Source organism: Cibotium barometz, chromosome 40, assembly GCF_041138505.1.
Source record: "Cibotium barometz isolate CiBa-2024 chromosome 40, ASM4113850v1, whole genome shotgun sequence".
In the NCBI taxonomy this organism is placed as follows: domain Eukaryota; kingdom Viridiplantae; phylum Streptophyta; class Polypodiopsida; order Cyatheales; family Cibotiaceae; genus Cibotium; species Cibotium barometz.
Genome location: NC_141085.1, coordinates 36,193,451 through 36,265,539, shown reverse-complemented (window position 1 = coordinate 36,265,539; position 72,089 = coordinate 36,193,451). Strand labels below are relative to the sequence as shown.

Sequence of the window (72,089 nt, the reverse complement as noted above, 5' to 3'; positions counted from 1 at the left end):
CAGGTGTGTCGATTGTATGGTATGCTGTGCTGTGATACGAGTTCTCTTTTGAGGGACAGTTTGGGAGTCTGTGTTGTGATGCAGAAGCATTGGATGTGTCAGGGTGTGATGATGTTCATAGGGTGAAAGAATTACTGCATTATGTGTCCATAGCCCGGTTTCACCAGCCGCCTCAGGGTTGCCTCCCAAGCCACAAAAAAATGGGAAAAATAAGGGAAAAAATACGGAGAGTGAGGATGCAACCACCAGAGGAATGGAGGATGGAGGTTTTGTATCTCATCTTTTCATGAGAGTCATCTCCTGGCAGGTTATCATGTATCTCCTGGCTCGGGTTTTCGAGTTCCTTTCTAGCCAGGATCTATTCTACACCCACGATCTGTCCATGAGAACTCCATTGTCTGGCCGTCCCCATTCTCCTTTATCTGTGGGCATTTGTTTTCTGCAGGGAAGTTCCCTCTGTGTCCCCAGGTTGTTATCAGAATACGCAGCAGAGATGATGACCAGATCTGGGAACACAAGAGCAAAAAACGCATGCAGAAAAACAGCACAAGAGAGAGAGAGATGTAGGCATGTAACTCTGCTCTGATATACACAAGAAGATCCCAATATGATACACTGAGTGGTATGGGGCTGGGGGCCTATTTATATGCCTCCAGATGGGCAGTCGACCTGCTGAAAAGGCCCTCCACGACTGTAGCAACACTCGGCCAGTAGCACATGAGGCCCACGACTGCATACATCCAGTCGGCCAGCAGTGAGACACTCCACGACTGATGTCTGAGGAGTCGGACAGCTACTGGGTCCTCCATCTGCTGTCACCAGGTGGTGTACTTGCTGCAGTTGTTTTCCCTATTTATTTCTTTATATAAATATATTTTTCTTTTTCTTTCTTTGGCTGCTGTTGCTTTCCCCCGGATCTCTTGGAAGAGCTAGGGCCATTGCATTGTCAGTTGGGTGGTCCAGTGGGACATTGGACCAGTGGATGGCCAAGCCTGAGATATGCACTGAAATGTGACTACTAGTGAACAGGACATGGTCACTGGATGAAAGGATAGGCCAATGGATTTGGCTAGAAGCGACGGTTCACACCAGTTAGTGGCCGCCGCCTGAAAGGTCACTGTATCTTGATTTCTAAGCAGATTCTGAAGTGACCATAAGGAATGCAGATGACATCATCCCTAAAATTTAGGGAAACTCCTATTTTGGACAGTAATCAGATTTGAAATCTCTTCGCGTCACACTCTCCGGAATGTTGCAAGGATCAATAATCACCAAAGGATTGATGTCAAAATGTTAGCAGATTGGGAGATTTTTAGACCGAAAGACTGGAACGAGAAATGAGCTGCATGACTGCCATGTAGCAGCTTTTAGGCCAGTTTCTAAGTATAGGAGGCTGGGCGCTCGATTATCTCCCCCCTGGGCTCATTTTTGTGGTTTTTTAGGTGGATTGTTGCAGGTTAAGAGCTATTGGAGCTTCCCCTTCCCTGTTCTCTATGCATTGAGGGTTGAGCTTGCTCCCCATAGCCTCTCTTAACCTATATTCAGCTATGGTAATGCCCCTCTAGTGTGCTACTCTCATGAATTATGTACAGCTGTGTGGGGAATATGCTTTTTGGCTGAGGCAAGAGCCTCCTTTGATAGGAACAGGAGCAGCTAACTGCTGCTCCAAAGCAGGAACAGGTGAGGGTAGTTACCTCACCACGCAGGTGTCCAATTCAGCACTAAATCAGTGCTATTTTTGGACTGTTCAGGGGCTGTTCCAAGGCCCAGTTGATGCCAGATTGCAGAGAGACCTTGCTAGGGTCTACCAGGACAGTGTGGTGGTTGTACAGAGCTGAAAACAGAGTTGAAAACAGGTTTGTACAAAAAATACAGCAAGCTGAAATTCACTGTTTGGGACTCAAATGGGTAGGTTGAGACCTGTGGAAGTGAACTCAGTCAGTTGGGATTCATTCTGAGTTGTTTTGGGACAATTTTAGTGCTGTTATGCTGGCAAAATTCTTCCAGAACTTGTAAACTTCAACAGGAACAGGTAGAGTGCCCAATTGCACTGTCGCTTTCTATTTTCAATCTCTTAATGATGAGAAATAAATACCGCAAGGGGCGCCGGACTTCGGGGCCAATCTGGTGTTGAGCGAGGGAGCGAGGATTCTGTTTGTGTGTGTGTCATAAAGTCCAGGTATTTAATTGAAAGAATTACTGCGTTATGTGTCCATAGCGCCCGGTTTCACCAGCCGCCTCAGGGTTGCCTCCCAAGCCTCAGGGTTTCATTATGGGTAATCTTTTAGCCCTTTGCTCTCTTATGGTCAGCTACCAATATGAGCCTTGGCCCGATTTGTTACCATATTATAGTAGTGATGTGTGTGAACACACTTAGGACCGCCGGGGCACTTTTTCCCTCACTAGGAGGTTTTTTCCCCCGTGCATTGTATATACGCCCATTATCTTCTAGGGCTTGTTATCTTTCATTTTTGGCACTCATAATACACTACTGTGTTGTGCTCAAGCTTCCTCATCTTCTTGAAGTTGTGTGTGCATTCCTGCAACCCTAATTCCAACAATTGGTATCAGAGCAGGCTTCCTCCTCCCGGGCAGCATCACCGGCACCTGCCGCTTCATCTCCTCCGATTGCGACGAGGTTTCACGAGCGTCTGCAGGTTAGTATATGCCGTGGGAGAGCCCGTGGGGCTTGGTCGTTTCAGAATTTTGATATGAAGTCATTTCGCCCTCCGTTTTTGCATTCCAAGTACTGCGCAGGCAAAATCGTCCTACTGTGCAGATTTTCTGTCAAGATTAAAATCTGCAGGACAGGTGCCCATTCGTCTGTTTTGGGCTGTGCTACATAGCACAGGTCGATTTTATACAGGTTTACCTCTTACAGACAGCATTTACATCTAGTAGTACAGTCATTGGCCATGGCTGACAACAATGATGTATTCCGCATGTTGGCTGCTGAGGATAAGTTGGATGGCACCAACTATCCATTGTGGGCATATATGATGCGACATGTATTGGTAGCAAAGGGGTTATGGAATATTGTGCAGGGTATTGATGCACGTCCTATTGTGGCTGGGAATGCTGCAAACACATCAGAAACAGGTACTGTTGATGATGGTGCAGGCACAAGTGCTGTAGCAGCTGTTCGAGAACCACCACTTTCAGCAGAGCAGATTCGTTGGGATGGTAGAGATGCGCAGGCTCATGCCTTGATTGCGCTATCTGTCAAACGTACCATTATCCCACATATTCGCTCCTGCAGGACTTCTAAGGATGCTTGGGATGTACTTGCCACATTGTATCAGGCAAGAAATGAGGCTCGTGTTGCTTATCTCCGAAAACAGTTGGAGAGTGAGCATATGAACGAAGGTGATTCTATGGATAGCTTTTTGACAAAGATCAAGGATTTCAAAGAGCAGCTCATTTCTGCAGATGAAATCCTGTCAGACAGTTCACTTGTGCAGACTGTTTTGAATGGTCTACCAGATTCTTATCAGGGTTTTGCTTCCACTCTTCGCTTGATGATGAAAGGCAATCCCAATGCCTTATCATTTGAGGAGTTAGTTTCTGTTTTGCTGCAAGAAGACCAGTCAAGGCAAAACAGGAATATTATGCGTGTCGCAGATCAAGCTTTCGTTGCTAGTCAGAGAAGCGGGAAAGGTAAAGCTGGCTTTTCTTCTAGTAAGCAGAAATCTGCAAATGCTGCGCAACCAAAGAAGGAAGACAAAGATGAGAAGAAGGGTGACAAACAGAAGACATCTTGCAAGTACTGTAAGGGAAATGATCATGTCATCAAAGCGTGTCCTAAGCTGGCTGCGAAAGAGGCTAAGAAGAAAGAGGCTGGTATGGCTGTTGCAGATGCCTCTCCTTCTAACAATGAATCTGCTAATGTTGTGCTAGATACAGAATGGGCATTCAATGCGCAGTGCAATTATGACCCATCTTTGCATGACACATGTATGTCTGCAGTAGATTCAGATGTATGGTACTTTGACAGTGGTGCCACTAAGCATATCACCTCGCAGCGCAGTTTATTCACTTTCCTTGAGTCTGCTCCCACAGGGAATACTGTCACTTGTGCCAATAACTCCTCTTATCCCGTTAAAGGAGTTGGACAGATTGTGCTGAATGTTGCAAATGGCAACACCTTTACACTTTTTGATGCATTGTATGTGCCAGGGATCAAAAAGAATCTGCTGTCAGTCTCCGCATTTGCCAAAACAGGTTTGGTTGTAAAATTTGTGGATGACAGATGTACTGTTCATGATCTCTCTTGTGGTGACATCATTGTAGCATCTGGTTCACTATGTCGAGGGCTGTATCAGCTCAATATGGATGGCAAATGTGTGGAGGATTCAGCAAGTGCTATTATGGATACGCAGGCTATTTCAAATGCAAAATGACAACGATGAGTATGTGCTCTACAAAGGTAGAGTTTGCGTACCAGCTGAGTTTCGGGCCCAAATTCTTATAAAAAGTCACGATAGTTTGAGTGATGGTAATCTTGGGATATATAAGACCTATGCACTAGTAAAAGGACATTTTTATTGGCCTAGTTTGTTTAAGGACGTCCAGGACTTCTTGCTAAAATGCAAGAAGTGTCAGGTCAATAAACATGAGCGCCTCAAGGTTGGAGGTTTACTGCATCCATTGGATATTCCCAAAGGGAAATGGGAAAGTATTTCCATGGATTTCATCATTGGTTTACCTAGAATGTATCAAGGAAATGATTCGGTTTAGGTAGTGGTTGATCAATTAACCAAGATGGTCAAGTTTATATCTATTAAAAAGATGGTGAAAACACTTGAGTTAGCTAGGTTGTTCATCTCTACAAACTATATGGCCTTCCCATAGATATAGTCTCTGATAGAGATAGAAAGTTTGATAGTCACTTTTGAAGGGAAGTGGTAAGGTCATGATTATATTGGTTATGGCCCATCCACCTGCTCCACTTGGTGTTCCTGCATTGTGACTTGTTTGAGATGCTTGTCCATCAACTGCCAAAAAGATAAGAAAAACGATGAAAAATAGAGAGGAAAGTTTCCCTTTCATAATTAGTTTTATCATGTCTCTTAGCTAAATGGGTCGAAGTCGTTCCTGAATCTCTACATCAATAGATAAATAATGTATATCATTTGGAGGCCCCACCTTTGGAATCATCTCAATTGTGTGCAAGTCCACCTCCCTACCTTCATCTATCTTTGTGTCCAAGTCATTTCTACTTATGTCTAAAGAGTATCATCTTCTTCACTCTGCTCACTTTGTGAAACAACAACACTGGTAGGTGAGATAAATATTTTCTTCTTATGGGGATTCTTACCAATGGAGGCAATTAGAACACTGAGCTACATAGGACTGAGCGAGGACCTAAATCGAGCTCGGACGGAGCTACACAAGACCGAGCAAGGTCCTAGATTGAGCTAGGAATAAGCTATATAGGACCAAGCAAGGTCCTAGATCAAGCTAGGAATGAGCAAGCATGATCGCATATTCAAATTTCCCCATAGTTTCACATGTACGTTTGTGTGCACATACACTCACATGCACATATAAACACACACGCACCCCCCTTTATAGACCGTCGAGATGACATAACATCAGTAAAATTATGGAACTTTTGACCTCAAAGGAGATCTTGGGGTCAAATGTTTCCATATGGTATAGGAGGCTAGATCTCCTAGACGATTTAAAAGGAGAAATTAGGTTCATTAGGGGGATGCATTTCTTTATGACCATTGAAAGAAATCTTAACTATGACAACCTTTCTAGGAGATTCCTTTTATTCTATTCTTTTTGCTTAAGTCTTTCCTATGGATCATGTGGACACTCTAGTTGATCGTGGTGGTGACATTCTAGAGGATAGTGTGCATTTGGTTAAGTCATGCATCCATTAGCACACTTGGGACAAGTGTATCCATTAGCACACTTGAGGGTAGTGATACTCTGCATACGAGTGACAAAGACACCTATGAGCATAGACCTGAGTTCCTAGTGTTAGATACATCATCCTATTCTTCTAGTGATACTCTGCATACGAGTGACAAAGACACCTATGAGCATAGACCTGAGTTCCTAGTGTTAGATACATCATCCTATTCTTCTAGGATTTCTATTTATGGAGATATCATTGATACGATCACTACTCCTAGTATTCATAGCATTCTTGGTAGCGGTCATGTGGATAGAGTTCATGTATTTGAGCAATCAGGGATAGTGCATGAGAGTAGTGATGATTTTTCTGAGGTTAGACCTCGCAGAAGAGGCAGGATTGTGCATATGGATCTAGAGAGCTTTATATTTGATTTAGACATTTTCTTAGATTCAATTATTAGAGAGGTTGACCTATCTTGGGATATATGCTATACATGGATACCATTGATGGGAGTCGGGACACATACCATCATGATGATGACTTTAGAGATTGTGAGGATGACATGGTCAATGATTTGAGATGATGCCACTTTCTTCTCATGTGTGGATACACTATCAGTATATTCAGTGATGATGATGCTTATGGTGATCCTATTGACTCACTACTAGTCCATGGGCTCGTAGCGACGACAGAAGCGATGCAAAAGTATCGCTTACGCGACGTGTCGAGCCATCGCTACAGGCGTCGCTGTTGTACGTCGCTTAAGCGACCACAATAGCAACTTCTGTAGCGATGCATAAGCGTCGCATAAGCGATGAAATTTTAAAAAGTTATTAACGTCGCTTAAGCGAGGATTGATCGCTTAAGCGACGATTCCGTCGATTACGTCCCTTAAGCGATGACGCGCAACGGAAAAAAATGGACAAATACAAAATTTATATACCGGTTGATTCATTTACATTAAACATAATGTTGTCTATATTTTTCTCATGATCTACCTACTGTTGCTCTCTTTGTCGCTTGCTATCTTGCAATTGTGATTGCACTCCGTGCTCTTGTTGTTTTTACGGAGATTGGTCAGACACCGGTGCATAAACGAACATGAATTCTGGTAAAGAATGCTATCTAGCTCTCTTTTATTGTTAATTTTTGAAATTGAATCACTCTAACTTTAACTATTTTCAAGCCTTACTTTATCTTTATAATACATATACATATACATATACATACACATATACAATGTGCATGCACATACATAGTACATACACACATAGTAGTACATACATATGTTTAATGTTATGCATACATAATGCAAGCATGCATGCATTATATATGTATGTATGTAAGACATTATGTATATATGTATGTATATCACATGTATATATGTATCTACATTGTATGAATCCATGCATGTGTGTATATATATACATGCATCTATGTATGTATGTACATTGTATGTATGTATGTAAGCATTCCTGAGACGAACGGGAGTGGGGAAGGGGATAGGGCCATCCCGGGGATGGGACAAAGATCGACAGTTCAAAAAACTTTATTTAACTTCAACTATTTTCAAGCTTTACTTTATTTATATAATACATGTACATAAACATATACATATATAATACATATACATATACATATACATACACATATACAATGTGCATGTACATACATAGTACATACACATATAATAGTACATACGTATGTTCTGCATACATAATGCATGCATGCATGCATTATGTATGTATATATGTAGTATGTATACATACTACATATATGTATGTATTATATGTGTATGTATACATACACATATAATAGTACATACGTATGTTCTGCATACATAATGCATGCATGCATTATATATGTATATATATATGCACGGATGTATGTCATATGTAGTACATATGTCATATTATATATATATCTATATAATACATATACATATACATATAAATATACATATACATACACATATACAATGTTCATGTACATACATAGTACATACACACATAGTAGTACATACATACATACATGCATACATGCATTGTATATGTATACATAATGTATGTACATACATAGTACATACACACATAGTAGTACATACATATGTTATGCATAAATAATGCATGCATGCATGCATATATATGTATGTATGTAAGACATTATGTATGTATGTATCTCATCGGCATCTGCTCTCATCCGGTATCCCGTACTCTCTTATTTCCGTACAGAATTTGACTGGTTTTCCGTACGGCTTGCGGAAGGTTCCTGTCCCGCATTCTTCCATACTGTATGCGGAAGGTTCCCATCCCACACTCTTCCGGATCTCCTCTGTAACCGTCTCTCTGCCTTCCGGAACTCCATTCCGGTCTGCATTCCGGTTCATATAGATATTCCGGATCCGCATTTCGGACCGTATTTCCTTCAAAATGAAGACTAGAAGCAAACGGTGGCGTACTTCTATTACGTCCCAAACATGTTAGTAATTGACTCAAAATATATTATTTTACTAAGAGGCAAAATATACACAACCAAAAATTAAGTCTTTATGCCAAAATTTTGTATATACATGTCTATATCAAAAAGGGTCCTTACAGTATGTATGTCATATGTATGTATGTAAGCAATCCCAGAGCGAACGGAAAGGGTCCTTACAGTATGTATGTCATATGTATGTATATACATGCACATTGTATGCATGCATGCATGTATGTATGTATGTATGTATGTATGTATGTGTGTATGTATGTAAGCAATCCCGGCGAACGAAAACGGGGATAGACAAAAAACGACAATTAAAAAACTTTTTTAATAATAACTATTTTCAAGCTACTTGGTACATGGTACTTGGTGCACTGTACTTGGTACATGGTAATTGGTACATGGTACTTGGTACATGATAATTGGTACATGGTCCATATAGTAATTGGTACATGGTACATGATAATTGGTACATGGTCCATAGTAATTGTACATGATAATTGGTACATGGTCCATAGTAATTGTACATGATAATTAGTACATGGTCCATAGTAATTGGTACATGTTCATGATAATTGGTACATAGTCCATAGTAATTGGTACATGGTACTTGATAATTGGTACATGGTCCATAGTAATTGGTACATGGTACTTGATACTTGGTACTAGATTCGGTGCTTGATACTTGGTACATGGTACTTGATACTTGGTACATGGTACTTGGTACTAGATTCGGTGCTTGGTACTTGATTTAGTATCAGGCTCCATAATGAAACTTCGAACTTGCAATTTTGATACATGATATATGGTATCAATTGGACGGTCTAACTTTGGGATACCTTAAGCAATAAACATGGGAACAAAGAAAGCTTTTTAGTGTTAGACTTGGTACCTAAGTTGGGTATCATGTTGAAACCTCGTACTTGCAAATGGTTACATGGTACAGGTACGTGGTACATAAATTGGTACTTTGAAATCACGTGCTTTGAAACTTCATGGTTCAGATCTTTAAGCTTGAAAGTTAGCTTGAGTTGATACGTATCGTACAATCAGGGACCCTACAAAAAATATGAAAATTAAAAGCTTGTTAATATTAGAGCCTAACATAGAAAAACAGTCACTGGAACTGCGATAAAGTTTTTGATTTGTCTCTATCTAGCTTTCCAAGAGCTTTTGAGAAATTGGTGATGCTTGCCAATCTTTTGCTTCTTTTGATGTGTTACATTGTGGGCTCACCTATTTTCTTGTTTAGGATTTGTTTTGTTTTAAAACATACAGATAAATAAATAACGTTCTAGCTTCTGGCACATACTTAGGCTAATTAACTTACCTGACAATAGACAAATTCAGCGATGCAACGAGAACATATGTCAATATATATCATCAACAAATATATGTACATGTGTCTATAGTGTGTGGTGATCAATCCTCTCATATACAAAACAGATCACTAAGTATCACTACGTGAGCCATCACTACATGAGTCGCTACTATCAGACTCGGAATCATCATCAACATCAGCACTGCCACCACCCGTGCCCCCAACCACAACACCACCATCACCACCGCCACCACCCGTGTCCCCACCCGGGATCACGCTGCCGCCGCCGCCCGCCTCAGACTCTCGTCGTCGCCCCTCGACCTCCTGTCGAGCCACCTCTGTCATGTCCTCCTCGCCATGTTGCTCCTGCATTACTTAGTGAAATCAAATAAGAATATATTACAGTGAAATAGAGTGCATGAGGATCCTACGCATCCTTGAGTTGATCGCTGCATTGCAAAATAAAGTCAGTTAGTAATTCAAATAAAAAACTGTAATTCATATTCTTTATGTTAAATAATACTTACTGCCATGGTATATGAACTCGCTGTAGATATGACATGCAAAGATCTCTCATCCGTCGTCTGAAGGCGATGCCGGCTCCGACCTGAAGGATACCCCCGTCAGGTGTGATGTCGCATGTGACACCCAAAGTCCCAGTGCACGTGCGCATCGGCACTGGTGGGGGCACTGGTGGTGTGGTACTCTGCCGCCGCTGATGCCTACGTGCAATATAAACATACGATATATTGAGATGTGAGTTCGTAAAAAATACTTGATATTTAATCCGTAATCGCCATAAAAGATATACCTGCGGGAGGAACGGCCACTACCCTGTGAATTAGGTGTCACCTGAGTACTAGGAGGTACATCAGGAGTAAGCTGTTGACTCTCGTGATGTGATGTAACTGGAATAGGAGTCCTAAGCAAACAAAGACATCAAAAGGATATATATATTAAGAATTCTATATGTAAAAAATGGATGACATTACTATTTTATCAATCAAGAAGCTTACCGATGCGCAGTAGTATGTGCATGCCAAGACGTCTCCACTCCTGCATGTGGCTGGGAGGATGTACCCTCTCCAGGTCGTACGGGCATACTGAATCTCCAAGAATCTCAATCGCGCCGTCTAAACCCACATCATCCATCTCCACATAATCTGTCATGGCCTCTGATAGTGTATCTCCAGAAAGTCCAGTGCCTCATTAGCAAAGACTTGATGATCGCCAACTTCACTTTACGGCCGTGGTCACTCATCGTATCTATATATTTAAAACAACTATATGTCAGACTAGAGATACATTGTTAGAGAAGAGCTGAATACATTGTTAGAGAGGAGCTCAATACATTGTTGGAGAGGAGCTCAATCGTGTTGGAATTAGGGTTGCAGGAATGCACACACAACTTCAAGAAGATGAGGAAGCTTGAGCACAACACAGTAGTGTATTATGAGTGCCAAAAATGAAAGATAACAAGCCCTAGAAGATAATGGGCGTATATACAATGCACGGGGGAAAAAACCTCCTAGTGAGGGAAAAAGTGCCCCGGCGGTCCTAAGTGTGTTCACACACATCACTACTATAATATGGTAACAAATCCCCCCTGGAGTGATGCGGTGAACAAGAGCTAGCACTCATGTATAGGGAAGTGTCTAGCTATGTGGACGAATCCACAAAAGGAAGTAAGCCCAAAGCTTTGCGAAAAGCTTCGAACTTCTCACGAGGCAGAGCCTTTGTGAAAAGGTCTGCAAGGTTATCCTGTGTTGGCACATAAGCCAAACTGATCTCTCCTGCAGAGAGTCTCTCCCTGACATAATGGTAGTGCACCTCAATGTGCTTCGTACGAGCATGGAACACTGGGTTCCGCGCAACTGCCAATGCGCTCTGACTGTCAGTGAAGATGGTGGTGGCAGATGGCTGCCCAACACCCAAATCAGCCATAAGGCGTCTGAGCCACACACACTCAACCGTAGCTGTGAAAGCTGCCCTGTACTCAGCTTCACAACTAGAAGTGGCCACAGTAGGCTGCTTCTTGCTCAACCATGATATGCATGAGCTTCCAAGCATGAAGCAAAAACCACTCGTGGACACGCGTGTGTCATAACAACCAGCCCAGTCAGAATCTGAAAAAACATGTAAATCTGGCGGCAATGATCCCCCCTTGGGATAAAACAACCCAAGATGCCGAGTACCACTCAAATAGCGAAAGATACGCTTCACTGCCTGCCAATGCTTAATGCCTGGGCTATGCATAAATCTGCTCACCTGTGAGACTGCAAACTGAATGTCTGGCCTCGTAATGCATACATAAATGAGGCAACCAACTGCTGTCTGATAGAGTGTGACATCAAAGTGATCTCCAGCATCATGAAGACTCAACTTCAAACCTGTCTCCATTGGAGTAGCAATAGGCTTGCAGTCTTCAAGGCCAAATCTCCGCAACAATGTTTCAATATACTTTGTCTGACACAAAGCAATACCTCCATCACACTGCTTAAATTGTATCCCCAAATAATGATGCAAATGCCCCAAATCTGACATCTCAAAAGAGGCATTCAAATCAGCCTTAAAATCAGCAATATGACTCTCATTTGGTCCTGTGAGCAGCATGTCATCGACATAGAGAGCAATGATTAGATGTACACCATCCACACGTTTAACATACAAAGTGCTTTCTGTTGGACTATTCTGAAACCCATGTGCAGTCAAATATGCATGTATTTTTTCATACCAAGCTCGTGGAGCTTGCTTTAAACCATATAAAGCCTTTTTTAACCTGCACACTTTGTTTTCCTGCCCTCTTTGAACAAAACCACGAGGCTGCGATACATACACCTCCTCATGCAAATCTCCATTTAAGAACGCAGTCTTTATGTCCAGCTGATGTACATTCCAACCATTATGAGCTGCTAATGCACAGATGCTACGAACAGTGGTCATACGACATGTGGGAGCAAAAGTCTCATCAAAATCAATGCCCTTCTCTTGAGCATAACCTTTTGCAACAAGCCTAGCCTTATGGCGATCCACTGTGCCATCAGGCTTACGCTTCAATTTGTATACCCACTTAGTGCCAATGGCCTTCTTGCCAGGGGGCAAGTTACATAAAGACCATGTACCATTCTTCATAATAGCATCGTATTCTGCTTGCATAGCAGCCATCCAATTTTCTGAACTTTGTGCCTCATCAAATGAAACAGGCTCACTTTCATCGCACATACTAGAAACAACCAATGCATAACAATCTGACGCATAAGAGGCACCATGAGAGCCAGAACGAGTGCGACTAGACAAAGGGGCATCCAACTTGCTGTCACGCAAAGTCTGCACCAGCCATCTAGGCATATTCCTAGAGCCCTCAATCTCTTGTCTCTCATCCTCAAGTGCATCATGCACATCTGCATCAGATATAGGCTGATCTGTGCCATCATTTAAAACCTGCATAGGCTGAAAAACTGCCTCATGAGGTATTGCACTTGACTGTGCACCACTGAAAAGAGGCAACAATGTATCATAGACATCACGTGAGCTGATATCTGTCTCCTTAGTACATGAAACCAAGGGCTGAACTGCATCTTCCACAAATACAACATCACGGCTAACCAAAATGCGCTTTGTCTGTGGATGATACAAACGATAGCCTTTGCTCTCAGCACTATATCCAACAAAAATACATTTGACAGCTTTGTCATCCAATTTTCTGCGATGTTGCACAGGCACTAATGCATATGCCAGGCAACCAAAAACACGTAAATGGCCAACAGATGGCTTGCGGCCATGCCAAGCCTCATATGGAGTGACAACCTGTAATGCTTTGGTGGGACACCTGTTTAGTACATAAGTGGCACACATGACAGCCTCAAGCCAAAAACCATGTGGTAGACTTTGACTCTTAACCATACATCTTGCCATTTCCATGAGAGACCTATTTTTTCTCTCAGCCACACCATTTTGCTGTGGTGTATACGGCACTGTACATTGGTGTTTTATCCCACGCTCAGCCAGAAATGCATTAAATTCTGAAGACATATACTCCCCCCCTCGATCTGAACGGAGGGTGCCCATCTTACTTTCTGACACATTTTCAGCCATAACCAAAAACTGTTTGAAGCACAAAAACACTTCGGACTTTGCCTTCAAAGGATATACCCATGCATGCCTGGTAAAATCATCAATGAAAGTCACGAAGTAAAGGTAGTTTCCAAATGATGGAGTTTGCATGGGACCACAAACATCACTGTGAACAAGCTGCAATTTGCGTTCAGCTCTCACTGATCCATCTTTGGAAAAGGAAGCACGCTGCATTTTACCCAATATGCAGCCCTCACAAACATGCTTGACAGGTGCCTCAAGCTTAGGCAAAGAAGACACCATTTCAGATTTCTGCAGGCGCAGCAAACTTGCAAAATTCAGATGACCAAAACGTGCATGCCACAGTTTCAGCAGAGCAGATTCGTTGGGATGGTAGAGATGCGCAGGCTCATGCCTTGATTGCGCTGTCTGTCAAACGTACCATTATCCCACATATTCGCTCCTGCAGGACTTCTAAGGATGCTTGGGATGTACTTGCCACATTGTATCAGGCAAGAAATGAGGCTCGTGTTGCTTACCTCCGAAAACAGTTGGAGAGTGAGCATATGAACGAAGGTGATTCTATGGATAGCTTTTTGACAAAGATCAAGGATTTCAAAGAGCAGCTCATTTCTGCAGATGAAATCCTGTCAGACAGTTCACTTGTGCAGACTGTTTTGAATGGTCTACCAGATTTTCTTATCAGGGTTTTGCTTCCACTCTTCGCTTGATGATGAAAGGCAATCCCAATGCCTTATCATTTGAGGAGTTAGTTTCTGTTTTGCTGCAAGAAGACCAGTCAAGGCAAAACAGGAATATTATGCGTGTCGCAGATCAAGCTTTCGTTGCTAGTCAGAGAAGCGGGAAAGGTAAAGCTGGCTTTTCTTCTAGTAAGCAGAAATCTGCAAATGCTACGCAACCAAAGAAGGAAGACAAAGATGAGAAGAAGGGTGACAAACAGAAGACATTTTGCAAGTACTGTAAGGGAAATGATCATGTCATCAAAGTGTGTCCTAAGCTGGCTGCGAAAGAGGCTAAGAAGAAAGAGGCTGGTATGGCTGTTGTGCAGATGCCTCTCCTTCTAACAATGAATCTGCTAATGTTGTGCTAGATACAGAATGGGCATTCAATGCGCAGTGCAGTTATGACCCATCTTTGCATGACACATGTATGTCTGCAGTAGATTCAGATGTATGGTACTTTGACAGTGGTGCCACTAAGCATATCACCTCGCAGCGCAGTTTATTCACTTTCCTTGAGTCTGCTCCCACAGGGAATACTGTCACTTGTGCCAATAACTCCTCTTATCCCGTTGAAGGAGTTGGACAGATTGTGCTGAATGTTGCAAATGGCAACACCTTTACACTTTTTGATGCATTGTATGTGCTAGGGATCAAAAAGAATCTGCTGTCAGTCTCCGCATTTGCCAAAACAGGTTTGGTTGTAAAATTTGTGGATGACAGATGTACTGTTCATGATCTCTCTTGTGGTGACATCATTGTAGCATCTGGTTCACTATGTCGAGGGCTGTATAAGCTCAATATGGATGGCAAATGTGTAGAGGATTCAGCATGTGCTATTATGGATACGCAGGCTATTTCAGATGCAAAACTGTGGCATGCACGTTTTGGTCATCTGAATTTTGCAAGTTTGCTGCGCCTGCAGAAATCTGAAATGGTGTCTTCTTTGCCTAAGCTTGAGGCACCTGTCAAGCATGTTTGTGAGGGCTGCATATTGGGTAAAATGCAGCGTGCTTCCTTTCCCAAAGATGGATCAGTGAGAGCTGAACGCAGATTGCAGCTTGTTCACAGTGATGTTTGTGGTCCCATGCAAACTCCATCATTTGGAAACTACCTTTACTTCGTGACTTTCATTGATGATTTTACCAGGCATGCATGGGTATATCCTTTGAAGGCAAAGTCCGAAGTGTTTTTGTGCTTCAAACAGTTTTTGGTTATGGCTGAAAATGTGTCAGAAAGTAAGATGGGCACCCTCCGTCCAGATCGAGGGGGGGAGTATATGTCTTCAGAATTTAATGCATTTCTGGCTGAGCGTGGGATAAAACACCAATGTACAGTGCCGTATACACCACAGCAAAATGGTGTGGCTAAGAGAAAAAACAGGTCTCTCATGGAAATGGCAAGATGTATGGTTAAGAGTCAAAGTCTACCACATGGTTTTTGGCTTGAGGCTGTCATGTGTGCCACTTATGTACTAAACAGGTGTCCCACTAAAGCATTACAGGTTGTCACTCCATATGAGGCTTGGCATAGCCGCAAGCCATCTGTTGGCCATTTACGTGTTTTTGGTTGCCTGGCATATGCATTAGTGCCTGTGCAACATCGCAGAAAATTGGATGACAAAGCTGTCAAATGTATTTTTGTTGGATATAGTGCTGAGAGCAAAGGCTATCGTTTGTATCATCCACAGACAAAGCGCATTTTGGTTAGCCGTGATGTTGTATTTGTGGAAGATGCAGTTCAGCCCTTGGTTTCATGTACTAAGGAGACAGATATCAGCTCACGTGATGTCTATGATACATTGTTGCCTCTTTTCAGTGGTGCACAGTCAAGTGCAATACCTCATGAGGCAGTTTTTCAGCCTATCCAGGTTTTAAATGATGGCACAGATCAGCCTATATCTGATGCAGATGTGCATGATGCACTTGAGGATGAGAGACAAGAGATTGAGGGCTCTAGGAATATGCCTAGATGGCTGGTGCAGACTTTGCGTGACAGCAAGTTGGATGCCCCTTTGTCTAGTCGCACTCGTTCTGGCTCTCATGGTGCCTCTTATGCGTCAGATTGTTATGCATTGGCTGTTTCTAGTATGTGCGATGAAAGTGAGCCTGTTTCATTTGATGAGGCACAAAGTTCAGAAAATTGGATGGCTGCTATGCAAGCAGAATACGATGCTATTATGAAGAATGGTACATGGTCTTTATGTGACTTGCCCCCTGGCAAGAAGGCCATTGGCACTAAGTGGGTATACAAATTGAAGCGTAAGCCTGATGGCACAGTGGATCGCCATAAGGCTAGCCTTGTTGCAAAAGGTTATGCTCAAGAGAAGGGCATTGATTTTGATGAGACTTTTGCTCCCACATGTCGTATGACCACTGTTCGTAGCATCTGTGCATTAGCAGCTCATAATGGTTGGAATGTACATCAGCTGGACATAAAGACTGCGTTCTTAAATGGAGATTTGCATGAGGAGGTGTATGTATCGCAGCCTCGTGGTTTTGTTCAAAGAGGGCAGGAAAACAAAGTGTGCAGGTTAAAAAAGGCTTTATATCGTTTAAAGCAAGCTCCACGAGTTTGGTATGAAAAAATACATGCATATTTGACTGCACATGGGTTTCAGAATAGTCCAACAGAAAGCACTTTGTATGTTAAACGTGTGGATGGTGTACATCTAATCATTGCTCTCTATGTCGATGACATGCTGCTCACAGGACCAAATGAGAGTCATATTGCTGATTTTAAGGCTGATTTGAATGCCATACTTTTGCAAGTTACACAGTATTGAGTAAATTTATTTGCACTAGCTAGACAACTCCAACCAATTTGAGATTTTGACCTAATGAAAAAGGTATCATCTTCTTGAACATTTATCGTACACATTTATGTCCACGAATTCATTGAGTAGTGGAAAAGAGAAGGACATATATAGATTTGGTTTGAACACTATTAACCAATTAAATTCTTACGTTTTGAAGACCAAGCTTAATAAACCAAGCTAGATGATAGCCAAAGGCAAATAGTAAGCTAAATGATAACCAGAGGCACCCTTACTTTCTTAAACATTGATGATGATTAGACAACAACTTTTATATTGAGAAAAGCATCCAACTTATTCCAAGAAATCATGAAAATTTAAAATGACCCTTAGGGAGGGTTCATAATGAAGGCATCGTTATCCTCTAAAGGCCGCCTTCCTCTAGAGGACATAAGGTTCAAATTCATAGGCACATCTTGTGAACCCAAAGAATAGCTCGGCCGGGGATGGGGCTTGTCTATTGTGATGATAAATTTTGACATCTGTAAATACATGTAGGTTTTACACACTAGGGCGACTACAGTAAGGGAAGTCATTAGATTGTGGAAGCAAGCTTACACTCAATTTCACACATCTCCTTTTGTCATGAGCGATATCCTACTCAAAGCTAAGCAAACCATGTCCTCCAAGGAAGTAAGGGAAGTCGTTAGATTGTGGAAGTGATCTTACACTCAATTTCACACATCTCCTTTTATCATGAGTGATGTCTTGCTCAAAGCCAAGCAAACCATGTCCTCCAAGGAAGTAAGGGAAGTCGTTAGATTGTGGAAGCGATCTTACACTCAATTCCACACATCTTCTTTTATCATGAGCGATATCATGCTCAAAGCCAAGCAAACCATGTCCTCCAAGGAAGTAAGGGAAGTCGTTAGATTGTGGAAGCGATCTTACACTCAATTCCACACATCTCCTTTTATCATAAGCGATATCATGCTCAAAGCCATGCAAACCATGTCCTCCAAGGAAGCAAGGGGAGTCGTTAGATTGAGGAAGCGATCTTACCCTCGATTCCACACATCTCCTTTTATCATGAGCGATATCATGCTCAAAGCCAAGCAAACCATGTCCTCCAAGGAAGCAAGGGGAGTCATTAGATTGAGGAAGCGAGCTTACCCTCAGTTCCACACATCTCCTTTTATCATGAGCGATATCATGCTCAAAGCCAAGCAAACCATGTCCTCCAAGGAAGCAAGGGGAGTCCTTAGGTTGAGGAAGCGATCTTACCCTCAGTTCCACACATCTCCTTTTATCATGAGCGATATCATGCTCAAAGCCAAGCAAACCATGTCCTCCAAGGAAGCAAGGGGAGTCCTTAGGTTGTGGAAGCGATCTTACACTCAATTCCACACATCTCCTTTTATCATGAGCGATATCATGCTCAAAGCCAAGCAAACCATGTCCTCCAAGGAAGCAAGGGGAGTCGTTAGATTGTGGAAGCGATCTTACACTCAAGTCTACACATCTCCTTTTATCATTAGCGATATCATGCTCAAAGCCAAGCAAACCATGTCCTTCAAGGAAGCAAGGGGAGTCGTTAGATTGTGGAAGCGATCTTACACTCAATTCCACACATCTGCTTTTATCATGAGCGATATCATGGTCAAAGCTAAGCAAACCATGTCCTCCAAGGCCTATCAACAAGAAGTTTGGCTCACGTGTGTGTATGCTTTGCAATGAAGCACCAGAGTGGCCCAAATGTAGGGTTGTTGGCTGGGACACGCCTTGAAGATGTGAAATGGACTCGTTAGTAAAGTGTTGAAACTAGGAGAGCTCTAAGGAGATGTTTAATCTCTCAACTATACACGACACCATACGCATACCTCCCCACGATCTGAGTCTTCCTTTGCTGGATGCCATCAAGGGCCAGATTGAAAAGCGCTTCTTGGACAAGGTGAGCAACACCCCCCACGCTATGCACATAAATGCCCAGATTAATTCTAATATTATTGCCTAAATTATCATTCTTTTTCAGGTTATTAAAGATTTGGGCCTCGTGGTAACACTCTATGATATCAAATCAGTAGAAGGAGGCTTTGTTTTTCCAGGAGATGGAGCCCCCACCTACACGGTATTATATACCTTTTTTTGGTATTATTTCTGGGTTTACCCCCGTCATTTTATCTAATTTTGTAACATAAGAAATAGATAATTATTTTTGAGGTGTCGCAGGTGGAGTTCCGTTTGGTCATGTTTAAACCTTTTGTTGGAGAAGTCCTAGTTGGGAAACTCAAGAAATGTGACAAATCTGGACTATACTGTAAGGTTCTAACCTATGTGTAATGCTTTAACAGCTTAATTCTGAATGTGTTTTATTTCTTATCTAATGATGTAAAGGACCATCACCTCAGAGGAAAGGGGGCCAAGCTTAAACTCAGTCTGGAAAAAGAGCCAGGCTTAGCCTTACACATCTAACCTTGGACAAAGCAATCGATGTAGATAATAATGCTCACAATGTCTCACCAACTCAAGCATAGGTTTTCAAGGCATTAAACCACTGGCAGAGATTTAAGTGGTTGAAAATTTTCATCCAAGACCGAGCTTTATGCCTAGATTATTGTTGTAGCGTCACACGGTTCATAGCCAGGTAAGGTATCATCATTCACTGCCCCTGTTTTGAAGCCTTCATCCAAATCCTCACTTGTTTAATCGAGCGGCTAGAGACATAGGCCCATGTTAATCCTCTAGCATATTAGCAGCATGTCTATATATAGGCTATTTCTAACTCTTATTAAAAAAGAAACTCCTTCCCTTCAGGCTTTTAGGTCTAGAGCCCTTCCTTTTTTCCCCTTTCCCAAGGAAGGTTCCTTCTATTAGTCAAAAGAAAGGGTTTGCATAATGCAGCTGCAACCCTAATAGAGGCAACAAGATACAAATGGTCCATGATGTGAGGACCGGAGAAAACCGAAGAACGAAAAGGGGAGTGCGGGGGTCCCTCTCCAGCTGGCCACTCTCAGAGGGAGGCTAAATCTGGGGAGGGGGTTGAAAAAGTCGCATAGGAAGCCATCTCGCCAATCAAGTCCTTCGCTTGCTCTCACTTCCATGGCCCAAGCAATCACACCCCACATGGCGAACATGGCGAATTGGAGAGTGAGGTGAACAACCGGACCAAACCCAGTGTGTCTTTGGGCTGGAGCCCTTCTGTTAACTCCCATTATACATAGCACTCAGTTTTTTCAACGCAAGGGTTTTAATTACTTTTGGCTAACACAAGTGCTACTTGAGCCTCGGTAAAACTAGCTGGACCTTGCCTAAATTGTACTTCAACATGCCACACCCTTAACCAATCATTGAGTATGCAGAAGCTGAGTTGCTTATCATTTAAACCCCTTTCCAAGCTGGACATTTGTAACACAAAGGGTTAACGCTTGCAAGGCAAGGAAGGAAAAGGAGCATTTGTGCATGACAAGAGCAACATTTGAGTAAGGGTGTCACATGCGTTAAGCCTCTAGAATCTAGATGCCTATGCTGTGTATGGACTTCATGTACAGGGTAGTTTAGGAGAGTTACATGCCATTGTGAGCCATATTTTAGCAAGGGACAAGGTCACAAAGTGTATAGACCATGGCTAGCTGCTCGATTTAGGCAGACATTATCCATGTCTCCGAGGACATTGGGAGCGTCTTGTTGGTGACTTGGATCAGATGCAGCAGTGCCGAGCTGCCATCCTCCACACATGGAGTCTGGGGCCCTTCTTCACTCAAGGGGTCTTTGGACTTGTTTGATAGTACAGGGCTTGGTGTGGCTTTTTCCTCCCCCTCCTCCAATGAAGCCTCCCTCCAAGAGCGGCCAGCTGGTGAGGGGGCCCTCCCCCCACGGGCGTGTTCTTGTTTCTTTTTGGTTTATTTGACTTCATAGGAGTGGATCTTTGTAGCTTTTTTCCTCTTTTGAGGGTTGTAGTCTGATGTTTTCTCTATTGACTACTAAAAGAAGGGTCTATCTTTAAAATTTTTAAATCCTAAATTATAGTTCAGATTTTGGCTGATTCCTGCATTTTATATCCTTTGCAGTGTCATTAGGTTTTTTTGATGATATTTATGTTCCTGAGCACCTTCTTCAACAGCCATCAAAGTTGTAAGAGCTCACTTATTTTTTGAATTTGTGCATCTCAAGCAAAGGAAACTTGAGGAGGAGGGGATATAAGTATAGGGCTTGGATGAAGTGCCTTGAATTGTGCTGCTTGTGTTCCTAACCATTTGGCTTCTGAATTGTGGGAGTCTTACACCATTTCCTCTGCTGCAGTGATGAAGAGGAAAAGTTGTGGGTTTGGAATTATCAAGGAACGGATATGTTTATGGATCTGGAAGAGGAGGTTTGGCCTTGGTTTGTGTCTTGTCATGTTGAACTTTATCCCTGTTTAACGAAGGTCACTTATGTTGAACTCCATGTTTCTGATCAAGGTGCGATTCCGGGTTGAGCAAGTGAAGTATCCTCCTATACCCATTGAGCAAGAGAGTAACTCCAAACCGTTTGCTCCTATGGAAATAAATGTACGTTTTCATGACTTAATGTTGATGCTCATTGTACTTCTGTTTTGGGTGATTCATAAAGTCCTTCCATTAGGTGCTGCCTTTTCTTATGGCAATGCCTTATGCTGCCATGAACTAGATAGCACTGTTTAGGAGCCTAGTCTGGATGCATCTTTTCATGCACCAATGAATAAAACTTCCTCTTGAAGGCCATTTTTACTTCAAGTAAGAACCCAATAAGCTTGAAATTAATTGTCTTAATATCGTGTAAAACTTGCTTGTATCAATGCATCTCTCGAATTCAGAACCCAATAAGCTGGAAATTAAATGTTTTAGTATCCTGTAAAACTTGCTTGTATTCGGAGTCAAGGTTTCTGAGTTCATGTGCAGATAGTAACCAGTGTAAGTCCACACAAGAACATAACTTAGTGGTTTGGAAGATGCATGGATGAGGACAAGGCTAGCCATGAGAGCTGTTGTCTATGCTGTGTTGTGGTTTAAAACTGGCATACCTGCCTGCTGTATGTAAGTAACCATGTGAAATCAGGCATGTGGAGCATAGTCACAAGAAACAACCGTTTCAGTCCCTAGAAACGCGTTTCTCCATTTCAGGACCCCATCCGTTTCCATGGCCGTTTTGTTGTTTCCCATGTCATAGTGTCACAAGAAACTGCCATTTCTACCCCTAAAAACTCGTTTCCCCATTTCCATTCCCGTTTCTTGTTTCTGGTGACTATGATGTGGAGAGGGTGGGCTGCAAACTCTGCCAGAATGATGTGGTGCAGAGTGGAGGGTTTGCTGTATGAGAGCTACATGACATGTAGTCTTGCTATTGAACTCCAATCGTATGTTGTGAGGTTTATGGCCCCCCCAAACTGCTGCTCCATACAGGGCTGCTATTCTAACTAGTGAATCAAAGAGGAGGGACTTTTGCTTGGACTTGGTGGAGATGTGCCTGGAAGCTGCTAGCACGGCATGGCCCCTTATTAATCTCGCCTTTGTATTCCTTACTACTTCCACTTACTTGCCGAGTGTCTCTTTGGAGCCCTTGATAAGTTGTGGAAGACTATGATCTTTGTCTTGCCAAGGTTAACTTGTAAGTGTTTGCTTCTTAAAGATAGAGTGTAGACTTTGGTGCATCCAATTGTCTTTGCAACTTTTTGTCGTGTGATAGTACGTGTTGGAAGTGTAATTTGGTCAATGTCAAATTTGTTGGGTATTCGGAGCTTTGTGTTAGTGTGTTTGTGTGTGAAAAGCCACTTATAGCTAGATATTATGTGTGAATGTGATGAGCAGTGATGTCATAGGTCTAGCCATGTGTCATTGCTCCAGTGATGCGTCAAAAGATAAGGCTATAAGCTATAAAAGCATTGTACTTATTCAAGTTTTCAACACATCAATCTATCATTGAGTCATTAAAAATCTCAAGCTGTGTACTCTTTCACCCTCTCTGTGTACACAGTACTCTCTCTCTCCTTTTCTACAGTCATGGCCACCCTCTATCCGCCCTGACCCATCATTGGTATCAGAGCCATTGCCGCATGGTTCTCCTGTGCACCGTTAGCTGCTGCGACCACAGCTACTGTCGCCTTCGTATACTGGCCTCGACCTGTGCTCAGATGCTCACCACCGCCTGCAGACCTGGACTCAGATGCTTGCCACTGCTTGCTGACCTGCGCTGATCTGAGTTCCGCTCCATGCCTACCTGCAACTGCACTTGCGTCCAACTGTTCCTGCTCCATGCCTACCTGCAACTGCACTTGCGTCCATCTGTTCCTGCTCAGCGGGACACGCTGCTTGTGCCTGTCAGCCCAGCGCCGCTGCTTCGTCTTACATGGTAGACTTGTTTTGTAAGCATAGTCACAGGGAGGGGACGCTTGTCCTAGGCCTTTGGGACGGGAGAACGCCGTCCCGTTCTCCCTTTCACACGGGGATGTGTCCCTCTGCAGGGGGGACGTCCCATGTCACGTCAATCACCAGGGGACGGCCGTCCCTTGTCAGGGGCTTGTTAATCTTGTGGGACGGCCGGCAGTTCTGTTTGGGGATGGGAAGGAAAAAAAATGGGATATTTTGTCTTCGCCTCATTTTATGTTTTTTTTGTTAAAAAAAAGGCCCGTCGTGCGAGCGATCTCTGCTCTCCTCCGTCTTTGCTGTCGTGTGATTGATCTCTGTTGAGTGCTCTCCAGACTCCTCTGTCTCTGCTGTGACCTATCACCTGTGTACTTGCTCTCGTCGTCTCTGCTCTTCCATCTCTGCTCTCCTCCGTCTGTGCTGTTGTGCGAGAAATCTTTGTTGAGCGCTTTCCTCCGTCTCTGCTGTCACCTGTGCACGCTTGTCTCAGCCTCTCCTCCGTCTCTGCTCCTCCATCTTTGCTCTGCAGTGTGCAGTGACTGCATAGCAGCACAAGTTCTTGCCACTATCACAGGCCCACAACTCCATCTAAGCTGCCCAGGCCCCAGTGCCATCAGCGGCCAGCCTTGAAAGCTGAAAGTTCAATCACAATGGCCTCTTCCTCGCGAGCACCAGCAGCCCATGTTGGGGGCGAGGGTTTAAATTGGTCTTGGTGGGAAGAGGTGAATGCCCAGAGACTCGGAAGCGGGGGAGGTTCACGTCAATGGCGCTGCAAGTTATGCCCATACACACGAACAAGTGGGGCAAACAAGGTGAGAGCTCACCTTCTCCATGAGTCTGGGCATGAGGTGCAGTTCTGCCCAAATGTAAGCCAAGAGAAGAGGATGGAGCTCTTAGAGCGGGCTGCAGCATAAGCGTCTCTCTTTACAGCAAGGAGGGCGGCACATCCTGTGGCAGTTGACCCCATAGCATTTGTCAGGCCACCTGTATCGGAGGCATGTAGTAGAGGCTCTAGAGCTTCGGCATCAGCATCAGCTAGCCATACATTGTCCACACATGCGTCCTTTAGCATGCCATCCATAGTTTCTGCACGTCGACAGAGTACCCTTGATCAGAAATGGGATCCCAAGAGAAAGGAGGATGTTGACACGGCAGTGGCTCGCTTCTTTTTTAATGATCATATTGCCTTCCATGCTGCCAGATCTGAGTACTTCAAGGTTATGGTGAGGAATATTGGCGAGTATGGTCCATCTTACACTCCCCCATCCTGAGAGACCTTGCGTACCACTCTTCTTGAGAAAGAGAGACGTGCTGTATGTTAGCACTTTCATCCCCAGTTTCTGCTCTGTATGGTGCCCATTTGGTCCCCTTTTGTATGGCCCTTGCTTGTGGGCTGGCCACCCCTTTTTTAGTATTTTTCTGGGATTTTTCCCAGCCATTCTGGCATTTTTCCAGTGAGCCATGTCCAACAGCTCCAGTCGGCCTGTTTCTGAGCTCCAGTCGGCCAGCTCTTCCCCACTATAAATAGTGGGTGCTGGCCTCTCATTTTATATAGAGTCTTGTACTTATTTGCTCCCTCACTTATGAGACTATCACTGTCTCTTGCTTGGGACTGTTTTGGTTCAGTATATTCAGCATAGTTTGCTCCATATCTCTCTCTCTCTTGCACTCTCTGTTCAGCACATTCTAGTGCCACTCTGCTTTCGCTCTGTGCACTCTTTCATGGTATCATCGCTCTCTCTTGCACTCTCTGTTCAGCACATTCTAGTGCCACTCTGCTTTCGCTCTGTGCACTCTTTCATGGTATCATCGCTCCAGGTTTAGCAACCTTTCTGCTGCCCCAGATTCAGCCCTGTTTTCAGCACCTTCTCCTCTGCGTTTTCTTCCAGATCCATAGCTTTTGCTGCTGCGTTTTCTGGTCAGCACTCTGCTGGTCGTTTTTTCTTCAGATTGGCTTCACCGATTCAGCCGTCTGGCTCTTGGAGATCAGCGTTTCATTGCCCACTTGGAGATTGGACTGCAGGCGGCCTGTTTTCTATAGGACAGCACTTGTTCATTGCTGCGTTTTCCTCTCCAGTGGTCCTTTCCCTTTGCAGAGGAGGCTTGTGGTGTTGCAGGCTTTGGTGGCACTCTTGGTACCTGTGGAGGACACCTCTTTTCAGAGTTTGTGCATTTCTTGAGATTGAGCCCAAGCTCTTGTGATGGCTGCTCCCACTTCTCTTCATATGTTTGCTGAGTCTGCTAAGTTGGATGGTTCCAACTACACCCTATGGAAGGTGAAGGTGAAATCGGCCTTGTGTGGCGTGGATCTCTGGGATTGGCTTGTTACACCAGCCAATGCCACCCCTCCCACCCTTGCTTCCGGTGGTGTGACTCAGGCACAGATTGATATTTGGCAGTCGAATGATCGACGTGTTTTCTCCTTCCTGATGTTGAACTGTCAGGATGCTGTTCTCTCTCATGTGCGTACAGCAGATGCTGCACATGAAGTTTGGAAGGCTTTTGCAGATCTCTATGAGATTAAGTCTCCGGGTCGGATTTTGGCATTGGAAAAGCCTTATCGGTTTCTGCGTTTCCATCGTTATCTGCTTTCATCTCAAAGATGAAAGATCTCCGGGACGAGCTTGCTGTTTGTACATCTCCACAGAGGATATGGCTATTCGGCTGCTCTCCAAACTTCCAGAGAGGTTTGATGCATACTTTCAGTCTCTGGTTTCTTCTCCTCGTCCTGTTTCAGTTACTTGGAAGTTCTCCCCTCCATTATGCAGATAGAGTCTCGCTTTGAGGAGCGGACTGGCACCTCCGGTGGCCCTGATGGAGCTTTGGCAGCACGAGATAAAGGGAAGTCTCAACAAAAGAAAGGTAAAGGGGGTTCTGACAAGAACTCCAAGGATTCCGATAAGGATAAAGACAACAAATCTTCAAAGAATAAGGACATTGAATGTCATTATTGTGGCAAGAAGGGTCACAAGTCACCCCAATGTCACAAGAAGAAGCGTGATGAAGCAGCAAAGAACTCTTCCTCAACGGCGGTGTCTCAACCCAAGAAGGATGATGGAATTCTTCTCTTAGTAAGTACTCGGCGTATACTTGCTCTTGTGACTTCTCAGTCACGGTCTTGGATTGTTGATAGCGGTGCTACTGCTCATATGACACCCCATCGAGATTGGTTCGAGGACTTCACTGCCAGATCAGGCGAGATCACTCTGGGTGATTCTTCTTCTGTGCCAGTGCATGGTCATGGCACTATTCCCATCTTCCGTTCTGAAGAGGACAAGAGGTACTTCTCTGACGTTCTGTATATTCCAGATTTGGCTTTTAACCTTTTGTCAGTGAGTGCTCTTACAGCTCAGGGTGCGGAGGTGATCTTTTCTCGTTATGAGATTACCATTCGTGATAAAGTGACTGGTAGCATCTTGGCTCAGGGAGTCCAAGATAGTGGTCTCTACAAACTGACCGCTCTGCTTTCTTCTGGTGCTTCTTCTGCTCTTTGGCATGCTCGGTTTGGCCATTTGAGCTATCAGCTTCTGCAGCGAGCTTCGACGGATGGGTTGGTTGACGGATTACCAACCATCAAGGCTCCGTCTTCTCCTTGTTCCTCTTGTTTGCAGGGGAAGCAGCACCGAGCCGCCTTTCCGAAGGAGGTGACACACAGATCTTCGACATCACTTGCTCTCATTCATGCAGACTTATGTGGTCCTATGAGTACCGCGTCTTTGAGTAAGGCGTTGTACATGCTCGTGATGGTGGATGATTTTACCAGATATACTTGGGTTTTCTTTCTGAAGACCAAGGATGAGACTTTTCATCACTTCTGTGATTGGAAAGCCGAGGTGGAAAAAGAGACCAGTCACTCGGTCAAGGCTCTCAGGACCGATGGAGGGGGTGAGTTTACATCCCAGGAGTTTCAGCAATGGAGTTGCCGAGAGGAAGAATAGGACCATTATGGAGATGGCCCGTGCTATGCTTGAGCATTCTTCATTACCTCGACGTTTCTGGGCTGAGGCGGCTTCCACTGCTGTCTACATTCAGAATAGGTCTCCTATTGCTGCTCTTCCCGACAAAACTCCATATGAGGCTTTCCATGGTGAGAAGCCCTCCGTTGTTCATTTCCGGATATTTGGATGTACCGCGTATGTTCATGTGCCTAAGGAGCACCGTTCCAAGTTGGACTCGAAGTCTCAGCGCATGACTTTTCTCGGATACAGCACTGTGTCCAAGGCATATCGTCTTTATGATCCTCAAGCCGGTAAAGTTGTTGTGAGCCGTGATGTGGTGTTCGACGAGACTCCTACATCTTCAGAGGGGGGTGGTGAGCTTCTTCTTCCTGCACCTCCTTCTCCTCCTCCTACTCCTCCTCTTGCTCCCGCTGTTACTGTTACACCTCCAGCTGAGGATTCTCAATCAGATGATGATGACCCTGCTCCTCCTCCGGCGAGTTCGAGCAGATCTGTACCTGGTTGGTATTATCAGACAGTTCGTGACTCTGGGTTACGTGAGCTTCCTTCTGCTCCTCCGCTTGGTTCTCTTCGGCGTTCTTCCAGAGTTTCAGGGAAACAAATTCATGAGGGCAACATGTTTGTTAATTATGCTCTTATGTCTACAATCATTAATGGTCCTTCTGATCCCACTTCTGTAGACGAGGCTCTTTCACATGAGTCTTGGCGTCATGCTATGCAGACAGAGCTGGATGCTATCGAACGGAATGGCACTTGGATTTTGGTGCCTCGGCCTCTGCAGCGTAAGGTGATTGGTGTGCGTTGGATTTTCAAATCAAAGTTCCGAGCTGATGGCAGCTTGGACAAGCACAAGGCGAGGTTGGTTGCCAAGGGTTATGCTTAGCGCCCTGGTGTCGACTTTGATGAGACCTTCGCTCCAACGGCCCGGATGACTACCATTCGCACCGTTCTTGCACTTGCAGGACATCATAGATGGCCCGTTTTCCAGATGGACGTCAAGTCGGCTTTCTTGAATGGAGAGCTTACACAGGAGGTTTATATTGATCAGCCGCCAGGATTTGTTGTTCCGGGCAAACAGGATCATGTGTACCGGCTGAAGAAGGCTTTATATGGTCTAAAGCAGGCTCCGCGGGCTTGGTACCAGCGGATTGATGAGTTCTTTCAGAAGCTCGGCCTGTGCCGTTCTCATGCAGATTCGAACCTTTATATCCTCCTTGAGAGGGGGTTGATTGTTATCATTGTGGTCTATGTTGATGACCTCATCTTTACAGGTTCTTATTCTGTGCGGATCCGTTCTGTTATGGATGCTTTGGAGACAGAGTTTGAGATGACGGATCTGGGCCTCTTGCACTATTTTCTTGGCTTTGAGATTTGGCAGACCTCGAAGGGCATTTTCTTCTCTCAGCAGAAGTACACTCGGGAGATTCTCGACAGATTTCAGATGACTGGGTGCAAACCAGTATCTTCTCCTTTGGATATTGGTGAGAAGCTTTCTTCGCTTGATGCTTCTCCAGGGACTGATCAGGGACAGTATCGGGTTCTTGTCGGTTGTTTGGTATGGTTGACCTACTCCCGATTGGACATATGTTTCGCAGTCAGTTTATTGAGTTCCTTCTCATCCAAACCCCGTCAGCAGCATTGGCGGTGTGCTCTCAGAGTTCTTCGGTACTTACGTGGCACTCTGGATTTTGGCATCTTTTATGGCCAAGGACGCACTCTTGTTGGATGGTCTGACTCAGACTGGGCTGGAGATCCAGATACACGGTGTTCGACCACTGGTTGTGTTTTTTCACTTGGGTCTGGAGCCATTTCTTGGAGCAGTAAAAAGCAGCCTACTGTGGCGCTTTCCTCTACCGAGGCGGAGTACCGTGCAGTTTGCTATGCTGCATGTGAGGCGATATAGTTGCGGAGATTATTGGAGGAGCTTGGCTGTCCTCCTACCGGATCTACTCTTCTTTGGTGTGACAATCAGAGTTGCATCGCCATCGCCAAGAACCCTGTGTTTCATGCTCGTACGAAACACATTGAGATTCAGTATCACTATGTTCGTGAACGGGTTCTTGCTGGAGATTTGCGTTTGGAGTATTGTCCTTCCGCAGAGAATGCTGCAGATTTGTTCACCAAGCCGGTTTCTCAGGCTTCCTTGGCTCCTCATCTTCGGATTCTCGGAGTTTGTTCAGCATCTGGTGCTGAGAGGGGGTGTTAGCACTTTCATCCCCAGTTTTTGCTCTGTATGGTGCCCATTTGGTCCCCTTTTGTATGGCCCTTGCTTGTGGGCTGGCCACCCCTTTTTTAGTATTTTTTTGGGATTTTTCCCAGCCATTCTGGCATTTTTCCAGTGAGCCATGTCCAACAGCTCCAGTCGGCCTGTTTCTGAGCTCCAGTCGGCCAGCTCTTCCCCACTATAAATAGTGGGTGCTGGCCTCTCATTTTATATAGAGTCTTGTACTTATTTGCTCCCTCACTTATGAGACTATCACTGTCTCTTGCTTGGGACTGTTTTGGTTCAGTATATTCAGCATAGTTTGCTCCATATCTCTCTCTCTCTTTCACTCTCTGTTCAGCACATTCTAGTGCCACTCTGCTTCCGCTCTGTGCACTCTTTCACTGTAGAGCAAGTTGTAGAGAACACAAAGCATATGTGAAAAAGGAATGGAGTGTCTCTTATCGCTGATGGATGGAGCGATACACGAAAGATGTCTATCCATGGGGTAGTGGCCTATTCTCGAGGAGAGATGTATTTCATTTCATCGCATGATGCATTAGGGATTGGGAAGAGTGTTGATGTGCTTGCATCAGAGTGGACAGAGGCAATAGAGTTTGTTGGTAGTGACCTTGTTATGGGATTTGTTGTGGATGGCGAGGCCGCCAACAGGGCAGCAGGTGCCATTGTTGAAGGGATGTATCCACATGTGACAGTGTCATTTTGCATGGCACATTGTCTCAATAATTTGCTGAAGGATATAGGGAAGTTGCCTTGGATTACGCCCATCATTGAGAGGGCAAGTCACATGGTCACTTTTGTGTTGAATCATCAATTCTTACTACATGAGTTTAATAAGAAATCAAGCAAGCAGCTCTTGAAGTACTCGGAGACACGGTCTGCGTATAACTTTCTGATGTTGGGCCGGCTGAGTACATGTAGTGCCGCATTGAGGCAGGTTTTCATTAGTGATGAGTTCACTACATCTCCGTCAGCCTCTACTATTGGAGGGTGGAAATGCAAAGATGATGCTGAAGATCTTGAGTTTTGGGAGCATGTGCATCGCATTGATGCCATGGTGCAGCCCATAATGCATTTGTTGAGGCGTGTGGATGGCATGAAACCATGCATTGGGAAAATGTATGAGGCCATGGACAAGATGATTGAGCAATTGAAAGAGCTCATTAAAGAGCAAGAGCAATTTGATCATGATGATGAGGATGAGGAGGATACTCTCAAGAGCAAGTATAAGATGGTTCAGGATCTGTGTGTCAAAAGATGGAATGCATATCATTCTCCTTTGCATGAAGCAGCATGGATTTTGGACCCCGAGTTTCAAGGCAAGGGTCAAGAAAATTATCGAGAGGTGAATAGTGGTTGGCGGATTATCTTAGAGAGATTGGTGCCAGAGCCTAGTGCAAGGTGCAAAATAAGGGGCTCACTTGCAGAGTATAGATCTTTTCGTGGCATGTATGATTTTCTTGATGCACCGGAGGATCGGACTCGGGTTGGGGCAGCTTTGTGGTGGGCGGATTTTGGATAAGATGGACCAGAGTTACAGCAATTGGCTATTCGCATTCTCAGCCAGGCTGTGAGCTCCTCTTGTTTGGAGCAACTGTGGAGCTCCTATAGTCACATTGCATCAAAGAAGAGAAACCGCCTTGGCGTAGAAAAAGCCCGTGTTTTGGTTTTTGTAAGTGCCAACTTGCGTATGTTGGGCAAGGGGGTGATTGCAAAAGCTGATCCTTTTGTGGATTGGGAGCAGCAACAAGATAAGGAGATGAGCAGGTTGAGGTCACAGAGACTGATGCTCATGACAATGAGGCCAGTGTTTCCTTGAGTATGGATTCTGATTGATTAGTGCAACGCCATAGGCTTCAACCTTGGATGTCACATGTGGAGCTCAGCCTTTAGGACCCTCTACCCAAGCTATATTTATGTAGACATGGTTTATTTTCTAGTATCTGCATTCTAGAGATAGTAGACTATGCTTCAGCTGTGAGTCTCGACAGTTGTATTGTGTTTTGTGGACACAGTTAGCAGGACACTATTTTTGTAATATGAATCATGAATTGTCATTTTGTGTGCTTTCTTTCAGAGTACTCAAATGTAATATAAATACTTAACATTTGATGGATATATTGATGCATTTTTTGTGTACTTTCCCACCCCCCGCCCCCGTTCCCTGCCTCCAGGCGTTCCCCATCCCCAAACCCTTCCCTGTCCCCGTTCCCATCCCCCGACCCATGTGACTATGGTTGTAAGCTCCAACTACCTTAGATTTAGAAGATGTTCTCTAATTTTCGTTGTACATGTTTTTCTTCTTATGTCACTTAACATAAAAGGAATCTTCTGTAAGGGTGTCACAGCTGGTTTCTGTATATAAATGGCTTTTTCAGGCTCTAATCAACGCTGATGGTTTGGGACTCGTTTCTTGGTGGAGCTAAAAGGGCTTGTCAAAGAAGCGGTGTTGTTGTAACATAAGCTCAAAAGTTCTGCAGCATTGATTTCTATTTTGCATACCACTTGGTCGGTGATTATACATTGCTGAATTCTCACAATAAGAGTTTTCTAGCGAGGCACAAACAACCTGATCTACTAGAAAACTTCTTAGTTTACGTTTATCTTGGTGGTTATTGTTTCATAATGCGGTTGTGCCCATTCTGGTGGTCTATTTGTTGTGGTTTCCACTACTTGGTGAGCTATAGGGTATGATATTATAATGAATTAGATCTTAGTTTCTGATGCAGATACGTCCATTATGGTGGCAAAAACTTAGTGTATGTAGTGTAGCTTCTTGCTGTTCTTAACTAGGAAACTAAACTAGTGTATTTTTTTTCCATGCCTAGATGTAGCTAATCAGTATTATGAGAAACATATGCTTTTTTTCATGGCTAGATCACAAGTTTTAGTGGAATAAATGTTTGGATTGGAATGGGATGTACTTTTTTCGGTGGGGGTGGGGATTGTCCTTGGAGGGAGAATGTGAGATGGAAGGTCCTCACCCAATTTACCTACTCTAACGAATATCAACCAAACACATCATACATTAAGTAAGGCCAAAGTTATCTAATGGACTTTTATTTGCAGATCGATCAATAATAAGTGCTGTAATCGTAATTGGTTGGAAAATTTAAAGGTCTTGGAAGTTAAATTTTTACTAAGAATTGTTGCTACAAGTTCTATAGCAACTGTTACCTAAAATTTAGGAAAATTTGTCGGGCTCGATGTTAAGGTGAATAATCTACTTTTCAGTTAACTTGATTAAGTTTGAAGACAGCTTTCTTTTTTTGGAAATGGCCAAGGTTGTTCCTTGGGCCTACAGTATGTTAGATCCACAAGGTTTTCATGAGCCACTTGGGCTGCTTAAGTGATTGAAGCAAACCACCTCAAACCACCTCTCAAGTCATGGTACTTTTTTTGATTTGTCTAATACTGTGAAAAAAAAAGTATCAGCCCTTTCCAACTTTCGGGTTGTTTTGTAAATTCTCAGTTTGGAGTGCCTTACACCTCATGTTTTTGCACTTCTTGGTGATTATCAACTGCTATGTGAATTTTGCAAACCACGTCCTTCAATGTTTATTCCTTTTGATCATAAGTTGTAGTTGGTTCTTTAAAACTTTTTACTGTGCTTGAGAGGATGTGCCCTTTGAGGATGTGCTCTTTTGGGTGATTGCATCTCATAGACCTCTTTTGGAGGATCTTGCACAATAGACTAAGGGGTCTATTGCATTTGTGCATCAGATCTAGGATTTCACCATCCCACTTCCACTTATTGGTTTAGATCACGTTTTCTTGCTTTCAGTCACGTGACTAGTCATACCATGATCCCCAAAAAGGCATAAGCCCACTTTCATATGTAGCCACTTTGTTTATGTTTTGGCTGGACTTTATGGGCACCATCTCTAGAGGATATATCCACAATCTCACGCTATCCATTGCAGCTCTCACATCACAACTCTACACCATCATCCGTGATTTAACCCAAACCTTACACACTTTGCTTCACATGCACAACCCCGTGGTTCTCGATTGCATAATGGTTGGTATGGCGAGGATTGCAAAAGCATACATTCCTCCTATGGGAACATGACGTGAGCGGATCCTTGTTTATGAAATGTATAGATCCTTCCGTCATCATACTTGTCCAAAAAAAACGTGAGTTCTTACCTAAATGACGGCTGAAACTTTGACTCTTTTTAAGTACAAAGAGCTCAAAAGCTTGGTGTATCCTCAAGGAAAAGCGGCTACCTATAACCATCACAAATCCCCTCATTTGGGAATCATGACATGCATATGTTGTGTTGGATCAATCTATGTCACACGTTGGCCTTGTTAACGTCGCACAGTGGTTGAGCTAAAAATCATAAAAGTCTATGGGCTTAGCACTTGCCATAGGGTCTTAGCTCCCATCCTTGCAACTCTCTTTAATAGGGCATTTTGTTAGGGCTTCGCTCCTTGGAATCTCATCCCTATCTGGAAGGGAAGAGATTCCATGGATCCCTGTAACTCTAGATCTATCACCATTGGTCATACAATGACCAAGATCTAGAGATTTGTTTTGGAGGTTGAGATTGGCTAATCGGCAGAGTCACAAGGACAACTGGCTATTGGCTAGGCACGATTCAAGAAGGAATATTCAGCATTTAATCATATATATGTTCTTAGGGCTATCATAGAGGAGGTGAGGGCACAAAAACACCATCTATATTGGTGCTTTGTGGATTTTAGGAAGGCTTCCTCAATCTCGCTTGATACATCCCTTACAGGAGCTCCACTTTTGATCGAATATGATATGGGTGTTATGGCTTTCTATGAGTTAGTGATTGGCAAGGTACGAACATGAGGGGGTGTTTTAAGAGCCATGGGCAACACACCATTGGGGTCAAACACATGCCCACTCTCTCCCACATTATTTGGTCTCTACATAGATGATATCTCTTCATTTGTGGACAGGTTTGGAGGAACAAGATCACCATTGGTAGCCACCACCGTGGGACTCATTCTGCTCTATGCAGAAGACATTGTCCTTATCTATGACTCAACAAAAGGGCTATAGAGACATCTTGATGCATTGCATAGGTGAGAGACCCCACAATCAATCTTGGCAAGAACAAGGCCATGATCTTTAACAACTCATACAGCATACGAGCTAGCAGTCTCTTGATATGTATATACCTTGGGGTGACTTTCACAAGAGCTATCTCTCTATGAGGCCACCTCTAGAGGCACGCCTAGGGAGATGCTATGCATCCTTGGCTCGCTTGGAGAGTCAGTGTTTCCACATTCACTTTCAGGAACCCCGAACCCAGGTATGGCTTTGTGATAACTTTGTACGCCCCACAACAATCTATGGGCTTCCCTTTTTGGAAATAGACTTGGGAGATGGGGCGTGGAAGAAGATAGAGGCTGCAAATCATATGCCTCATTCCAGACAACCACATATATACATCGCCTACACACACTACAAGATGCCCATCTCCTACTAGCCTTGGAGTCTAGGCCATTGTTACAATACTATGGTAGGCCACGTTTACTTCAATCAAAACATTGAAATAGCTACATGAAGATGATGTACAATACTATGGTAGGCCACGTTTACTTCAATCAAAACATTGAAATAGCTACATGATGTACATATAAATGACCAAATGAATACAAACCACCCATATTTACTTCAAGCAAAATATTGAGATAGCTACATGAAACTATTGTATATACAAATGACCCAAAGGAATACTCAAGAGCATCTGTATAATTTTCTTTGAATTCAAGAAATGCAAGGACAAGGGGACTAATGGCATGAGAATAACTGGCCTTGCCAACTAAGTATCTGTTCAAGGTGGGTTGTGGTCTAAGCATTGTGAGGCATACTACATAACTGATTAAGAAAATAGAACCTTGTGGCTAGAAAATAGCCTACACACTTTTGAGGTTTACTAATGGACTAGAAGTGTTGTAGCACCACTAAATTAAGGGTTTGGTATACATGGGAGGTGAAAAACTCCACATGAAGGTCTTGCTCATCTAGTTGTTTTGTATTACTAGAGAAGGAGGTGGGGGTGGGAAAAAGAGCCTCTTCGAATTTGAAACAATGTTTTGATTTTGTTTCTAACTAAATGATTGAATGTTCAAGCATGGAGAGAGAGAGAGAGAGAGAGAGAGAGAGAGAGAGAGAGAGAGAGAGAAGACTCTACTATTAACTTTAAAGGAGGGTGAGTATGGCCCATGAGACCCAATCATGCAAGTACACGTCTATCTAAAATGGTATTTATATAAAAACCCTGGTGTTATGCATGGATGCAATGTGATGGTACTTCTTGTCGATGAACATTTCTTTTATAAAGGAAAGTGGCAAGTCTTCCCTTTTGCAAAATAAATAGATGGTTACTGATCCCTTAAGGATGTAAGGGAAGTGTGTGCAGATAAAAAGAAAAGCTAGGCTTTCTAAAAGTATTTTTCTTAGTCTCGCACCTTTATAAAACATACCTTGCATATTCTTTCACTCACACTTTCCATGCTGTTATCCCATTTAATATTTAAATGATGGGAGCTTGGTTGGATGGTAGCCATTGTGCATACTATAGCTTTGGATCTCTCAAATTGTGGGTTGTTCTACAACCTCTTGCAATGAAGAAGAAGACGTGTGAGAGGTTTGTGTGAGTGGTGGAATTTGAATCCAATTTTCCTTTGCCTAACATGCTAACAAGAAGGTTGTTAACATTATTGAAACAACCTACATATCACATAGCTAGACTCCCCCCCTCCCCCCCCCACGCTTGTCACCATCTACTCTCTGCATTCCATGCACACGTGACATCTCCCCCTCCCCTCCATGACATTGCTGCTGCCCCCCCTCCCCCCCCCAAAAAAAAAACCCATTTTGCCTTATCCTAAGCCCCCTCCTTGTGCATGCCTCCTTTGTGCCCTACTTGCCACCGCTAGTCGGCCCTCCTCCTTTGCCACCCATCCGCCTCCTTCTTCCCACCTTCCCCCCCAACATTGCCTCTCCGATAGCCCCCATCCCCCGACTCTCTTTCTCACGCCTCCTCTTGCCTCTTCTTCATCCGCACACCCTTCATCTGTCGCTCTTCTGCTAGCTCTCCTTCATCCCCCCCTTTTTTCCCTTGTCTTTTTGCCTCCATGCCCTTCCCTCATCCCTTGGTACCTTTGTTTGTTGAAATGTGCAATATAAACTAAAGCTTGGGTTATTTGGTTGAGTGTGTAAAGGTACCCTAGAGGTGTAAGATATTGTGTAAAGATAAGAATGCCACATAAGATATTGTGTGAATGGCCATATAAAAGAATGTGGAAAAGGCATTACCACATGGCATGACGATGTGTAAAGAAGATTGGGTCAATGGCTATCTATATTAGAAGTTTTTCATTTGTATGGTTCATACAGCATATGTAATAGAGATTGTGTATTGAGTGTGCTACTCTCTCTCTCTCTCTCTCTCTAGTTATGGAGTTTTTGGTGTGGTTTAATCCACCTTAGTTTATGCTTAATCTATGTTGCACAACACCATGATCAATCCCATATATTAGGTTTCTTAACATGGTATCAGAGCAGGGTGGGCTCTTGATCATGGTGCTAAGATTGTGTACATTTATGTTTGTTTATTTGATTTCCATATTTATGCTTAAGTATTTAGATTAAGAAAAAATTATGCACACTCATATTATCATTTAGATTGCATTGGAGAGAGTTTTGAAGCTGTCCATGAATGGTGAAGTGGAGATTTTGCATTATGGAGGATGCAAAATGGTGCCATTATTGTCTCATCAAAGAAGTTGCCAAGAAGATTAACAAAAAGAAGATTGGTTTTGTGAAGTATTTTGCCTCAAATGTTTTGGTTTTGAGCATGGAAAGATGCTCTATTTGGATAAGGGTTTCTATTATGGGATTTCGGATCCCAGGATTCCTTGCAATTTGGCAAGGATGTGAAGGTGCAATCTCATAGTAGCTGTCAACAGCCAAAGAGAGAACAAGATTAGGCGTCGCAGTTGTTACTTAAGATGATGAAGAAATGCAAGTAGCAGCTTATGCAAGGCGGCTAAGGTAGTGTAGAGAGGTTACCTGTAGGCATATGTGATGAGTAGAGTGGGGAGCAAAGAGGCTTGATGAGACATATGAAAAGGGAGGCAGTCACTATAGCTGGAAAGAGGAGATGGAGTGGCAGTGTTTAAGGAGAGGAGCAAATACGAAGTGGGTGGATCTGATAGCAGTTGCTGCAGGGCACCTAAAATAATAGGGATACATAACATTTTTGCATAATGGCAAGCTTGCCATTAAAGCTCGGTGAACAGTAGCAATGATGCACGAAGGAGAAGAAGCACTCTCGGTGGTTGTGGGTCCCAAATTACAGAGCTGCATCTCAGTTTGGCAGAAGACTACGTGAATGGGGGCAGAAGACTACGTGAATGGGGGACCAAGGCGTTGATAGAGTTGGCTGGAATGCTGCAAGTTGCAGTAAAATAAAGGAATTTTGGATTATTTTTGTTTAATTTTTAGACACTTATAAATTTTAAGGGTAGCTTCACAGTTTCATGGGCTTGCACGCATTTAAAATTGTGATCACACACTTGGATTCGCTGCCTGCGGCTTCGGCCAAAAGATTTTGTATTTTTTAACCCAGCTTATGAGGGTAATCGTACCTGAGTCTTCGAGCTCAAAATGAAGATTTTTATTCACCCACATGGTGTGAGGGTTCCCTGCCCAAGCTCACGAAGACATTCAAAATAGTTTTGTAGTAGTGTGCATAGTGATACACATGCAAGGTGCATGCCATGGATTGGTTCCCACGTGAAAATTTATGTTCAAATTGGACTCAGTGGTTCCAGTGGGCTTAAAATGGACTTTGTGTCTAAGATATGTAGACACACATGCACACATTTTTTGTGAAATACTCCTATACCATTGAGGGGGAGTGTTGAGAGTGGCAATGCCAAATTGTCGGGGGTGAAAGTTGAATGGTAATTTGTTTGGAGAGATAGTATGCACACACCCAAGTTTACATTGAGGAGGGGTATTGAAATGTGCAATATAAACTAAAGCTTGGGTTATTTGGTTGAGTGTGTGAATGCACCCTAGAGGTACAAGATATTGTGGAAAGATAAGAATGCCACATAAGATATTGTGTGAATGGTGAGAGTCAAATGACATGATGATGTGTAAAGGAGATTGGGTCAATGGCTATCTATGTTAAAAGCCTTTCATTTGTATGGTTCATACATTATATGAAATAGAGATTGTGTATTGAGTGTGCTACTCTCTCTCTCTAGTTATGGAGTTTTTGGTGTGGTTTAATCCACCTTAGTTTATGCTTAATCTATGTTGCACAACACCATGATCAATCCCATATTAGGTTTCTTAACATTGTTAATGGGGCTAAGGTTAAACATGGTTTTGTCCTCGTCCCCACTCGTCCTGCATAAGGTGCTTTTCCAGCTTACCCACTTGAACGAGCACTTATCTTTTGTAAACGATGTTGAAATATATAAAGCGGCCTTACAATGAGCTTAATGTCAAAAAGGGGAAGTTTAAGAACTTTATGTACATACTTGCTTAAGCTAGTAATAGTGGCCGGGACCATTTTAAAGCTTTGGTTGGCCTAATGTTAACACTAGTCACTTGAGATAGGGCATGGCTTAATGCCTTATCTAACGCACTTGTATTATTATGCCCTGGTATCACCATCTAACGTACTTTTATTATCATCCCACAATAATATTAAAACTAGTATGACCATCTAACGTACTTGTATTATCATGGACTGGTGAGACAGGGCATGGCTTAATGCCAATAACAACATTCCAAAGCCCTTTGGCCAACCAATACATGACACTGGTATCACTATCTAAAGTACTTGTATTATTATGCGCTAGTGAGATAGGGCATGCCTTAATGCCAATAACAACATTCCAAAGCAACTAATACATGATGCATCATGTAGGACCACAATGGGTAGTTAGTCTCGTCAAGCTTATCCTCATAAACATGTCACTGCTACCATTTCAATTTGCAAATAACGATTCTCTAACACAAAATACAAAATGTCCCAACTACTTATAGGTATTGTCAATGGCCCACGAAATGCTACTGAGATGGTTGCCAGTAGATCACTGATAGGAAAGAATCACAAAATGTATAAAAAATGGCAATAGGTAGTTAGTCTCGTCAAGCTTACCCTCATAAACACGTCACTGCTATCATTTCAACCTGCAAATAACAATTCTCTAACACAAAATACAAATGTCTCAACTACTTATAGGTATTGTCAATGGCCCACGAAATGCTACTGAGATGGTTGCCAGTAGATCACTGATTGGAAAGAATCCTGCAAAATGTATAAAAAATGGCAGTGTAGAGTGAATTAATGTTATTAGCAAATTGATGACAACGATGATGATGCTATTGATGGTGTTAATAAATGAGCTCAAAGATGCGATGTGGATAACCGATGACGTCAGCCATGTATGTACACAAAATGTATGCTACTATGCAAAAGATCTAATATCGAACAAAGAAAATTTAAATTGGCACTCCCCCATGATGTGTGCAAAAACCTTATAGCATGCGAACGACCCTTGAAATGTGCCCGAAATGCCCCAAAACTTACAGGCTCGTCATCAAAAGTGCTAATGTTCTAACCAATGGGGTGATTGTCACTCTGTTGGGAAGACAATCCTTTAAGGCATGTTTGAATCCACACTTGTAACATTTGCCTCCGTAAGGAATGACATTGGGATTTGGCTAGTGCCCTTATCTTGGCTTAGAGCCTTGTGATGGCATTAAGGGGGACTGTATGAAAAAGTCTTGGATCTTGTAACTTTAATAAGCTAAAGCTAATCAAAGTGGTTCATGCTCCTGCTCACCACTGGGGTGATTGTCACTATGTTGGGACAATCCTTGAAGGCATGTTTGAATCCACACTTGAAATCAATTAAGGAATTGAGGCTACCCACCAGATCCGTTGAAGCTATGGGAAAAGTTCACTACATATCTCTAGACATTGACTCCCCAAGAAAAGGCATGTCAGGTAAATGTCAAGAAAAGTAGTTGAGTTGGATAAAATTTTGAGTTTGGAGGAGTAAATGAGGCACAACTTTTGCCCGTTTCCCATGCATGATTACCCATGCACACCACTTGTATATTTCACTAAGAGAACATGCACGATTGCTCATGCACACCACTTATATATTTCACTAAGGTAATCAATTTATTTTTTGTTTTCAAACCTTTTACCTCATGGTATGTAAGGACACGTGCAGCTATAAATAATCTCATTAACAACAATCCTTACCATCGACTTTATAGGTACCCCCAAGGAGATTTAAAGAATATAATGTTTTCTTTGACTCTAATTTCACATAAACAAAACCTCGCCCTATGTATAAACACAAAGAAGCCCAATCCCTAGCATCAAATTGTGAGATCTAGAAATAATATCTTTCATAACAAGAGGGTCCTGACTGCCATCTACCTATGCAAATCCTTCAATGATGGTCCTGGTGCTAATTCCACCAATTAAAAGGCACAGGCTGCTTCTACCACCTCCTTGATTTTGTAGGGCCCAAGCCACTTCCACTGTATAAGGAAGCCTTGCATGAAGAACTTCTACATCACATATACCTTTCATTCCACCTTGATAAGCTATGCCTACCATGTTGACATACTGAGCTCAACTAGTGCAGATATGGATGACACACTAGGATGAGAGCTCCACACTTATGAAACTAGCATGATTGGTGAGATGATGGGTGATATGATACCAGTGGCCTCTACAGGCTTTGTGACTGCCACTTTGGTTTACTAGAGTTATAGTGGCAACTCATGGAGTCAAGTTCTTACTATAGACCCACCTTGTATGTTTTAGCTTTCCCATACAGTATGTATTGTTATCTTTATGTTGTGGTTATACATAATGTTATCTTTATTTTATGGTTGTATGTACTGTTATCTTTATGTTATGGTTATAGAGAAGAGAAGAGAATAAAAGAAAATTCAGCCACCCATCTCTCTTGTGTGCTTGTCTACTCTTGGAAGAGAAGAGAAGAGAATAAAAGAAAATTCAGCTATACATCTCTCTTGTGTGCTTGTCTACTCTTGTGTGTGTGGGTGTGTACGTGTGATTGTAAAGAGCTTAAGCTCATCATTCTTCTCATGGTATTAGAGTGCTAGTTTGTGTGAAGCATTCAAGAGGCAAGAAAGAGACAAGAAAAGGAAGTGGTACATGGGAAAGGGTAACTCTATCTCTTCCACTTTTATTTGGAAGAAAATCTCCACAGGTAGCTGCTAGCCAAGAGCAGCACACATGTAATAGTAAGGTGCACTATCACACCTTGAGCTGCCCTTCGTGCCTTGAAGTAGAGAGAAATTATATTATGTGCTATGTAGGACTTTAGTTTTTTTAGAATTTGGATTCAAGTCCATTTTTGGCCTCATTGTGGCTCTACAAGTTTTATGTAAGCACTCTGTGAAATTGTCAAAAAGCTGATTATGTATGTCCAATTTCTAGCTCGATGCGTGGTAATTTGTTTGCAAGAAGACATTCTGTGACGAGAACTTGAGATTTGCAAATTCCATAAGCTTATCCACTCGAAGGGAACTTATCTTTTCTAAGACGTGTGAGGGAGCCTTACCATGCTCTTAATGTTAAAAAGGGAAAGTATAAGGACTTAGTGTACATACTTGCTTAAGACTAGTAGTAAGACCAGACCGTTTTTAAATTTGGTCGACCTAATGTGAGAACTAGTCATTTGTATAGAAGTATTTTTTAACAATAAGAAATACACAACGATTTCCTTGCAATAGTTTACTTGTGAACTTCCCCTTAATTCCTTGCCTTTTGTGAGAGAGACACATCGCATTCTGATGTGATAATAGAGTGAGGACACGACGAACGAGCTAGTACACACACACAATTAAGCTGTAGAGTTTATGGCTCTAAGGTAGTCCCAAAACACATGCTTCGGCAAGGCTAAGGTAAGTTCTTGCAGATGGACTTGCAAAGGTCAAGGAAGTAGACTTAGCAGAGCCTAGGGAGGAACCTAAACTAATGTTTGTTATTAAGGATCTAACTCTAGAAGAGGAAAAGGAACTAGTGGATCTATTAAAGAACTTAAGGTTTTCTTTGTTAGAAATATACAAACATGAAGGGAATACCACCGGAGGTGGTACAACACATGATCCGTATCATTGAGGGATCTAGAACAACTAGGCAACTAGGTAAAGACCTTACTAAAAATGAATATTTCTCCCTACTTGCTTCTAGCAATGTAGTCCCTCATTGTCTCTCCTTCCCCTTGTTCAAGGTTATAATATTGAGGTTATAGATCTATGCAATGGGGCTCTATGTGGTTGCAATGGGTGAGAATCCCATAATGAATGTGTGTCGCATGTGGAGATACTTGGTCCTGGCAATCAAGTCCCTCATTGTCTCTCCTTCCCCTTGTTTGAGGTTATAACATTGTAGTCTTGCATTATCTCTCCTTCCTCTTGTTTGAGGTTATAGATCTGTCTAATGGGGCTCTATGTGGCTCCAATGGGTGAGAATCCCATAATATGTATCTTAAGACCTTATAGGTGGCCTTTTTAAGTGGATTTAGAGACCTAAACCACTAGCCTACTTTGTCTTCAAGGCAAAGTCCAAATGAACAGATCTTGGTGGGGGGATCATCAATCCTTCCCATGGCCTCAAAAACTTGATCAAACTTCTTTAGGCACTAAATGGGATCTTCATCTCCATTAAATTTAGTCATCATCCTTGAGATGTGGATTTGCCCAACTCTGAGCCTCTAGGTGCTATGTTTTGTCGCAACCCCCTTCCCATTTCAAATGCCATCCTAAGTATATCTTTTATATATTTATGTGGTGGTGGAGTGTAAGGGGGCGACTGTGCAATGTCTTTAACGTTTGGAATTTCCTGCCTCATGGGGTTACACTCTGCGGTTTCCAATGACACGCCCTACGTTGGCTTGACTTTTTGCTGTGGGCAGAGGACACATTATGTGATCGCTCTTGTGGATGTGGCTTCATCTCATCCCAAATCTCTTCACTTGAGGTGGATCCAAAGTAGTCGCCTTCTTGAGAGGTGGGCACTCTAATTTAATTGCCTACGACTAAAGGCTATATGTGTTTGAGGAGGTGTGGTTTGATGCACTGCAATTCAAATGTATTATACTTTTCATTATTCTGAATCCGTTTCGCATCAAAGGGTTTTGCTTTGGTGTGAAATGGTCCCTAGTTCTTTGCGAAGTAAGTTTGTAACTAATTTCAGACATGTCTGTTCTACTTAAGCTATAAAAAAAAAGTTTTATTTTTTGAGTTTGATTCGAGCAAGGTGATATGAGGTGACTCGCCTGAATGGAAACAAGGTCTAGGTGTAGTGATAAAGGGAAATGATATAAGAGGGGCAATGCATCACCAACCCTCCAGGATACACCATCAATGACATGCACTCAAGGAAAGGGAGTTCAACCCAAAAATGGCATAGTACAAAAACATTAAAGATCCAATGGTAGAAAAGCCTTCAAGAGCCTTGTCTATGAGAATACATGTAAGGCCTATGGACATGTATAACAGAGGCAACTTGCATAAGTTGCAAAAGGTACATCTTTGCAAGCATGGTGATTAGGCCTACTATATCTACAAAGAGTTGAACAATTGCCTTCAAGACTATTAGAATAAGGTAGTTAATCCCTATCTCCTCATTAAGCTCCTTAGCCTGTTAGAATTTCGTGGTGCTCATGCTAGATCATTATGTGGAGGAGAGAGACTCACAAAATACAAGAAAATATCTTGCTTATTAAGTTGCTCAAAATACAACTAGGCTTCTTGCTCTATACACACAATGCCTTCTAGCTCCACCTTTAAATAGGTGAGCTAGTGGACCATAAGTCCATTCACACACACACCCTTCTCCTCCCCTTTTACTAAACCTTAGTCTCTTAATACCCCCCCTCAATACCAACTATGAAAGAAAATTGGAATAGGTGGTATTGGACATAGGTTACTTTTATAACATTAGGCGTACAAGGTTAGGAATATAGGTGTGGTTACATTGAGATTAAAAAAAATTTCTCAGTGGAGTTAGAGGCTGATACAAAGTTAGCCTCTGACTCTTTATTAGGACATTTAGAAGTGATATGTCCCGTTTGTTTACACTTGTTACATTTCATTTTGTTGGGATATTTGATCCAACAATTATTTGCCAAATAACCCACCTTTTTGCAATGGACACATCTTACTTTGATCAGTTTGTGCATAACCACTAATTATGATTGTGATTAGCTTCATTAGTGTCAAAGAACACTTTGTGTCACGTAGGCTGTAATGCCTGTGAGACCGACGGCAGACCGGATGGCCATGTCCGGGGTTCAGTGGGAGAGGACGCCCATGCGGAGTCATGGGCGGCCAGGCTAGTGTGGACGGCAGGCCACACACTATATAGCCTGGGGGATGAGGGGCAATCCTCATTCTTCCTCTATGGCTGGGTGGTGAGCCAGAGGCCGTCCCCTCTTGTGGTAACGCCCGTAGTAGCGGCGTTACGGGAATGTAACACTGGTATCAGAGCGTGGTTCGATGGGATTGTCAGAGCCCGCGCGTGACCGGGGGACCGGAGCCCACTCGATGGTTTTCGACCATTCGTCTCCTTATCCTTATCTCAAATGGAGGGTGTGGAAGGAGGCAGCCATGGAAGAATGGAGGGGAAGAACTCTCTCTCTCTCTCTCTCTCTCTCTCCCCGTCACACACAGCAAGTAATGGAGGTAAGCGAAATTCGTTTTGTTTTGTCTCTCTGCGTTGAAATTGTAATTCGTTTCGTAGGAGATAATCGCCTATCTGTATGCTGTGTGTGGGAGTGGGGGGGGCGAGAGCCCACTACTGTGCGTGGGGGCGAAGAGCAGCCACGCTTTGAAGACGAAGCTGTTGAATGCGATGGCTGCGTGGCCAACCTTAGGCGGCCGCGTGCGTTGAGAGGCGAAGACCACGTATGGTGTGGCTAGACACCCGTAGACTGTGTGTAGAGCCTGGAGGGGGGCGAAGAGGAGCCCCACGGCGAACAGGTGGGGGGGGGCAAAGACCAACCCCACGAAAAACTGCTGAAACGCCAAATCAGCGCGAGCCTGGGCTGGAAACTCGCGACCCACGTCTGAGTGGGTGGGGCGTGTGGAGCGGCTGTCGAAGGCGAACACCATGTTTGAAGGCAGCAATAGCCAGCCCAGTAGCTGCGACTTGCGTTGTGTGGAGCTGCTGCTTAAGGCGAAGAAAACAAATGCGCCCGTTGCTATGTTGACCAGTGTGGGGGGGGTGAACGCAGCCCAGGCGAAGACACGACCTGCTCCCTCGACTGTGAATACCGGCTACGGCGGGCGTGTGGAGGAACATGGCAATGCAACTGCTTTGCCTGAGCCACGGGCCACCCAGGCGGCGGTCGGCCTAGCCAGGCCAGCCAGGGGCGGCCAGGCGGCGGCCAGCCCCACGGCGGCCAGCCAGCCCAGCGGTCGGGCGGCCATGCCAGCGTTGTGGACACCCCCACGGGCGGGCGAGCGGCCACGCCCAGACGGCGAGGGCGACTGGAGCCCGTTATTTTTTTATTTTTTTTTAAAAAAAAATCACATTGGCGGTCAGCGGGTGGCATGCCAAACGGCGGCGGCCACACTCCCCACGGGCGGGCGGCCACGCCCAAGCGGCAAGGGCCGGCCCGGCTCGTTATTTAAAAAAAAAACACACAAAACAACGGCACACCCCATGAAACAAATCCACACGGCCGTCGTGTCGTATGGTCGTAGTGCCTGTTTTCCACGAAAGAGACCCACCGCACACGGCCGTAGCGTTGCGTGCTAAGAGAGAGACAAATCCCACGGCCGTAGTGCTGAGTCCTTCGAGAGAGAGCCGTTCTATGGCCGTTGTGCCTAGTGAACACGTCTATGACCGTAGCACCTCGAAAGTAGCACATGTGGTGATCACACATTTGGTTCAGAGAACTAAATTTAAGCTGAGCATAGACTTAGTGTTGACCATCAAAGTAACGTAGTTTGGCTAGTGTAAATCAAAAACTGAGGTGTGTTTTACTTGGGCTAAGAGGACCGGCAATGGCGTCAGTTGTGCCCAAATTAGACGAACTCCTTATCACGAGAAATCTAGGTAAGCCTAATTGAGCCGTAGTGCTCATAACCCTTCACAATCTTTTAACAGATGCTAGAAGATTGTGATAAACTTTGGCAAATGAGAACCATGTACAAGCGTAGTCTTGATGTGGTTATGCCTTGTGTCCAAACAAGTTGCTTACTGTTTGTAGCAACAAAAGGCTTTGGCCCGTAGAGGCAAGCTGGCCCTTGTTGGTAGTAACAAAATAGTGTCACTACTTGGGTCTAGAGAGTAGTGACTAGTTTGATTTAGTCACGTGATTGCCTGGTAAAAGTAATCCCTAAGGTGTGTATTACTTGGGATTAAGGGGCTAGTAGTGCTGCTAGCAGTACTCAATTGAATGGTTTATCTAGGAGTACTAATAATAATAGCAGATTTAGGATTGATTTGTAGAAATCAAAGATAAATCTGAAAGGGTATAGTCTTGAGATGTAATGCTCAATGCCCTTATAAAATTTGATCGAAGAGAACTATTCTTAAACTCACTAGCATGGTTTTCTCTTCTTTTTATTGCCATGCGTTGACATCCCACTGCTCGAGAGTTTGTGGTGATCTTTCGAGGGGGGAAAGAGCCTTTTTATATGTCACATCAATTGGTTTGGTGGTAATTTGATGGTATGGGACATCAAATTCTCACGGAATCGATTGTAGTCTTGGTGGAATGGGACGCCAAGGCTTGTGCATGTAACTTGACTCTTTGGTAGGTCTGTATGTACACTTGTCTGCAGTGATGATAAAGTGTGCAAGATAAAATTTGAACTTTGAAAATTACCAAATATAGCCATAAGTTGGGATAAAACCCAATTACAGAGTTCGGAGAAGCTCTAGGTAGCAAGACCATGATGGTGTACTAGTGCTAACAGAGTGATTTAGTTCCGGAGTGATCTAAATCTAGAGGTTAGCAGTAAGACTAGTTTGGTTGGACAGTTTCATGCATGGGGGACGCCCTATAACATTTTGCAAGCGTAGTCTTGCCTATGTTCAACATAAGTGTGCGATTGTGAGCACATTTTAGTTGCTACCATATGAATTTGGGAAATATATTACTTTCCTACATAAGCAATTGTAATATTGCATGACCGGCTATTTTGCTTACAAAGTTCATGTGCGTGTAAACCCTATAAGTCGTATGACCCCTGGGAAATGAGTGGAGCATTTCTAGGATTTAATAAGGTTTTACATGGCAATAGTGAGTAGTATCTCACTCCAGATGAGCCTGGTTGTTGTTAGTATCGGATCCGACATATGAAGTGTATACAAACTCGGGCTGAGTTAGGATAGAAGGCTAAGCCGGAGAGCTTAGTGGTGAATCCTACTGTATCTGGTGAGTTTTGACTTAACCGGAGTGTTAAGAAGTAAACTCAAAGTCTGGGGCTGAACTGGAGTGTTCGGAGGCAGACATATCTTTTGTTAAATCGGAGAATTTAGCAACAGATGAGCTTGGGGTGAACCATGGTACCCAGGAAAAAAGCTCTTCACACTAAAATAGTACACAATAATTTTAGGGTGATAAAAATCCATCTCGTAGGAATGTTTTACAACTTTCCATAGATGATAGATGAGACCATGTACTTTACGGAGTTAAAGTACATAGGTGGTGACTTCGGCGCCACATTTTTTGTAGGAAGTCACCAGTGGTGTGGTTAGGTCAGCCGAGACTCCACAAGACCTATGCACTAGTTTTTAAGTTGACCTCTATGATAAGGACGTCCAAAATTCGTGTTGTAATACCAGAAATTGTACTGCAATGTGCAATGGAGGGGTCAATTTGTGTAGTCACTTCTTAGCAGCAAGTGACTTAAGCATCTTGTTATAGATGGTTGTATATGGTACTCCCACTCGGGGGAGGTACGCCATGGGTACGGAGTTACTCACAGACTAGTATGGAGCTACTAGTGTGATGATAGTGGGTACGTAGTTACTCACTACTAATCATAACTGCTAATAACATTAAGATCCTCGAGTGAAAGATACTCTAGATCAACATTTTAAATTACCGAACCACAATCCATGAGTATCGAGGTACTCATAAATATGTTGACGTTGCTCAAATCGAGGGACCGATTTGTTCGATGGTATGGAATAAGCAAGGAGAGTGGAGTAACTTAAAAAGTTACACATCACTAGTCCTAGTGAGTCGTCAAGGTCATCCGTAGTTTGATGATCCCCTCTACCTATCAGATAACATTCAATTTTGCAAGCCCTGGCATTTAATCCGTAGTGATTATGAGTTTGGTGTGAGATATGGTTATGAAGTTCTTACAAGAGTACTCGTTTATTTGCTTGTCATCGGTTATAGCTTGGTAGAGATTGCCACCTGTGATGGGTAGGTAGCTTTGCCGCTATAATGATGAGGAGGCAGCAAATAATGTTCTCATAGTTATACTTCATACCAACACCAAACAGGGATAGCATGAAATTCCTAAGTTCATCATCACGAAGTACTGTGATGTTTGCATTTATATTGAATGTATGATGTAATGAGACATTGGGCTTGTGTAATTACCATCAATTATCTAGCAACCTATGGCTTCGCAGCAAGCTCAGTCATTATCTGTGGAGTGATAATGTGGTTATTAGTAGTTTGGAATTTTCTTGATAGATGGTACAACCCACCCAAATGATTTATAAGTGTGTAACCGCTTATGAAGGGTAATAATATGCAACAATGAAGCACTTTGTTACAAGTGTGAAACCACTGATCTGTTGCAAAGCATTTTATCAATAGTACCACCATATGTGCGTAAACACTATACCACATCTTCGGTGCAAGATGTTTAAAAGTTTCTTGGAAGGACTCAAGAATAAAAATATATTTAACACGGTCTAGATTTGTTCTTGGACCTATGACACTAGCGCGTAGTCCGCTTGAGAGTACAGTTTTTGAGGACAAAAACCTTTCTTGAGGGAAAGGAGGGATATCCTCAAATACCACATAAACTGGAATAGTTGTGTGAGTCCAGACAATACTTGAAGGGATGTGTCTGGTAATAGCAACAAAGAGTTATAAGTGATTGGATGTAACTCCAGACACCCGTAGTGGTGCCAGAATCGTTATCAAACATCTCCGCATACTATATGGCCCCGCAAAGATAGTATGGCATAAGAGATAGGAAGTTTGATTGTTATATTTGAAGGGAAATCTTCAAAAGTTACATTTACTCTGAGTTAACCATCCGTAGATTGATGGTAGTTAGAAACTCAACAAGATTCTAGAGCATATGCTTGTGCAAAGAGGTTACTCTAAGAGAGAAAGTATCTCTCAGCTTTGGAACTAATCCTTGTGATGCATGATTAGATTGGCTCTAGTTTATTTCTCCTATGGCCGTAGAACTTTCCAAGGAGAAGTTTTAACAAGTTGGTGATGCAACATGGTAGCGTAGTCTACAAATATCTAGTAGCATAGTCTAAGAACTTGCGCTACTAGAGTGCTCTCCAGTACATTAGCTTCTGTGCTAATGACATGATGCAAAATCAAGGCATGAAATTTGCCTTAAGGTTTTGGTTGAAATACCAAATCATGGCTTGTGTGAGCATGATCCCGTCTTTACAGAGGTCTGGCACGCTGTACGCGTACGCACTTTGTCACAGCCTCGCCCACCTTCCTCGCCGGCACATAATGCTAGTCCGGAGAGACTGGCCGTAGGTGCGACGGGTAGCGAGGCGAAAGTTAGTCTGGAGAGGCTAGCCGAGTCTTCAGGGTATAGTTTTGATAGTCCAAGTGTGGGTCATCCTGGGATTCAGAAGACCTATGCACTAGTAAAAAGATAGTTTTATTGGCCTAGTTTGTTTACGAACGTCCAAACTTATGTGCTGAAATGCAGTAAGTGCCAGGTCAATAAACATGAACGTCTTAAGGTTGGAGAACTACTCCATCCGCTGGAGATTCCTCAAGGGAAATGGGAAAGAATTTCCATGGATTTCATTACCGGTTTACCCAAGACGAGTCGAGGGAATGACTCGGTGTGGGTGGTAGTGGACAGGTTAACTAAAATGGCAAAGTTTATTGCCACGAAGAAAACTGCAAAAACGCCAGAGTTGGCAAAACTCTTTATTGAACATCTCTACAAGCTATATGGCCTGCCCGCAGATATAGTGTCGAATAGAGATAGAAAGTTCAACAGTCATTTTTGGAGGGAAATCTTTAAAAAGTTGGATACTGCTCTGAGTATGAGTACAACAAATCATCCGGAGTCTGATGGTCACACTGAAAGAGTTAACTAAATTCTAGAGGATATATTGCGTTCTTATGTTGATAAGAAGCAATCAAATTGGGAAGAATATTTGCCCATATTGGAGTTTGCTTATAACAGCTCCAAGCATTCAGCGACGACCGGATTTACACCATTCATGTTAATGTATGGATTCCAGCCGAGATCTCCGATGGCTGTAGGCTTAGAAAAGGAGAAGATTCAATCTGTCAAGGAGTTCCTTGATAAATGAACGATATGCTCAAAGCTGCACGCGAGAGCATCCGTAGGCGCACAGGATCGCGCTAATACATTTGCCGATAAAGGACGCAGACAAATGACCTTTGTAGAAGGTGACTTTGTATTTTTAAAGGTTCCTGCGCAGTCAGAAACCATGCAAATGAGAAAGTGTAATAAACTTTCTCCTAGATATTGCGGTCCTTTTAAGGTCCTTAAGAAGATTGGGGACGTAGCCTAAAAACTTGAGTTACCGGAGAGTTCTCAAGTTCATCCTGTCTTCCATGTCAGTAAACTGAAGAAATCAGTTCACGGGTTAGAGAACGCAGTTTCTCTAGATATTTTGGTGGAATTGATCACTCCACCAAAGATACCACATGAACCGGAAAGGATTCTTGGGTATCGAGACAGACAAACCCAACATAAAGTGTACCAGGAGGTACTTTTTAAATGGACAGATAGGGATGAGGAGTAGCAACCTGGGAACGCCGTAGTGCAATTTCCAAAAGGTTTCCCCAGTTTGTTTTCGAGGACGAAAACTCTTCTTAAGGGGGGGGTAATGTCACGTAGGCTGTAATGCCTGTGACCGACGGCAGACCGGATGGCCATGTCCGGGGTTCAGTGGGAGAGGACGCCCATGCGGAGTCATGGGCGGCCAGGCTAGTGTGGACGGCAGGCCACACACTATATAGCCTGGGGGATGAGGGGCAATCCTCATTCTTCCTCTATGGTTGGGTGGTGAGCCAGAGGCCGTCCCCTCTTGTGGTAACGCCCGTAGCGGCGTTACGGGAATGTAACACTTTGTTTGGTGATTAAGATCACCATTAGTGTTGAAAAACACGATTAGTGCTTAAAAGCACATTTCTAGCGTCTAATGACACTTGCATTGGTGATTAGATTCACCATTAGTGTTTAAGAACACTCTTAGTGTTTAAAAACACTTTGGAATGACTTCCTTTTGCTGGATTAGAAGCCTCATTAGTGTTAATAAACACTATTAGTGCTTATAAGCACACTTTGAAAAAGCTTTGTGCACTTGAAGATGTTGTTGATGAGAATGAGGCTCATGAATACCTCATGGTGTATGCCCACCACTTCAAACTCAAAATAGGATCTGCAACAAGCTCTCACAAGAGCACTTAAGTGATTAGAGCTAAGAGGAGAGGATTAGAGCAAAAAGAAGCTTGATTTTGAAGCTTTAATGGAAGCTTCAATGGCTTTCAAGGAGAGCAACCTGGGTTTTTTCACTCCCACAGTTGATTCAGCCAGCCATTAGGGCTAAGATTTGAGCTGTAGGATCTTGAGACCATGGGCTTCAAAAGCCCTATGCTCTCTAGGCCTGCAAATCGCCTACACGGTGAATGGTCGTACGACATCAGCTGCGTAGAAAAACGACGCCGGCCTGCTCAAAGGTCAATGCCACGACGTCCTGAGAGTGAAGCTCACAATTGATTGTACGAGGCTGAGCGCCCAGGAGTCTCCTTCATCTTCCTAGTTGATAGCACATTGAGATCTTGCCTCCACGAGTTGCTAGATCTCCTCCACTGGCAGGAGGTTCAGCTCCACAAAAGAAAAAAGAAGAAAATTGACCTATTCTAACCACAAAAGAGGCCTAATCTTTCCAAGCTCTGATACCATGTTAGAATTTCGTGGTGCTCTTGCTAGATCATTATGTGGAGGAGAGAGACTCACAAAATACAAGAAAATATCTTGCTTATTAAGTTGCTCAAAATACAACTAGGCTTCTTGCTCTATACAATACCTTCTAACTCCACCTTTAAATAGGTGAGCTAGTGGACCATAAGTCCATTCACACACACACACCCTTCTCCTCCCCTTTTACTAAACCTTAGTCTCTTGATATAGCTCACCTTAAATAGGTGAGCTAGTGGACCATAAGTCCATTCACACACACCCTTCTCCTCCCCTTTTACTAAACCTTAGTCTCTTAATATAGCCATGTTAGTAAGATTCCCTTACTAAGAGAACCTTTGATAGAGGAAGATCCCCTAAGAGTATGGAATCCAAAGGTAGAACAACAAGATGCCATACACAAGAGTCAACAATTCCCTTTATTGCACTAGCACAAAGGAGATATTGGGCAAGCTAGGCAAAGAACTAGCATTGGAAAAGATATCTAAGAGGACCCCAGTTAGACCGAACTCCTAAAGAAGGGGTGGCAAAAGAGGTATACAATAATGTTCTCTAAGAGCCACATTCTCCATCCACTTCATCTATGCATAACATTGGGATTGAAGTTACGTCTATGGTGGATGTAAGTAACAGGTTTGAAGAACACTACTCCTCTATGATGCCAGTATGGTATTGATAGATACTCACATCTTGAATACATGAAAGGGAAGCAGCTAGCTAAGATGAAGAGGAGGAGGGCAAGTGCATAAAGCTTTACAACATATAAAATGAAGGTTTGCAAATGCCAAACCTCCCCCTAATATGCATCAAGTTAACAAGTTACTTGTCGAGGTCACACAAGGGGTGTTGGTAAGTTACCTATCGCTCAAGGTTACACAAGGAGTGCTGACAAGTTACCTTTTGAGGTCACACAAGGAGTGCTGACAAGTTACCTGTTGAGGTCACACAAGGGGTGTTGACATCCATGCTCAAAGGTATAGATCATTGCCTAATTTCACCATATGAAAGAGTTGATTCTTATCAATGCGCAAGCTATCAAGACCCATGAGAATTGGGCAACAAACTATAACAATTCTTTCATCATATCTCACGAACATGAATCAAACCACTACATAAGCAGATGATAATTATGCTTATGGAATCCTTGAAAGAGAAGGATTTAGAGCTGCAAAAGGTGGTAGTAGCAAAGAAGGCCACATCACAAGACCACAACACAACCACAAGTAGTAGAGGTCCAAGGACAACAATCTCATAAGTGCTAAGTTTGCTTCTAGGGAAAAGGATGTTGATGCTCATAGGTCACAAATCCAAGATTTGCAAGGGAAATCCTAGAATAAAGAGAAAGAGTTAACAGAAGCCTAGGTAAAGTTTAACGATGGCCTCGGACTTGAATAGTGAAAGCTAGATATAGTGCAAGCAAACCCAACCCATGTAGAAAAAGCAAGGTCGAGGCCTATGAAAAAAGATTCTCAAATCTCAAAGCATAGATCGCAAACCTCACCCAATAGGTGACATAACAACAAAAGAAAAGGGAAATAGTGAATAGGAGCCATGACCAAGGTCAACCAATCCAAGGGTAAAGACATGCTAAGCTTAATTAGACCAAGGGCATGGTTGAAGACCACAAGGTCAAGCGACCTAAGGGTGAAGACATGCTAAATTTAATTAGACCAAGGTTATGATTAAAATTTACTACACCAAATTGTATGAGTATGTCACTAATTCTTGTCAATAAGATCATCAATGTAGATAACAAGCAAAATCAGACATTGTAAAAAAAAAATCATACTACTATTTAGGCCCCAAGGTTCAACCATGAAATTATATAACCCAACCTCTCCAATACAAGGCCCCAAGTTTCAACTATCACTAAAGTCAAACGATATTGGGTGCCTAAGAATATCTTAACCGCTCAAAGCTACTATGATGGCATCACTAAAGTCCAGATTTCCAAAAGTCATCATAAAGGCATAGTCACAGAAATGCAATTGACGCATCAAGCCATAACCTAAGCAATGGTAGTTGGTGCCAATTAGACTACTAAAAGTTCAAGGTTACTATGAGGGTAACAGGTGGTGGGTGTGGTTAACCAAAGCTCAAGATTGTACTTTGCCAAGAAGGCCAAGCACCACCAAAAAGCAACAATAACTTGAGGAGGCTAAACCTTGTTACCACACCTAGCAACCAATACATCTACTTGAAGCCCAAAGTTTCTACCAAGAGAGCTACCAAATTTAGGTACCCAAGCATGGAGCAAACTCAAATGGAGCTACCCAAGGAAAGTGTTCAAGTGTCATCGCTAACATAAGAAAAGAACCAAATTTAGGTACCCAAGCATGGAGCAAACTCAAATGGAGCTACCCAAGGAAAGTGTTCAAGTGTCATCGCTAACATAAGAAAAGAACCAAATTTAGGTACCCAAGCATGGAGCAACTCAAATGGAGCTACGAAGGAAAGTGTTCAAGTGTCACTACTAACATAAGAAAAGAACCAACTTCTTACTGTAAGCCTTATGAGAGATCCACACGAGCATTTGCTCAAAAACGGTAAGTTACCACAAGAACCTCTTAGCCCAAGGGTAAAATAAGTAAAACATACCTACTCTAGGAAGGTTAAAGCGCTCATAACAGAAACACAAGAATCCCCAACCCAAAAAGGCATGGTATCATAAGAACTTGTTTGCGACCATCCTCTACCTCAAAGCAGTATGTGGAATTAGCAAGTGAAATTCTTAAATCAATACCTTGTTGGAGGGAATAAAAACAATTTACAAGGGGAAAACTAGAAGAATCATGGTAAAAAAAAGCCATGACACACGAGAACCTACCACAATCACAAGTGAGCAGTAGAAAAGTACACTAGAGAGCCAATGGTAGATGCAACATGTACCAATATCCAAGGATTTTGAATAGACCATAACTAAACAAAAACATAATGTGTGGAAGCAAAAAACTTGGCCTACACAACAGGTATGAAAGGTCAGCTTACCCTAAGAAGTGCAAAATAAAAACTAGGGACCAAATTTTTTTACGTCTACAATGTTATGTGTATAAAATCATTTTGTTCACTGTACAAGTGCAATGGTCCGTGGACCATTGCAAATGGTGGTCCTGATGTATGCTTCTGAATGTTCAAATTGAAATGGTCTAGGCATAACTTTATATGTTGGTGGTAGAAGTCTCAAATTCATAAAGAACACTAGAAAAAGCAATTCGTGCCACATATAGATTGAACAATGGTACACGAACAAACCCAAGTCATACGTTAATGATCCTATGAACAATTCTAACTGTGTGATGTATAAAATCAACATGCTCAAATGGCCCAAGTCATAGGTCAATGATCCTATGAACAATTCTACTCGTGTGATGTATAAAATCAACATGCTCAAACAGCCCAAGTCATAGGTGAAAGATCATACGAGCAATTCTAGCCGTCCGATGTATGAAATCAACATGCTCAAATGGCCAAGTCATAGGTGAATGATCATATGAGCAATTCTAGCTGTCCGATGTGTAAAATCAACAACCCAGTCATAGGTGAATGATCATACGAACAATTCCAACCATCCCATGTATAAGGCTGGTACACACTAGGGGGTGCCCGTCGAGAAATTTTGGGGATGGCCAATAAAGTTAAAAAAAAGGCTTGGCAGACATCCCCCCCCTTACACACTACCAAGTTGAATACCAGACTTCAATCCTAGTCACTTGCCACCTATTGCCCAACTTTTTCAAAAGCTTAGGCAAAGATGGGCACCTCATTTCCCAACCAATCAAATTTTACGCTTTTCAATTTTTTGTTTTTTTTTGTGAAACAACACTTTTTAGAGTGTGTAACATGGGTGCCCAATGCCCATGCATATTTTTCCATGCCCATGCTTTAGGCACTCAACTCGGGTGCAAATGGCCCCCAGTCAAAGGTCGATCCTACGAACAATTCTAACCGTCCGATGTATAAAATCAACATGCTCAAACGCTTCTTCATCAAGCGGTCTGGCATATAATTAATTCAATACAACTGCTATATTGGTTCCCGTATTATTCCAACTGCATGCAAATACAGGTGCCTATAAAAGCATTCTGCTGCGTCTTCTTTCTAGTTTCTGCTGAAATTTCACTCTGGTACAATAATAATTTTAGAAACCCTAAACCATATTTGTAACGTATGATTATTTGATCAACTATTGATCAATAGTTGATCAACTATTGCCAACATGTAATCCACCACACTCCAGAGAGGGAGAGGAGTGTTTATGATGCAAAATGATGGGAAAAAGTACATGTGTGTGTGTGTGAGAGAGAGAGAGAGAGAGAGATGGACTTTGCAGATGGGTCTTCAAGGACTGTTTGGTAGTATAGCCACAAATGCAGCCAAAACGTTGCATGTATTCAGAGAACAGCCTAAGACATCCAATCAGTGTCTTTGCCTTGCATTCCATAGAAGAATCAACTACGAAATGCCCGGAAAGATTGATAAGAAAAGCGGCAAAAAGTAAGCTTATCCAACCGATGTGGTTTCAGTCCCAACACTGCCTGCACCACCACCATCACTCCCACTTTTTGAATCCTCATGGGCACCCCCATTTTGAGAAGCCCCATTTTTAGCAGCAATATTCTCCTCGACCTCGGAACTTTCCTGTGCAGCACCTCCGTTCGCCGTGACACCATCGCCATCGTGTGAAACCGATGACAGACTTTGGTCATCCACGACAGGAAGGTACTTTCCTTCAATGAAACCTTGCTCATTGAGAACACTCACGAACCGATAGGTGGCCTACATCATCCAAAGAAAATCAAAACAAAAATTATGCTGCATTTGTAAAAAACATCATCTTATTATTTTTGAATCATCCTAAACTGTATGGAAATGCATGCCTGTGTGGGTCTCTTGAACTTGTCAACCAAGGCAGATGAGATTGCAGACAGTTTTCCTTCAAGAAGTTTGCTCTTGAGATCCTTTTGCACTAAGGGGGTGAACTGCTTGTCCAATGACTGTGCTGCATAAAGCCATGCTATCACAATGGCAAGAAGAATGCCTCCGAGGTAAGGTGTGGAATTGGCCAGTGAGCCGAAACCAAGAATAAGAAACTGCTGGATAAGTGCTCCCCCTGATTTTCCTAGAGGGTTGCAAACAACATCAATTGCTGCTTTTCCCTTCACCTGCACATAAGAGACCAAAACAGTGACTTGCCATAAACAGTGCGGATGCATTCACACTCATGGTTTGTGAATCAACTCGCATCTTAAAGTGGTTTCACTAATTAAAAAACCCTCTACATTCTTGGCCCCTAAAAAATGGCCCCTTTATTTCATATACTTACACCTTGTTAAATAATTGCATAAAACTTTAACATCATGAGAAGATAAGTATGTATATGTCATGTGCATGACATGGACATGCTAATCTCCTTGCTAATCCCTGAAGGGCAACAGATAAAAAGACTTGATTTTGAAGCTACAGCAGCTAGCATAGGGAGGGAAGGCATTGGAATGGACCAGGAGGCTGTTGGTCAGCAAATAAACAAGATCTGTTGTCAGCTGCAGCAAGAGAAGAATTTATGTCCAGGGACCTGGCCGACAGAGCAGGTCGGCCATTCCACTTGTGTTTCCAAAGCCTATAAATAGCAAAGGCTAGGCTCCTTGTTGTTCATTCAGTCCCCTTGTTGGGATTGAGTCATAGACTAGGGTTTTCAACCGTTTCAAGGGCAGCCTATGGCTTGCCAGGTATAGAATATACTGAAAACTCATGCGTTTTGCATCAGGTTGTTCCCGGAAAGGTGTTTAGGGCTGAAAGAAGACTCCCAGAGCTTCTGCAAGTGACAGTATAATTATTTTAAGCAATGTATTCGCAAGTCCCCTTATGTTGAACCCACCTGCTATTTCACATATTTTTTGACACCCCGCCCTCATGTTGTGCTTCTTTGACAGCCAGGTGGGCAGCCTATCTACTTAGACGAGTCCAGGCTGACCATAACAAGAAGCTTCTTTGCATGTGGCATAAGTGACAAATCACATTGCATAAAATCAATACCTTTGTGTCTTCATCAAGAGGAATGTAGGCCATCTCTTTACAAGGGTCAAAGAGACTGTACTTGGCACTTTTGCTGAATATGTTCTGTATGGCGCCTACATACACAGCTGCTAGCAAAGGGGTCATCCCAAACTGGGCAAGGGCTGGAGCTAGTGGTTCACTGAAGAGCACTAAACCGAAAAAGGCTATCCCAGTGATAAGAAGAACGGTTGGAGTGATGGTAGCAGCTACTCCCCATCCATATTTGCGGAAAATAAACCGACTTAGTAGCATCATACTGAATGTCACTATTCCTGTGTAGGCTGAGAAGTCACCCATAAAAGCTGAGTACTCATTCGGACCTGGATACTGCAACAGGAAGAAAAATGAAGCATGCCATCAGAAGAGTATATTATGTTTGCGACAATGCCATGTGCACAGATGCAAATCATTGTATTTGCTTGTGATGAAGTGGGTCTGAATAATATTCTTGCCTCACCTGAGCTTTAAGCTTTGATTTCCAAGTCACTTCAACAAGGTTGATGCTGATACCATAAGCTACCACTAGAGTTGCGAGGTCTCGGACATATCTCGAGTTTAGCAAAAACTTTGCACTCTCCACCATGGAGAGCTTGGGCTTCTCTTTCTGCACATATCATTTGTTTTAAAGTAAATGCTTGTCTTCACCTCCAACTCAACCAGGCCTTTATGAAGCCCACACACACACACATGCTTACATGCATACACACATAAACACCTGCATGTATGTATCTATCTATGTATGTGTGTGCATGTGCATGTTTATTGAAACTTAAAACCAAGATAAAAGTACCTTTTTCCTGGCCTCTGCTTTTGGAAGGGCAGGATCATTAACCACAAACTTGTTAACCCACCAGTAGATGGCACAGATAGCAAGCCCAAGTACCACCACCAAGCTCATCATCCCCTTCAAAGAGAATCCCCATCCGTCTACCCCGGGTCCTAGCTCTTTCCGAAGGCTGGAGAAATACTTGACCGTTCCGCCGGAGAAAACCAGTGCAACATTTGCTCCCAAGCCAAAAAGAGGGTAAAATTGCTTGGCCTCATCAACTGTGGTGATCTGAAAATTTTTCAAAATAATCAAGTGATTCAGAAAAAAACTAGCCCAGTTTATTATTTATGTGAGTGAAAAATAGATCAACATACCTGATTGGCAAACCCCCAGAAGAGGAGGGAGACTACCACACTTCCCCATAGCTCTGCCATCACATAGAAAAGACAGAAGGTCCAGATGCGGAGAATGGCGATTGGCCCGAGGAAGCTCGGACCCAATGCGGCCAGAAGCGAGTCAGCCAGGCCGACCGGATGTAGAACCTCTCTGAGAGGGTAAAGCAGGAATGCAAATGCACCAAAGAAGCCAATGAAAGGGAAAATGCAGGAGTAGAAGAGGGCCTCCTTGGATAACACATTGGAGAGCTTAGTGTAGATGACCATGAACCCAATGGCCATGGGCAGATTGACCCATGTCTTGAGAAAAGGGATGATTTCTGCACTGCTGCCTTTTGCTGTGACCACCAACACATCCTTAGTGTCTCTTAAGATGGTGTAGTTGAACAGAATGCAGAAAAACATGAGGCCTAGAGGGATCACTTTCTTCAATGTGGTGATTTTTAAGCCCAAAATCTTCTTCTTGGGTGAACTATCAACAGGTCCATTTGGTGGAAAAGGCGATGAAGTCACAGCTGATCCTTCTGCTGCTCTGATGAGAGCCCTCCTTTTGGGAAGAAAACCTAAACTGGGAAAAGACCCTGATGTGGATAATTTAGAAGAAAACCCTAATTTTTTAGGAAACCCTAATCTCACCCGGGTTTTTTGCTCCTGTGGTTGTTGAGAGAAGGCCCTCCTGCCAGTATTAATATTTCGCCTCTGGCTAGCTGATGTGAGCAAGAATGCATGGCTTCTGGTCCTTGTGCTCTCTGTGAAGGGGAGCTGAGATGAAAATACCTGCATAGAATGAAGAGTCTCCATTCATAAGAGGGGTCTGTTGTATTCTCAAATAGGTTTTGCTTTAATTCGGAACTTAATTCTAGCCTTTTCTGATCTCTCTCTCAAATCAAGGCTTTTCTATATCTCTTTCTTAGAGTTTTAGGGTTTCCTTACTCTAAACTCTAGGCTTTTCAGGTTTTGTGATCGCCCGCTTACTTATTGCTCAATAACAAGGTTTTCTAATCGCCCACTTCCAAATCTGAGGGTTTTCTCACTCCACGCTCAATTTCCTGGATTGCCCACTTCAACTCTACGCTTTCTTCGATCGCCCACTAAGCGCCATGGGTTTGTTTCTTCAAAAAGAAGGCCACAGAACATAGGACCCAAAAGCGGGGGGAAAGGAAGATGAACTGCATCGCCCACTCTGAACTCTAGGGTTTCTTCACTCGCCCACTAAGCGCCATGCCTTCATTTCTTCAAAAGAAGACAATAATGGAGGATCCAAAGAGGGAAATGAAGAAGAAAAGAAATGCACTATTGAGAGGACTCTCTATTGTTTCCGTCCCTGTTTCTGCTACAGATAAATGGAGGCCGGATTGTACTGCATTGTGGCGAGATGAGTCCGTTCTGCAAGGGGGGAGAGCGTGCGCCAACACTGCGTGGATCGGGCAAGGGTGCGATTCGTCGGGAGAGAATCAAGGCGTGGCGACGCCAGTGGGAGAAGAGAGAGAGAGAGAGAGAGAGGGAGAGAGGGGGAAGGACAGAGGGACGTGCCACTTGTCATGACTGTTGTCAAGGCACGAGAAAGGCTCTCTTTTTGCATTTAAAAAAATTGCTACTCCCAGGTGTAAAACCGTAAACAAGTTTCTCTTAGGGCCTTTACACACCGCCCAATCTCACCCAATGCGTGCTGCTGGTCTCGTAGTCTTCAATAGGCAGGGGTTTACACACCGCCTAAGCTAGAATCTTTCAAAAGGTTAGTCTTCAATGCATTATTGACAGAAGACTACAACTGTACTTGAATTTGATTGGTGGGATGAGTGGGTGCCCAAGTTTGGGCAGCCAACGTTGGCTGCCCATGAAATTGCTTATCATGGGCGCCAGTCAACTGCCACCTCACCTTTTGACGTCTACCCAATTTTGGTTGTGTGTAAAAGGGGCACGCCTATCCAGCCCAATTTAAGCATCCGATTGGCTCCCAGCATTAATGGTGGGCGGGCAGACCTTGGTGTGTAAAGGCCCTTACCATCTCAACTCTCGAGGACCAAAATTGCTGACACACCTGGACACCCACGAGAAGCGTTTTTCTAGTGTTCCAAAAAATAAACCAACGTATTTATAGCCTACAATTTTTGTTTTCTAAGGTTGCATTTTAAAGTTTTTTTTTTTGGGTAATCTATCAACCAAATCCTCCTCACCATCAAAGATTGTTATAGAGCCCAACGCCCCCCCTGCCCCCCGCCCTTCTCTCTCTCTCTCTCTCTCTCTCACACACACACACACACACACACACACACACACACACACACACAATGGAGAAGCTTGAGAAGGTGGACGACTTTAGGTTGCGGAAGGGGTGGTGTATAGATCAATAGGAAGGGGTTCATGGCTTGGTTGTGTAGCCTTCACAAATCAACATGCTTCCTTGCATGCATGCTTGGGACTTGGTGGCATACAATGGTTGGCTGCATTATATGATGCAAGTGCTCTATTGGTGTAGTAGATTGTAGCTATGGGAACAAGAACCCATCTTCTACTGCTTAGCGTTTCCTATGCAGAGAATCTCACCTTTATTCTTTATCTGTCTCATTACCGCACACGAGGAGGAGGATGGTAAGGAACATAGAGCAAGTAGGGCGAGGGGGCACCTAGAGGAGGGGGAGTTACTAAGGTTCTTTTTGGTAAGATTGGATATTAGAATGCTAATTAAAATCGGGGTGGCAACCTTGACTACTTAGTACAAGATGAAAAATTGAGTAAGTATACAAGGTGGAACACACACACACACACACACACACATACACACATCTATAGTAAGTATACAAGGTGGAACACACACACACACACACACACACACACACACACACACATCTATAGTAAGTTGTGGTACCCTTAACCTTGAAATAATGCTCCCCCTTTCCACCTACTCATCACGAACCCCTCCCCAACCAAAAAAGGGAACCACCATTAGCCCCTTTGTGTGAAACCATCAAGCTAGCTCATAGCTCCTTCCTCTACCCAAATTGGTCGCATCAGGCATGGCCCCCCTCCACCTTATGTAGTGTGAGGGCTAGAACTTAAAAAACAAAATCTCTCTTCCCCACCATGACCAAGAACCTGAGAGAGAGAGAGAAGGTTTAGTATGTCAAACATAAAGAATATAGTTCCTTTCATAACAAAAAAACCCTTGGTCGACTCTTGGCTTGTATATGCTTGATTATACTTCATAAAAGAATCCATATTTTATAAGAACAATGAGAGAGAGAGAGAGAGAGAGAGAGAGCACATTGTAGATTGATGGATAAAGTGAAGAGGTGCAATACTAAAGGAAGGGATGTTTGTTTTTCCCACAGAGGTATTACCTTAGGATTGTTACAAGTGGCACCTGAGAGTAGAAAATGAGAGAAAAATATTTGCATGATATGCATTACATTGATTCCTTAATGTTCTCTACCATAATATGCACACATAAGCAAGGACACTATATATTTGAAGCTAACTACCATTTATTTGTAGGGGTAGATTTGTTTGTTGGTAAGTTAGCATATAATTAAAGCCATTTACCATTTGTTTATAGGGGTAGATTTGCTTGTTGGTAAGTTAGCATATAATTGAAGCCAGCCACCATTTGTTTATAGGTGTAGATTTGGTTGTTGGTAAGTTAGCATCATTCAAGAAGGGATACCCATAGCAAGTAATTGTCAGATCTTTAGTTCTGCATGAGTAAGCATAGACAACACTCGCGCGCTTGTGTGTGTGTGCATGGGGTACATGTACATGTGTGTGCACGCGCGCGCGTGCGCGCGCACACACACAAACAAACAAAATAGCTTGCTTATGTGCATATGTTTATGCACACATGCTTGACATTCCTTTAATAATTATTGGGCAACCATTTATGGTACCACAGGAGAATGTATCCATAAATTTACAAATTCAACCTCGCATTTAATTATGCCTTTCACAAGGAGAAACCTACCATATCACATGTTTTGACACTTATCATCACCAATGCACTTAAAGTAAGACATCCGTACCAATGCATTTAAAGTAAGGCATCTATACCCTATAAAGGATGGTTCCATTCATTTCAATATTTTACAAAATCCCCATTTAAAGTAAGGCATCTGTACCCAATAAAGGATGGTTCCATTCATTTCAATATTTTACAAAATCCCCAAACATTTGTATGCACTTTAAAAGATGTTCATTGACATTGCTTTACACAATAATAAAGAATAATGATTTTATTTTAGTCAAAAATTCTAAATTGAATATTCCTTATAAGTTCTAATTTAGAAATAAACAATCAAACAACTCTTAAATAGAGGCATTTATCATCTAACGTTTAGTTCTTTTTTTAATATATATAATGGTGATGTGATTTACATTTGCATTTGACACTAATAGCATATAGATAAAAAACAATTACCGCAACAATCTATACTAACAAACTTAAGGATTGTAATGAAAAGATGTTCAGTAGTTTCAACATATTCATCTTATTTGATCACCTTTATTCATAACTAGTTGGGAACCCGTGCTTCGCACGTCTTTCGAGGCTTCCAAAATCAAATTCTACGCAAACCTCGTCCTCCTCTTCCCGTACCTCCAAATTCTTGCCACGTGGCAGCTTTGTGAAACTCTTCCTTAAGATAATATAGAGATGAGCCCATATGTAACTATGTCCATTGACTCTAAATTCCACATAATGTTGCTTACATTTTTCTAACTAAAGCATTTTACCTTAGCTAGCAAAAAAAATTGAATAGACTTTGTTATATGAGCTTCAAAATGTCTTATAATGGAGCTTGGACAAGATACATGCACATGCTCCCCTCTTACTTGAGAAACATAATGAAAAGAATACTTGAGTAGTCACTTAAAGTGGCATTTAATCTAATCTAGTGCTTAACTTCTGGGAAAAAACTCAAACTTTGACATCAACTCCATCAATGAATAAATGGCATTAAATCTAACCTAGTGCTTGAGTAGTCACTTAAAGTGGCATTGAATCTAACCTAGTGCTTAACTTCTGGGAAAAAGCTCTAACTTTGTCATCAACTCCATCAATGAATAAATGGCATACAAAATATAATATAGTTTGTTTGCATTTTGTAAACAAAATATAACACAAGGGCAAGGGAGAGTTATCTAATAAACTCTTATTGCAATGTATACAATTATGAATATGAGTAATTTATGTTAGCCTCTAATGTTTGCATTGAGGCATTTGTAACACAAACACAAGGGAGGATTATCTAATAAACTTAAAGGTATAAAATTATGAATAGGTGTAATTTATGTTAGCCTCTAATGTGTTCAAAAACTAAATGATACAAGCATAACTGCTAAGAAGAGATACACCTTCACAAAATTAGACCTTAGCATGCATGTAATATGGGGATTTTGTATAATTGATGTGAAAACAAGAAAGACTTATTATCTTTTTAATATTTTTCTCTATGTCATCGTATTCAAAGAATAGTTCAATATCTTAGATGTTCCATTGTTGTTCTCTATAGATGATGCAATTTTCCTTTTATGTACTACAAAATCTATGGTAAGTTCTAATATAAAATATAAATGGTAAGTTCTAATACAAAATCTATTGTAAGCTCTAATATAAAATCTAATAATGAAACAATAGTGCAAAAATAGTGTGGTTTTTAATAAACATTCTAAACCAGCTAGAAAAATATCCACTTTAAGTGATTAGGGATAAGAAATTAGTAGCATTAGTCGTTGCCAACAAGAAGGATGCATAACTAGAAATTATGCAACGTGACATGGGTGCATTAATCATTTGCCAAGAAAGGCATCACTAAAAAGTATGCAAAGTGACATGGGTGCATTAGTCATTGTTGCCAAGAAGGGTGCATCACTAGAAAGTATGCAACGTGATACTTATGAGATCAAAGTGCACAAAGAAATGAAGTTTTTGATCCATTGAAAAATGTTCCTCCACGTTGAAAGATTCATCCTTATACTTGCTTATTTACATCTGTTCCACATTGAAAGATTCCTCCTTATAATTTCTCATTTACATCTATCATTATTACATGATTAGAAAGCTAATGACCTAGAATTTGTGCCCAAAAGAGTTAAACTTACATATCCAACCAATGCATTGCTAGCTTGTTCACGTAGAAAATGTTTTTTAAAACAAAAAACCCACGATTATACTCTTATGTAAACCATTTCCAATTCTAGAACTATGAATTAACATTCCTATTTTACAAATAGTTCTCCCAAGCTAATAATGTATTCATGTATGTTTCACACGTAAGCTTCTTTGTCAAAAATAAAAAATAATTCCAGTATGCTCTAGGGCTAAAATTTGCACACTTTTGAGATCAAAACACGTACTCATCCGCCCTAACATACGTATTCAGTATGCTTGAGGGCTAAAATTTGCACACTTTTGAGATCAAAACACGTACTCATCCGCCCTAACATACGTATTCATGAATTGAGCTATGGATCAATGCATTTGGGCTTAATATGCCTCATGTGCTTATTCATCTTCATCATCATCCTGCACATCCATGTCATCTTGACAATTCAATGTCAATGGCTTTGTTTCATTTTTAAAGAATCACTTCAAGTTATTATCAAACGACACTAAGAAAATGAAAATTGCATGGCGAGACATGCATTTTCTCAAACTTCAAGTTGATGCAACCTGTCTTGATTCTTTATTTTTTGCTCATGCAACATGTACTTCACTAACAATAACAATTATTGTACCTACTTATCAAAGTAATACAAAGTTTGTGATATTGCAAATAATGCCCAAAGACTCATGATTACTCTAAATAACTAATAGAGCGTATCCAATAAGCATTAAAAGAAAAGTTTTTAATGTTAACTTTTTCTGTCAAAATAATTTGTTATACTAAATAAATATCGATATACACTAGTGTCCAAAAAAACATAATTTGTTTCACATGTTGCATTACAACTACAATATATTAGAATCAAACATTTATGCCACTATAAAATATGTATTGATTATGCATTGAAAAACTTGTAGAAGTGGAATTTGCTAAAAAACACGTTAAAATATAAAGGGCATTGCATCAATGTTTAAACCACTAAAAACATGAAACATTTGAGCATTGATAATATCTTTGAATTGGTGGTGTTTAAAAACACCATAAATTATAGTTGGCATTGCTTTAGAAATCATAATCGGCAAATAATTCCTCTCTAGACAGTGAGATCACGGATTGCTTCTACAAAAATATAAGCATAATCAGCTACATCTATATTCATGTTTTCACTTTTGTGCCATGGAGGTAATGTCGGCGCTAGAATACATAGCACACATTAAGCTTCCATTTACAATCCTTACAATGATTTATGTAGCCAGCCACATTTCCATCTTGCACATCACAGATGATATATACTCTATCCTTCTCAAGATCCACACTAGGGGTCTTCGAGAATTGAGTACTTTCTTGCTCTAGGATTCAAAGCACATAATTCTAACCAATCAGCATGAAAATATTTTGAGCCACCATAGTGCAATAATGTCCTTCCAGCTTCCACATTTGAGTGTATGAACAATCCTAGGCCAGCTCCTGGAATTAATGAAGTTCTCACTATGTAGGCCACATCTTTTATGTAGAAGATCTCTCCCACTTTGATAGGCAAATGTGGTCGTAGATCATCCCATTAGATTTTATATTCACATACTGGCTTTACTTTCTGTAAAATCTTCACACCCATGAAAAATAACAAAGGGAGAACTTCAATAGAGTTAGTTTAAATTAATGTTACAAGTATACTAATTCAAAGCCTTAATATACATAGTGGGAAAGAAAAAATAAACCTAGTTGCTCTTTGTGTGATGATGGTAGTACTGTTGTAGTTGTAATATAAAACTCTTAGCTGCACCTCTCGTGATAAACTTTTTATTATATCCTTGTTTTGCAGCATAGTGCATTGCTTCCATGTCTTTTAATGTACTAGTTGGAGGGATTCTTTGCAACATCACTAACTGTGTATTACTTAGATAAATAGGTGGAGCACGAATTATACTTGTTGTTGTTAGTTGATTACATGTTGCATGTTCTTGAGAGTGATCTAGTGGAGTCAGCTTGCTTGATGAGCTTGAAGTAACATCATGTCCTCTATCTATACTATAGTGCTTGTTCATCTCATCCCATTCTTGTATCACCCATCGAAAATTCTCAAATACTGCATGCCCATACTTGACCAGTTCTTGTCCATACCTGTTGAAGTTTATGACATCTTGCATGTCTTTGGCAACATCTAAATGTAGCAAATACTATAATAGATCTTCTGTCAAAATGTTATCCCCATTATCAACATATCAAACGATGAAGGAAATATACAATTTCCTGCTAGACTTAAGCAACCCTTATAAGGGCTGTCATCAATGAGCACGGTTCTCTCAATGAAGCAATGACCACCCCACTGGCTCCAAACCTTTAGAAGAGGTTTAAACATTGCTTCAACCCCCATCTTATTAGGCCTATAAATCTTCTCACGGTTATATATACAGCACTCTTCTTGGCCCCACACCATGAAAAATGGCAACTCTTTTCCTACATGTTTTTGCAAAGCTTGCACCATAGTAAAAACATTCCTTTGCATTGCAGTTGACCATATTCCAACATGGAACCTCATAAACAATGCATCCAAAAATTCCATGCATTATGGAATCGAAGAACAATCCATTGATTTCCACAACGTAAGCTTGTATATTTGTTTGATTTGGTGAAGCAACGTTGCGATAATAGCCCATTCAGATCCAAGATAATAGCCATCATCTTTGGTGTAGTTTCATTTGGTTCTTTCTCTTTTAGGTCTCCCCGTATGTGTGTTGGTAAGACATCATCTGTTTCACACAAAAAGAGACGTTTTAACACAATTGTTCCAAAGACTCATCGTTGGCCATGGAATTAAATTCACAAGGCACGAAACTGAAATGCACTCACAAACTTAACATGGGTATGCGCACATAATATAAAATCTACTTTCCAAACATTGTTTACATAGCTTGTCCTTAAAAATAGATTATAGAGTTATTGTATCATGTTTTCTCCAAGTTTTGGTCTCGTGACCAAATTTGTGAGTCTGTTACACATCTATTTTATTATCCAAAATACATCAAGGCAAAGGACCCATGTTGACCTAATCTTAAATCCAAATATTTCATAATATTTTTGAGAGCATAGTTTTGTTTGCTTAACAGTCTTAATGTGAGAGGAGATGAAGTTCATGCACAGTGCAAAGTTAAGAGATTGCACTTAACAATTAAACAAATTATTATTTCCAAAGTATTAAAAACACAAGTATACACCCATATACAAACTGAACAACAAAATAATATTACTTCAAATTCAAAAAGACTTTCTTTCCAAAGTTCTAATTGCTCTCAAATATAAATTGACGATGAACAAAAAGCTATCTAATAATACTGGATGTTTCAAACACCTGATTGAACACCCTCCAGTACATGATCCGCAAAGCTTGACATTTTCTCTTTACTCTCAATTGTCAATGTAGGTAGATTCTCAGCTCCAGAACCATCATGCATTAGATTTCCTTCAATGAGTGGTTGAACTGTCACCTTCGTTGTGATCCCAGCCCACGAACTAATGTCAAGGTGGATCTTAGCATATGTTGATAGCATTGCTTTTGTCTCCCTCAGTTCTGTCACATTAGATTTTAATGGCTAATGCCGTTTTTGCAGCTCTGCCTCCTGTGAATATATCAACTATGTATTCATCTTCTCTGCAAAATGCTACAATACTTTCACTTATTGCATGTTTCATCTTTTGCAATAGCACATGTTCTTTGGTAGGTTGATCACTTCTATCATCACATCCTCCTCCTCATCACTGCCATATCCCATTATAGCCCTAGAAAAAATCTCTGAGACCTTCATGACTTTATGAAAATTGTGAAACCCCCTCCCCCAGTTCAGGGGAAGGTCACGAGGATACCCTAGGATCCTCAACATCCATAACTTACCCCGTGGTTACTTCTCTTTTGAGTAAACTACTAAATCCATTTCCTAGTGTCTCCCCTACTAACAAAACTGAGGCAGATTGTATATTCTCTCATTACTCTTTAACCCCTGTTGAATTTCCCACTAACCCCCTCTCGACCCCGAGGAGTTGCCAGCAACTACTCTATCTCCACCATGACAACTCGATGAGGTACATAATCTACCTCCTCTGATGATTTACAAGATTTTACTAATAATAATGTCATTGAGTCTTTATTAGCTACAAAACATGAGGGCTTCAACCTCTTCATTATCCAAAATATGAGGCCTAGACTGGGTTCTTTGATAGCGTCTATAGTTTGTGAATTCCTTCTCTTTACTCAAAACTACATGTGCCATGAATGAATTGCCTTTTTCACAGATTTAGCTATTTTTAAAATAATCTTTTAATGAAACTATAGTATCACTGATCATAATCCTCCAAAATATCCGGTTGAATCCTAATTTCTAATTTTTCCTTCATCGATGTACTTATGGCATCATTGGCGACCAGAACGCTCACCACCTGTCCACTTAGGGGCCTTTTCGATAGTTCCTAGCTCATAGTACCCGGCAATATATTCACTTATAAAAATCAAAATGGAATCTCCGTTGAAGATCAGCCAGATCAACCAACAGATCCATATAAAAAAGCCATGGACTTATCTGTTGAGGACCAGCAAGGTCAATCAACTAGATCCATGCTGCCTGAATTCAGAAAACAACTCTTACTCCTTGTTCCAATATCTTCCCCGACACACGTGTGGGTATCTTCGACGACCCAGAGCCTGAGCACCGTATGGTCAGCACCCTCTAGGATCCTTCGCAGGTCACCTAGTGCTTCACTCATAGGCCACTTCTTTTGTCCCTCATCCACCGTACCGGAAGCTCACCATTTAAATCGAATCGAGACTGGTCAAGACCTTGCTACGCGAGACGTCCTCCATTGACTCTCCGTCCCAGCTGTTGCAACTTTATCAGTTAGGTCTCCACGACCTCATTCATAAGACAGTCAAAATGCTTCCCTAGCATTCTTGACATAAAACAATCATTTAAAAACAGGTCATAAATACAGTTTCTATAACGAACTCTTGTCTTTCCACATTGTTCCACATCAATCCACATTATTTAATCCACATCCATTTCATATGTATTCCCATTCTCATCCAATCACATCATTTTTCTCTCATCACATCTTTTCTCATTTATCCTCATTAGATCTCATCCACTCGCATCTACCCATATCCACATCTCATCAGATCTCATCCACTCGCATCTACCCATATCCACATCTCATCAGATCTCATCCAATCACATCATTTTCCTCTCATCACATCTTTTCTCATTTATCCTCATCAGATCTCATCCACTCGCATCTACCCATATCCACATCTCATCAGATCTCATCCACTCGCATCTACCCATATCCACATCTTATCAGATCTCATCCACTCGCATCTACCCATATCCACATCTCATCACATCACATTCATTCACATCTCATCCGTTCGTATATCTCGATCCACATCACATCACATCACATCCATTTCACCTCGCATCTCATTCATTCACATATATCCCGATTCACATCCCATCACATCACATTCATTCACATCACATATCATCTATTCACATCTATCCCAATTTACATCACATTCATTTCACATCACATCTCATTCATTCACATCCCGATTCACATCACATCACATCTCATCCATTCACATCACATCACATCTCATCCATTCACATCCCATATCATTCATTCATATCCCGATTCACATGACATCACATTCACTCACATCTATCCATTTCACATCACATCACCTCCATCCATTCACATCCACCACATCACATTC

At 42.2% G+C, this 72,089-nt stretch overlaps 3 protein-coding genes across 3 annotated transcripts; 2 read left to right on the top strand and 1 right to left on the bottom strand.

The window, feature by feature from the left end:
- The first annotated feature begins 18,922 nt into the window (after nt 1-18,922).
- LOC147615456 (RNA polymerase Rpb7 N-terminal domain-containing protein) lies at nt 18,923-32,528 on the top strand. Its single transcript, XM_086779566.1, has 7 exons — nt 18,923-19,191; nt 19,273-19,368; nt 19,470-19,557; nt 21,308-21,371; nt 21,540-21,609; nt 21,698-21,787; nt 32,179-32,528. The coding sequence occupies exons 1-7, from the start codon at nt 19,081-19,083 to the stop codon at nt 32,224-32,226; spliced, it is 567 nt and encodes a 188-aa protein (XP_086635692.1). The 5' UTR covers nt 18,923-19,080; the 3' UTR covers nt 32,227-32,528.
- Nucleotides 24,047-32,136, top strand: LOC147615457 (uncharacterized). Its single transcript, XM_086779565.1, has 2 exons — nt 24,047-24,934; nt 30,190-32,136. Exon 2 carries the CDS (start codon nt 30,273-30,275, stop codon nt 31,320-31,322), a length of 1,050 nt encoding a protein of 349 aa, XP_086635691.1. The 5' UTR covers nt 24,047-24,934; nt 30,190-30,272; the 3' UTR covers nt 31,323-32,136.
- Nucleotides 32,529-57,294: 24,766 nt separating the features above from the next.
- On the bottom strand, nt 57,295-61,687 carry LOC147615455 (ADP,ATP carrier protein 2, chloroplastic-like). Its single transcript, XM_086779564.1, has 6 exons — nt 60,210-61,687; nt 59,857-60,123; nt 59,524-59,670; nt 59,046-59,393; nt 57,890-58,174; nt 57,295-57,788 (listed from the first exon to the last, which is right to left on the bottom strand). Exons 1-6 carry the CDS (start codon nt 61,029-61,031, stop codon nt 57,513-57,515), a joined length of 2,145 nt encoding a protein of 714 aa, XP_086635690.1. The 5' UTR covers nt 61,032-61,687; the 3' UTR covers nt 57,295-57,512.
- Between the last annotated feature and the right edge of the window lie 10,402 nt (nt 61,688-72,089).

What these genes read in the sequence shown, in the direction of transcription:
- LOC147615456 (XM_086779566.1), top strand. Translation starts at nt 19,081, where the DNA reads ATGTTTAATCTCTCAACTATACACGACACCATACGCATACCTCCCCAC. An exon ending in ATGGAGCCCCCACCTACACG is followed by an intron (nt 19,369 to 19,469) that starts GTATTATATACC and finishes GAGGTGTCGCAG; the next exon opens with GTGGAGTTCCGTTTGGTCAT. An exon ending in CTTCAACAGCCATCAAAGTT is followed by an intron (nt 21,372 to 21,539) that starts GTAAGAGCTCAC and finishes CCTCTGCTGCAG; the next exon opens with TGATGAAGAGGAAAAGTTGT.
- LOC147615457 (XM_086779565.1), top strand. Translation starts at nt 30,273, where the DNA reads ATGTCTATCCATGGGGTAGTGGCCTATTCTCGAGGAGAGATGTATTTC.
- LOC147615455 (XM_086779564.1), bottom strand. Translation starts at nt 61,031, where the DNA reads ATGGAGACTCTTCATTCTATGCAGGTATTTTCATCTCAGCTCCCCTTC. An exon ending in TCTGGGGGTTTGCCAATCAG is followed by an intron (nt 60,124 to 60,209) that starts GTATGTTGATCT and finishes AAAAATTTTCAG; the next exon opens with ATCACCACAGTTGATGAGGC. An exon ending in AAGCAGAGGCCAGGAAAAAG is followed by an intron (nt 59,671 to 59,856) that starts GTACTTTTATCT and finishes TGATATGTGCAG; the next exon opens with AAAGAGAAGCCCAAGCTCTC.